General features: G+C 37.9%; 1 pseudogene; it reads right to left on the reverse strand.

The window, feature by feature from the left end:
- Positions 1 to 37,751: 37,751 nt before the first annotated feature.
- On the reverse strand, positions 37,752 to 39,082 carry LOC122095875 (annotated as a pseudogene).
- Positions 39,083 to 70,404: the final 31,322 nt, after the last annotated feature.

The following is a 70,404-nucleotide window of genomic DNA, read 5'->3' on the forward strand; positions in this document are numbered from 1 at the left end:
TCTCTCTCACTGTATTCTGAAAACCCATCTATAATTTCTGGATTTCCATGGCTAATATTCTCTATTTGGACATCAACATAAATAAAAAGATGATGCATAATTTTGGTTTCATGAAATTCTATCACTATATTTACCTTTCCTTTTGTTTATGTTGGTAGTTAGCTTTAAACTCATGGTGCTGTAATTCTTGGCTTTTATGTTCAGGCTTGACACTCTATTCATGCCACACATCAGATTCTGACATTGTTCTATATTGTATCACGAGTCCCCTCGTCTAATAAAGGCAGTGAAGGGGTGCCCCCTGTTATATTTATTCTTCCAAGATGTTTACAAAAACTACATTGGAATAACTATGATATTTTAAATAGAAAAAATATATGTATATAGTTTTGTCAATTGTGGGGCATGAACTCTGGGCCTGCTCTGTCCCATAGCTGTTCATCTCAAGGTTAGTGCCTTAACACCTGAGCCACAGCACCACTTCTGGATTTTTGTATTTATGTAGCATTGAGGAATCAAACCCAGGGCCTCATGTATGTGAGGCAAGCACTCTACCATTGAGCTACCTTCCCAGCCCTATAAAAATGTTTTAAAAATGGTTTCATCGCAGAGCCTTAAATAAAAACTTAGTAATTTAATGGAATTTTGATGCACATTTAAAAATAAGTAAAACATTGCAGATTTTTTTTAAAAGATGAGGAATATAGATTAAGTAACAATGAGCAGTCTCATGTAAAAGCAGCATTGAAAAAAATCTGTATGAACATACTTTCATACCAATAGCTCAGATTTCCCATTCTCAGGACTTTGGACATGCAGCTGAGTATATCCCAACTGTTCACAAATATGAACCTCTTGGCGCTGTGACAGTTTGAGTAGACGGAAAAACTTCATTCATCATCTCATCATCATGGTACGAGGTCATCATAGAATGTTCACATTGAGCTCCTGATACCATACACACTTCCATAGACAGTATTTTTTCAAAAAATGAATCCCACAATCTCATGTTACTAGAATGTCTAATTATACAATCATTTTTAAATGACAAAAAATGAGCAGCAATCAAAATATACTTTCACTGATTATGAAAATTTCAATGTAAATTAAGGATATAGGTGACATGAAAAAAAGTAAAATTTTATTGGAGGAAACCCCATGTCTGCAGAGCCACAGGAGCCTGTGAGCTGGGAGATCCAGGGACAAAGTCTTAGCCCCGCCTCACAGATATTCCATGGATATTATATGTTGGAATCATGTATTTCTGTGGAAGAGTCTGTCTCAGTGTTCACACCTTTGACTTCAGCACCAGATCTGCTCTTTGAGACAAAGTTGTGACTCAATTAATTCCAGGTAAGGGCAAAAATGGTGCACATTCCATTATTTGTAAAGTGAACTGCTGTTTGCTCTCATTATTTTTGTTACACGTTTTATTTGTATATAAATGTTTTAGCCAACCTAAGAACAAATGTAGAAATAAAGGTGCAGTAAAAATGATCTCCTTGGTATTCATTATTCATATATATCAAGCAGAGCATTAAACAAAAAACCCTATATGTATTTAATTGGTTTTTCGATTTTTTTTTTACTTTTGTAATTTTTTTCTTTTCTGATACGTGCCTCAAATACACGTACTGTTAAAAAAAAAAAGTAGTGAACAGGGAAATAACGAGATGATGGCTAGCTTTGTTTAATGTTTTTTGAAATTTTCATGAACAATCCAAGCATAATTGTTAAGAACACATGTATTAAGTTCATGTAAGTGGAATAAAAAAAATTTTGAATGGACTTTTTTCAACTACTTTCTCTACAACTTGTCATATAAACAATCTTTTGGTTTTGAATCCCCTCTAAAGAAATTGTACATTATTAAAAAGTTGTTCCCTAGTCCCTTTTGGGAGACATTGGACTTTTACCAAGTTAAAGTGCAAAGTTTATCATAACTACAAAACATAACATAAACATAACAGAAAAACATTAAAAGAAAAATCTAACTACTGGCAACCACCCATATTCCAACTCTTCCATCAACTCAAAAACATTTTTTTTCTTTTGAGTGGGGAAAACTGATTGGAAAAGTAATATATTCAAGTTAAAATTTTAGTATCTGTCATTTTCTAAATTAAGAACCCTCAAAGTTCTTGGACCATCATGACAGTGTGTAGCATTAACTGTAAATTCTGTGCTTCCAAGTCAGTTTTGGTTTTTGAGAATTTCTTGATACAGTTTGCCTTCAATTTTGGTCATTCTGTTTGTCAGGTGCATAGGATTACCTTCCTTTTTGTAGCCTTCTGTCTTGTCACCCACCATTCCTCTTTGGTGCCCATGTACTTGGGAAAAGGCCACATGAACTTTCTGGCTCTACTCAGTCTAAGAACACTTGCTTCCTTTACTTGCCTCCCACAAACTATTTCTAACATCCTCTACTGCGGCACATGTTTCCTTAGTTGATGTGATTTTGTATCTCCTATAAATTCTATCCTGAATGGGCTGTCTGTCATTTTTGCCTTTAAATCTTTCTTCTTTCATTAATGATGAGGCTTTTATACCTAAATCTCACCTTACAGAATATTTCCTCGGTTCTTTATAGGAAACACCAAAGAAAAATACCATTTTTAAAAGCTGTTTTTATTCTTACAAAATGTAAGTTCTTCCAGAACAGGGATAATATTTTCTGTATGTTATATTGTGTCTAGTACACTATAAATGCTCAATAAAGAGTGATGATCTGAGGCAAAAATCTGCTTTCTTTATTTGAATTATCAGCCATACCAATTACTATTCTTGAGTTTGATATAGTTTTAAAATAAAAAGTTTGCAGTTATTTCAAAGACAGACAGATATATAGACACACACATATATGTATATAAACACACATATATTGCTTTGGGGTAAACTGTAAGATAACATTTACATAATTTGAAATATAAAAATCAATGCTATGTACAAATCAATACAAACTCATCAAGTTAATTGAATTCACCCAGACTCCTTCATAACACCTGTAAACTTATCAGATCTTTTGCACAAGTTTTGGCCCTTCTGACTAAGCTCATCTCAGAAGAAGCCATGAGGGAACAGATCACAAGGCCCATATCAGGGCCTTAAACATAAACACAAAAGTGGTGAGATCCATTTCCAAAGACAGGATATCAGTACGATTATTAAATTATTTGGGATTGAAAAACGAAGAAATGAAGATATCTACAAAGAAGGGGAGTAAATAGAAAGGAATTTAGTTCATTCAAAAACTAAAAACACAGTTCACCTTGATGTGAATAGTTTCTCTGACATATCAGAACCCTCAGCAAGGACTCCTGGTTCTCTTATTCTTCTTCTTCCTCCCTTATAAACTCCAAATATGTAACCGACAAAATGGAAAAAAAAATATGCTGGTCATTGTGAAGTATTCAAGGAGGCCTCAGGACATAGTATTTGGGCAGACACCTATGGTTCAAACCTGTCCTCCTATCTATTCTGAAAGCTGAGTTCTGAGTTTGATGGTTTGAAGTGAGCCTGAGATAGGGAGGTCATTGAGATAAATTTTTTAACTCATCATGAAAACGCCTGAGGACGAAATGAGGCTCAAGTGCTAGAGTGCTCATCTTGAGTAAAAAAGCTCAGACTAGCACATAGGCCTTTAGTTCAAGCCTAAGAACCAGCATCAACACACAAAAAATGCTTACTAAGTACCAGATAATACATGTAAATAAAAATATCTAGAGCTGGTGATCACAGGTGGTTCACGTCTGTAAACCTATCTGAGCATTGAGCTTTAAAGGCAGCCAGGACAAAATATCCCTGGCGAACTTATCAACAATTAATCATTAAAATGTGGGAAATGGAATTTGTGATGTGGCTCAAGTCATCGAACAGTAAACATGGGAAAAGAAGCTCAGGAATAGCACCCAGGGAATGAATTCAATCCCTCATATTGGATATTTAACTGTGATGTATGCACATGTATATCAGATGTAATAAGTGTGCATAGTTGTGCAAAAGGCACACTTTTAATAAATGCTCTTAGATGCAAAAAATGAAATTTTTGTGATGGGGCTGTGTAGGTATTTCTCACTTTAAATCTTTTACTAAATATTTCGCTTCATTTGATTTGAGGATAACAGAGAACTCATTTTAAATAACTTTAGTAAGCCAAGTTTGTTTGAAAAGGCTTATAAATTATAACTTACGAGGTAAAGACAAGAATTTCCCTACTTTGACAGCAACTCAGTCTACATACTAAGAACTTGCCTCCAAATTCTTCATCTAACTATCTATTATCTATCTATCTATCTTCTATCTATTTATCTATCTATCTGTCTATCTCTACTGTCTATCGATCAATCTTTTGTGTGTGTGTATTTCTGAGTTTGTGTATGGATGTGTGTATATATTTATGTTTATATAGATATATATATCCACATATATAAGCATACACACTTACATATATACACAAATAATATACTGCTAGGTTCGTGAAAAGAATGTTCACAGCCATAGTGAACCAGGATTGTGCTTAGTATTTTCTTCTTTCTCTCTCAATACATATTGGTACAAATAGAAGTAGCATTTGATAATTAAACTTATTTTGTACTGCAACACACATGAAAGAAAGAAACAGATAACTAACAGTGGCTTTTGCCTCTAAGTCTAGATACTCATGAAACTGACATGTGAGGATCAAGGAATAGAGAAAGCTGAAATAGAAAAGCCTACAAGACTTTAGTTCCAATTATCCAGCAAAAATATGAGTAGGAGGCATGGGTTAAGACTTGGAGAGCTAGTTATGAGCAAGGAAATTCACGAAGCACAAAACTGGTATAAAAAAAAAAAGAGGAAAGAACCTACCATTAAAGCCAAGTAAATAAAAAAAAAAGATATCTGCAACAGAAAGTTTGCACAGATTTTTGTATCATGAAAATTCTCCAGCATTTATGTGTTCAGTAACAGTATAAGGACTTTAATTATTTGAATGATATTACAGATTCCACTAAATGTAGGATTAAAACATGGTCTAACAGACTGCAGGATGGGACAACATCTTTGCCTGTTGTATATCTGAAAATAGACTAATAACCTAGATACAAAGAGAGCTCAAATAGCTAAACTCTCAGAGAACCAATCATCCAATTAATGAACCAACTAAAGAATGGAAGAGACAAGAGTGAACTTAGCTCCAAAAGAAGTACAAATGAGAGCATCTGTAGATGAAGCAATGCTCAGCATGCCTGGCCATAAGAAAATGGAAATCGAAAGGACATTGACATTTCATCTAATTCCAGTCAGAGTGACAATCAGCAAGTAAACAAGAACAACTGCTAGTGAAGATGGCAGGAAAAGGTACCATAAGGTTCCTATTTGTGTGAGTATAATTTAGTGTAACCACTAGGGAAAAAAACTGGTATTGAAGTCCCTCAAAAATCAAAAGAATAGAAGTCCCAGAGGATCCAGAAATACTAACCATGCCTGTGAAAGAATTTATGTAATGATAGAATAGAGGTACCTACTTGTATTGCTGCACTACTCCTAATAGCCAAACAGGAAGGAGTCTAGAAACACTAGAAGAGTAGATAATAAAAATGGGGCTTAGACCTGATACATTCAGGTAATTTATATCTTGTATCTTATTCCTTCTGCTAACAATAATATGATTTCAGAACTATCAATATCCAGGTTACAGAGGCATGTGGTGTGTCTCCCCTCAAATAGAAGAAACCAGAGCCCAAGGATTTTGAAATATGTCTGAGCCTAGTGTTAGTGAGTTACAAAAACAGACAACTTGTCTCAGGAAACTGCAAACTATACAGTTAGCAGAGATAAATGTGAAGATTTTTAAAAAGTGGAAATGGTTGAGAACTCTAGAATATTTCACAAAATTCCAGGCAATGCTTGATCCATGAATGAGCAGATTTTTATTACTGAATGTAAGGTATATCTCCTGGAGATCTTACCTCTGACACAACTTGAGGAGTTGCACATTTCCTGATTAGGCTATCTCTGCTTGTCTTGGTCACTTGAATGCAAAGAATCACTACTCAACTTCCTTGTTGGTATTATGGTTTTGTTGTAATTCTCATCCTGGTTGGGAGGAGGATGAATTGAAAAAACTAAAGACTACATTTACAGGAGATTGGAAATTATATTTTCAAAACACCAAGAAGGGGGTTAAGTAGGGTTCTGGGGAAATTGCTGGAGAAATGAAGAGAAGTAAAGGGCTGTGAATACCATCAGGAATCCAATGTATAACGTGCAAGGTGAAGAAGAGTAAGAGAAGGGTCATTAAAGAAAGATTATGAGAATATTGACTACATTGTATTCATTAACTGATTTGTTAAATAGCAACTCTTTTATTCAACTGCTTAAGGAAAATTAAACAAAAAAAAAGAAAATGTGGCATACATACATAGTGTACACTTATTCAGCTATAAACAAGAAAGACACTTTTCATTTATTGTCAAAAGTCTACAAATGACTATCAACTTCTTAATTCAAATAAATTAGGTTTATATGTGCAACAGTTATGTGTTTTTGCTCTTCTAAGTAATTGAATCTTAAAAATATTCACATGCCTATTGGTCATGGCCAATAGACACATGAAGAAATGCTCAACTTCCCTAGCCATAAAAGAAATGCAAACCAAAATAACATTGAGATATCACCTCACCCCAATTAATGAAGAACTCTAATAAGAGCAGATGCTGGAGGGGATGTGGACGGAAGGAAACCCGACTGCATTGTTGGTGAGAGTGGGAACTTGTTCAAACACTTTGAAAAGTAGTATGGAGGCTCCTCAAAAGACTCCATATAGAACTCCCCTATGACCCAGAAATCCCACTTTGGGGCATTTACCTAAATGATCACAAAGAATACCATACTAACGCGACCAGCACAACTATGTTTATTGCAGCATTATTTACCATAACTAAGATATGGAACCAATCCAGATGCCCCTCAGTAGATGAATGGGTCAAGAAAATGTGGTATATATATAAACAATGGAATCTATGCCTCCATCAGAAAGAATGACATTGTCCCATTTGTTAGGAAATGGAAAGACTTGGAAAAATTTATATTAAGTGAAGTAAGGCAGGCCCAAAGAAACATAGATCCCATTGTTTCCCTTATTTGCAATAACTAGCATGTCTGAGACAAGCAGAAACAGTCAGATAATTGATGTTAGGTAAAATGAACTCCAATAAGAATTCAAAGGGTTTTGCTTTATTGCTATTGTTTCTAACATATTTATAATTTGTTTTATTGCTTTGTGTGTCCCTCCCTCACAGTATAACCCTTGTTTTCACTGTATTTGATGTTGGTGTAGTTTGTGGAGGAGTTCGTTTTTGTAGTTTTTGGAAGACTTTGTGGAGGAGTTTGTTTAAATAGGGATACCGGTGGACCCACTGAAACAATGAGAGGTATAAGCCATTATGATAAAAAACGAACTTTACAACTTTGGTGCTGTGGGAGATGGGGGTAGGGGAGAGTGGGTGGATATGGGAAGGGATAGGAACGGGAAACAAAGGATGAAGCAACAATGCTTGATAAGAAATGGACTCATTACCGTGCTCATGTAATTGTAACCCCTTTGTACGGTATTTTCACAAAAAATTCAAATGCATACCTACATATGCAATATGTTTAATATTATTCTTAAACCAACTTTTTAATAGTATGTCTGTATGGGGATACCAAGAAGGAAGTAGTACAGGGAATGAGAAAGACAAATATTGAATAATACTGATGTCCATTGTGTATATGTATAAAGAGTGCATCAAAAAAAGTAATGGAAAGGTTTTGAGGAATAGAAGTGGGGGAAGGTATAGATAAGGGAAGAGAGGACATCTGAGTTGGATCATCTGTTTAAAGTAAATATATACATTGTGAAATACCATAGTGAAACCAATCTGCAAAACTAAAATGAACAAAAAACAGAAAGCATCATTGTTCAAAAGATACGTACTCAATACCTGATGTGTGTAACTGTGACCCCGCCATACATCACCTCAATGATGAATTCTTATTTAAAAAAGATAAAAACAAATAACAGAGAGTATCTAGAGGAAGATGTTGGAGGAGAAGCTGGAGGATAGACAAACTTTCCCATAGAAAGCAGTTTTAGTGTTCCAGTGAACAGTCCTAGGACAGAGAGTTACACCAAGTGTGTCATCACAGTACAGAGAGTATGGCTAAAGAGGGAAAATCCAGGCAAAGAGTCAGATCTGAGCATTTGCTGGTGGCATTGGTAGCAGCAGCAGTGGTGGCAGCGGCGGCATCCACCATAGCTGCCATACCTGCAACACAGAGAGTCTGGGACAAAGGCGCCAGCTGCAGCAGGAGAGCATATTCTACTTATCACCAGCAAGAACTGACAAGGACCAGATATCTTCACCCTGCAGATTGCAGACCAGAGATGACCCAGGAACCAAGACTGCAGCAGTGTGAGTGGAAGCCTGACATCTTCACTCCTTCTCAGGGAGCAGAGGAGGGGAGGCACCCATCCCCTACCCCACTACCGGAGATCTCCGTCTTTGATACTGACAAAGGCCCAGGTGAGCTGCCAGCTCCTACTCGGGCCATGGGAGAAAACAAGGCAGTCATTTAGCAGGTCACAGGAACCTGCCCAGACCTGCCAGGCTCAATTCCAGCCAGGAAGAAGTCATGCACCCCAGGCAGAGGAAAATCTGCCCCCAGGCTTTCTTCACTGGTAAACAGAGACAGAGTCTGCCCCTCCCTACAGCAGCCTAGACAATCAATTGAAATTCAGTAAACATAAACCCTCAGAAAGGTTCCTGGCTGAGCTGTGTGAGTGTCTCAGAAGCTAGCCCCTCAGGGAAAAGCTACTCTTTGCTGAAAGGCCTCAACTCTACTCAGAACCCAGCCTCATCTCATCATCTCCAAACTAGAGGAAACAGCCATCTCCCTCTTTTGTAATACTCAAAACAGATCCCTCTCCCACTGAACTACCCTGGGAGGAGGATCACAAAATCCTGGGTAAAACAGAGCATTTTTCTGCTTGCCCAAACAAACTGACTTAAGTAACCAATCAAGCCACTGGAAAACCAAACACCACAAGCAGACCAGGGACTCCACCAAGACACTGGTTTCAGACAAAAGGGAGATACAGAATCCTCTCATCCCCCCAGTCCCCCAAAAAATCAAAGAACTTTCTTTTTTTGTACCTTATTTCTATTTTTTAATTTTTAATTTTTAAAATTTTTTTTCTATTATTTTTTCTTTTCTTCCTCGTATTATTTTTATTTTAGGTGTATATGTGTGTGTGTGTTTTAATATCTATTGAACTTTTGATCCTTTTTTCTTTTCTTTCTTTCTTTTCTCATTCTTTTCACTTCTTCTTGTTCATTCTTTCCTGTGTGAGTTAATTGCTGTTCTGCTCACCCTCAAATATACCCATCATCGATTACTAGATCTTATCCTCCATTGTGTACACACCTAATCCAGAAATTTATTACTCAATTCAAAACCTCTTAAATTCCTTAATAGCAGTATTACCTCTTTATATTCATATAATATTTTAAAATATTTTTATTTTTCTTATTTTTCATGTCTCCTTTCTATCCCTCCCCTCCTCTCATTCCATACCCATTCTTCTCTGAATACAAGACCTTCAAACTTGCAGTTTTTAAGGGTTTCACTTTTTAATTTTAATTTTTGTTTTCCATTTTTTCTTGTCTCTTTTTTCTTTTTTTCTCTTTCTGATATCATTCTGTCCAATCCATTTCCCTCTTTGAGATTAGGACATGGTTAATACCACTCTCCCTCACCTTCCCACATCCATTTAATCCTATTTTTCCCCACATTTTCCCTAAACCTAATAATTTCTGGTTGCCAAATTCTCCTTTGCTGTTCTTAGGCCATTAAGACATAGTTGTTTGATGTTCAATAGATTGTATCTCTTGAACCAGATTGTATCTGCAGACTTTTGACTGTGCAACTATGGACTTTGGTTGATGCTTACCTTAAAATAGTGTTCTACAAAACTGGTGTTATTCTCATCCCAAATGGGCAGAATAAGCCAGAAAAACACAATAAAAATGGCAAGCCTGGGGATCTCAACTCCCACTTTTGACAATCAGGGGACAGAACAGATAATGAATAATCCACAGGAGAGTTCCCAAAAAGCTCTACAAACACTACAGGTCAACAAGGTAAATGAAAAGAGTGAAAACCTGCAAAGGTCTCAGTGTGAGCATGATAGGGAGAGAGAGGAGGCAAACCAAAGAGCAATACAAGAGTCTCATGAGCGTGAGGAAGCTACTCAAAGATTGATGCAGGAATTTCGTGAGCAGATTGAGAACACTCAAAGAGAAATAAAGGACTTGTGTGAGTAGGTTGAGATCAGTCAGAGAGATAAACAGGGATTGTGTGAGCTGGCTGAACAGACAAAGAAAAGTCAGGAACAGCATGAACAGGCTGAGAACACTCAAAGAAAAATACAGGAAATGCGTGAATGTGAGGATGCTAATCAAAGAGAAATACAGGAACTGAGAGATTGGGATGAGAATAGACAAAGCTCAATGGAGGCATCCATGGAATACATAAACAGGGAGCTGAAAGAAATCAGGGAGACCGCAAAGACAATGCTCAGTGGAACCCAACAGAAGGAATGTGAGTCCAAGGAAACCATAACGAATCAAGTAAGTGATTTGAGAATAAACATTGAACACCAAATTAAGAAAGTAAAGAAGTTCATACAAGATCTAAAACAAAGCTCCAACAAAGAATTTGAAGCCATCAGAGCTGACCAACTAGAAGGAAAAGAAATAAAAAACAAAGTAGAAAGTCTTGATAGTAAGTTAGACCATGAGGAAGATCAAATCTCGGGGATTGAAGACAGCCTGGATATTATAGAGAAAGAACATACAACCATCCAAGACAACTCCAAGAAATATGATAGATCTGTTCAACACTTGGAAGACACCATCAGAAGGCCTAATCTGAGGATAATGGGTGTAGAGGAACACATAGAGACAGAAGTTAATGGTCTAGGAAATTTGTTTAAGAGGATCCTAGCAGAGAACTTCCCAAACATGCAAAAAGATAGGCTTATTCAGAAACAAGAAGCTTTTAGAACTCCAAATATACAAGACCAGAACAGGACATCCTACTGTCACATTATAATCCACACCGGATCAATTCAGACCAAGAAAAGATCCTTAAAGCTGTCAAGGAGAAACGATCGATCTTCAATAAAGGGAAACCAATTAGAATCACCTCAGGTTTCTCAGCAAAGACAATTAAAGCAAGAAGAGCCTTGGAATGATATATGCTACGCCCTAAAGACAAACAACTATCAACCAAGAATACTGTACCCAGCTAAACTCTCCTTCATAACGGAAGGTCTACTGAAAACCTTCCATAGCAAAGAAAAATTGAAACAATATATCTCCACCAAACCAGCCCTATAAAAGATACTTCAAGATGTCATACACTTAGAAAACCAACAAGACCACAATAAAGGCCAAGAAACTGCACCCAAACTGAGAATCCAAGAACCATAGGAAGACCCCAGTTGCGGCAGCCCCCAAGAAGGTGCATAAAATGGCAGGAACCCCCAAATACCTCTCAGTCCTATCTCTTAACATTAGCGGGATTAACTATCTAATTAAGGGACATAGACTGTCTAGCTGGATTAAAAAGTAGGATCCTTCTATATGTTGCCTTCAAGAGTCATAACTTGCTCATAAAAACAAACACATTTTGAATGTGAAAGGCTGGAACAAAATCTACCAAGCAAACAGCCCCATAAACAGGCAGGCATTGTAATACTAATATCATATAAAATAAACTTCAAATTAAAACTTGTGAGAAGAGATAAAGAAGGTTGCTACATACTAATTAAGGGATCTCTCCTTCAGGAGGATATTACAATTCTAAATCTCTATTCGCCAAACAGAGCACAAAAATTTATCCAAGAAACACTATTTTCAACAAAAATGAGCACACAAATTACCAGCTCCTCTGGGAAACAACAAAGGCAGTACTCAGAGGCAAGTTTATAGCTCTGAGTTCTGTCAACAAATTGGACAGATCTGAAACCAACAATTTAATGAGACAGCTGAGCCTCTTTGAAAAAGAGCAGCAAGATAAACCCCAATCCAGTAGGCAGAAAGAAATAATCAAAATTAAATCAGAATTAAATGAATTAGAATCCAAAAAAACTATAGAAAGAATCAACAAAGCAGAGTTGGTTCTACAAAAGAATTAACAAAATAGACAGAACCTTAGCAAATCTTATCAGAAAAAGAAGAAAACACACCCAAATAAATAAATTCAGAGATGAGAATGGAAATATCACCACAGAAACAAAAAAGATTCAGAAAATTATAAGGAAATACGTCTCAAATCTTTATGCTAATAAGTTTGAGAACTTGGCAGAAATGGATGTTTTCCTAGAAAATATGGACTTGCCGAAACTAAACCAAGATGAGTTAAACCATCTTAATAGGCCCATATCAAGCATTGAAATAGAAACAGCAATAAGAGACCTCCCATCTAAGAAAAGCCCAGGACCAGATGGTTTTACAGCGGAATTCTACAAGGCCTTCAAAGCAGAACTCACACCAATACTCCTCCAACTCTTCAATGAAATTGAAAGAGAAAGTTCACTATCGAACACATTCTATGAACCCATCATAACCCTCATCTGAAAACCAGGCAGGGACTCATTAAAGAAAGAGAACTATAACCATATCTTTGACGAACATTGATGCAAAACTTCTCAACAAAATTTTGGCCAATCGACTTCAACATTTCATCCAAAAAATCATACACCACGATCTAACAGGATTCATTTCAGTGATGCAAATCTGGGTCAATATACGCCAATCAATTAACATAATTCATCACATCAATAAGAGCAAGGATAAGAACCACATAGTTATCTCAATAGATGCAGAATAAGCATTTGACAAGATCCAACACCACTTTATGATGAATTTTCTGGAAAAACTAGGGAACCATGGAACCTTCCTCAATACTATAAAGGCTGTATATGACAAACCTGCTGCCAGTATTATACTCAGTGGCGAAAAACTAAAGCCATTCCCTCTAAACTCGGGAATGAGACAAGGATGTCCACTCTCTCCACTGCTCTTCAATCTAGTATTAGAATGCCTAGCTACAAGAATAAGACAAGATGCAAACAAAAAGGGGATCCAAATATTTTTTATTGTAAAAACACTGTATGTCAGGGAGACAGTTACATGAGTAGTGTAATGAGTACATTTCATATCGAGCATTGTTACCTCCTCCTTTGATTTTCCTTTAATATCTCTTCCCTCACCACCTCTCCCACTCCTCCCTCCCTGCCCTGAAATTGTGAAGTTCAGTTTCACCCTATTGTCTTCTACAACCTGTGTCCTCATTTAAGTATTTTATTATATCCCTTCCCCACCACAAATTATCAAAATGTATAAAAGATGCAGGACACTGGAATCAGATCCAGTGAAAACAGGTGTTTTACCATGGGGAAGAACATACAACAGAAACAAAAGAATGACATAATGCATTATAGGGATGTTAACAGGAGGGTTCTGGGAAGATGGCGGAGGAGAAGCTGGAGGTTAAACAAGCTCTCCCATAGAAAGCAGTTTTAGAGTTCCAGTGAACAGTCCTAAGCCAGAGAATCACACCAAGTGTGCCATCACAGGACAGAGAATTAGGCCAGAGAGGGAAAATCCAGGCAAGGAGACAGATCTGAGCTCTTGCCAGCAGCTGCCGCTGGAGAGAGTCCAGGACGAAGGAGCCAGACCAGCAAGAGCACACTAGCAAGATATCTTCATCCTGCAGTTCGCAGACCAGAGATGACCCAGGAACCAAGACTCGGCGTGAGTAGAAGCCTGATGTCCTCACTCCTTCTCAGGGAGCAGAGGAGGGAAGGCCCCCCCCCCCCCCCCACTACCGGAGATCTCCATCTTGGATATTGACAAAGCTCGGTGGAGCTGCTAGCTCCAACCCAGGCCTTGGAATAAAACGAGTCATTTAGCAGGTCACAAGAACTTAAAGGCGTGACCTGCCAGGCTCAGCTCCACTCAGGGAAAAGTCACCCAGTTCGGGCACCAGCCTTAGGAGTGGCTTTCTTCACTGGGTAATCAGAGCCAGAGGCTGCCCCTCCGTTTAGCAGCCTCGACAATCTATTGAAATTCAGTAAACAGAAACCTTGAGAGTGGCTCCAGGCTGGGCTCTGTGAGTTTCTCACAAACCAGCCCCCGGGAAAAGCTACTGTTTGGTGAAAGGCCTCAACTCTACCCAGAACCTAGCCTCATCACAGCATCTCCAAACTTGAGGAAAAAGCCATCTCCCTCTTTTGTGATACTCAAAGCAGTCCCCCCTCCCATTGAACTAACTTGGGAGGAGGATTGCAAAATCCTGGGTAAAGCAGAGCATTTTTCTGCCTGTCCAAACAAACTGACTTAAGAAACCAACCAAGCCACAGGACCACAAGCAGACAAGAGACTCCAACCAGAGGCTGATTACAGACACAAGGGAGATATAGGATTTTTCCCAACCCTCCCAAAAACATCAAAGAACTTTTTTCTTCTTCTTTTTTTTTTATACCTTTTATAATTTTTTTTTCTTTTCTAAAACTTTTTTTAATTTTTAATTTTTACCTTTTTTGAAAAAAATTGTTTTCTAGTAACTTTTTTTCCCCTTATAATCTTTATTTTAGGGACACATGCGTGTGAGCGTTTTTCTTTCTTTTTTTCTTTTTTTTTTTAAAAAAATTTCTTTTTGTTTTTTTGTTTAGCTCGACCGAACTTCTGATCTTTTTTTTTCTTTCTTCCTTATCCTTCTCACCTTTCCTTCTCTTTTGTTCTTCTTTATGGGACTTAATTGCTGTTCTGCACATCCTCAGATAAACACGTAGTTGATTATAAGGATGTTAACAATAGCAAGTAAGAAAAGAAAACACTTGTGTCCCTTTCTTGTGCTCATTTCTCTTAGCATCATTTTATAGGGTCCTATGAACATAGCTTTTGACAATTTCTGCTTGTCCTAGACATATACTAGCTATTGCAAATAAGGGAAACACGGGACTTGTGTAGCTTTGGGCCTGGTTTATTTCACTTAGTATAATTTTCTCCAAGTCTTTTCATTTCCTAACAAATGGGGCAACGCCGTTCATTCTGATGGAGGCATATAATTCATATATACTCCTCGTACAACATTTTCTTGATCCACTCATCTGCTGAAGGACATCATGTTTGGTTCCATATCTTAGCTACAGTGAGTAATGCTGCCGAACACATGGTTATGCTGGTAGCTTTGGTATGACCTTTTTGTGATCATTTGAGTACATACCCCAATGGTAAGATTGGTGGGTAGTAGGGCACATCTATGTGGAATCTTTTGAAGAAACTCCATACTGCTTTCCGAAGTGGTTGAACAAGTTTATACTCCCACCAACAATGCAGTAGGGTTCCCTTTTGGCCGTATCCGCTCCAACATGTTTTGTTACTAGATTTCTTGATTATAGCCATTCAAACTGGGGTGAGATGGAATTTCTTTTATGGCTAGAGAAGTTGTGCATTTCTTAATGTGTCTATTGACCATTCTTATTTCCTCTTCAGAAAAGTTTCTCTTTAAGTCTTTAGCCCTCTTATTAATTGGGCAGTTTTTCTTTGAGGATTTTTGTTGGGAGATTTAATGTTTTGAATTGAAGGTATATTTTAGATATGAGACCTTTGTCTGTTATATGGCTAGTGAAGATCTTCTCCCAGTCAGTGGGCTTTCTATTGATCTTCCTAGGTATGTCCTGTGCCATGCAGAAGCTCTGCAGTCTGATGCAATCCCATTTGTCCAACCTTTCTTTGATTGATTGTATTTCTGGGTCACTATTAATAAAATTTCAGTCAGTGCTAAGGCGCTCTAGAGTTTCTCCTATTCCTTCCTGTACTGTTTTCAGGTTGTCTTGTTTTATTTCAAGGTCTTTGATACATTTAGAGTTGATTCTAGTGTAGGGCGATATATACAGATGTAGTTTAGTTTTCTACAGGTGTTTAACCCATCTGTCAGCTCCATTTACTGAAAAGGCTGTCTTTCTTCCATTGTATTTCTTTAGGCCTCGTCTCAAAGATTAGATGGTTATAGGCATGTGGGTTAATTTCTGGGCCTTCTGTCCAATTCCATCAGTCCTCAGGTCTGTTCTTGTGCCAGTACCAAGCTGGTTTGATTACTTTTCGTTTGTAGTAGAGTTTGAAATTTGGAATTGATATAACTCCAGTGGAGAGAGTGGACATCCGTGTCTGGTTCCTGAATTTAGAGGAAATGGCTTCAAAATTTTGCCATTAAATATAATGCTAGCTGTAGGTTTGTCATACACACCCTTTATTATATTGAGAAATGTTCCATGGATTCCTAGTTTTCCCAGAGTTTTCATCATAAAGGGGTGTTGGATCTTGTCAACTGCTTTTTCTGCCTCTATTGAGATAATCATGTGGTTCTTATCCTTGCTCTTGTTGATGTGATGAACTACATTAATTGATTTGTGTATATTGAACCAGCTTTGCATTTCTGAAATGAATCTTGTTTGATCGTGGTGTTTGATTTTTTTGATCAGTTGTGGTCGTTTGGCCAAAATTTTGTTGAGAAGTTTTGTGTCGATGTTCATCAAAGAAATGGGTGTACAGTTCTCTTTCTTTGATGAGTCCCTGCCAGGTTTGTGGATGAGGGCTATGCTTGCTTCATATAAAGAGTTCTGTAGCGCATTTTCGCTTTCATTTTCATTGAGGAGTTTGAGGAGTATTGGTGTGAGCTCTGCATTGAAGGCTTTGTAGAATGCCACTGAAAATCCATCCAGTCCTGTGCTTTTTTTGGGTTGGAGGAGTTTTATTGATGTTTCTATTTCGATGCTTGATATGGGTCTGTTAAGTTGGTTTAAGTCATCTTGGTTTAATTTGGGTATGTCAATAAGTGCTGAAGATTGTCCATATTTTTCAGATTCTCAAACATTTAGCACAAAGGTTTGAGAAGTATCTCCTTATTATATTCTGAATCGTGGTTGTTTCTCTAGTGATATTTCCATTTTCATCTCTTAGTTTATTTATTTGGGTGTGTTCTCTTTGTTTCTGGTAAGATTTGCTAAGGGTCTCTCAATTTTATTAATTTTTTCAAAGAACCAACTCTTTGTTTTGTTGATTCTTTTTATAGAGTGATTTTGGACTCTAATTCATTTAATTCTGATTAAATTTTAATTCTTTGTTTCCATCTACTGTGTTGGGGTTTAGCTTGTTGCTCTTTTTCAAGGAGCTTTAATTGCCTCATTAAATTGTTGGTTTAAGATCTCTCCAATTTCTTAACGTAGAAACTCAGAGCTATAAACTTGCCTCTGAGTACTGCTTTTCTGTTTCCTAGAGGAGCTGAGAGGTTTTGTGTTCATTTTTGTTAAGTATCATGAACATTTGAATTTTCTTTCTAATCTCTTCCATGTCCCATTTGTGGTTCTACAGTGCATTATTCAGCTTCCTTGTGTGAAAGGATCTCCTTTGGTGGCTTTTGGTGTTGAATTCTAATTTTATTCCCTGTGGTCTGAAAAAATGCAGGGCATAATTTCAATGTTTCTGAATTTGGACAGATTTGCTTTGTGGCCTAGAATGTGGTCTATTTTGCAGAAAGTTCCATGTGCTGCTGAGAAGAAGGTGTAATATGATGTTGCTGGCTAAAATATTTGGTGAATGTTGTCTATTTGATTTATGCAGATGTTAAGATCCGAGGTTTCTGTGTTGAGCTTTGCTGGGTTGATCTATCTAGCAGGATAGTGGTGTGTTTAAATCCACAACAGTGATCGTTTTTGGATCTCTGTTTGATTTGAGGAAAAGTAGTGTTTCTTGGGTAAATTTGGGTGCTCTGTTATATAGTGATATTTAGAATAGTAATATCCTCCTGAAGGAAAGATCTATTAATTAGTATGTACTGACTTTATTTATCTCTTCCCATTGATTTCAATTTGAAGTCTATTTCATCTGATATTAGGATTGCAACTCCCTCATGTTTATAAGGGCTGTTTGCTTGGTAGATTTTTTTTCAGCCTTTCACTTTCAGAATATGTTTATTTTTGTGGACAAGGTGAGTGTCTTGAAGACAGCAGATGGAAGGATCTTGATTTTTCATCCAACTGGACAATCTATGTCATTTAATTGGAGATTTATTTCCATTAATAATTTGGGGGGGGGGGGGAGCTGTGCCTTAGCTGATCTTGTTATTACATAGTTTTCTGTTTGCGAACTGCTTCATTGCCTATTTTCTGTTCTTGTTTGTTTCCTTTGTGTAGAACATCTTTGAGGATTTTTTGTAGAACTGATTTGGTAGCAAAATATTACTTCAGATTTTCCTTCCTCTGGAAGGTTTTTATTGTCCTTCTGCTGTGCATGAAAGCTTAGTTATGTAGATTATTCTTGGTTGGTAGTTATTTGTCTTTAGGGCATGGCATACCTCTTTCCAGACCATCCTTGCTTTTATGGTGTCTGCTGAGAAGTCTGAGGTAATTCTGATTGAGTTACATTTATATGTAATTATTCTTTTCTTTCTGGCATTTGTAAGAATTCTTTCCTTAGTTGATATTGATCTGGTATGCATTATCATATGGTGGTGAGATGACCTCTTCTAGTCTATTTGGGGTCCTAAAAGCTTCTTGTATCTGGATGGGCCTGTTCTTTTGTATATTTTGGAAGTTCTCTGCTAGGATTCTGCTGAATATATTTCCTAGTCCATTGGCTTCCTTCTCCGGGCCCACCTGTATACCTAATTATCTCTAATTAGACTTTCTGAATGTATCCTGTATTTCCTGCAGTAATCTGTTATGATTCTTGGTTTTGTTATGAATATCTGTGTCCTCATTCTCTATGGAATCTAAACTGTCTTTTGCCTCTGAGTGTCTTTCTTCTGCTTTCTCCATTCTGCTTTCAAGGCCTTTACTTTACTGTTTATTTCCCTTCCTTCTTGCTGGTATCTCTTAATGATGGCTAGCTCTTATTAAGGTTTTCTTTTAATTCTTGAATAGGTTGCCTTACCTCCTGAAATTGCCTTTCAGACTTCTCTTTCTACTCCTTTATCTGGGTTTCTATCTTTTCATTATATTTTTTCCCTCTTCTGGAGTTACTTTATCCTTTTATTTGTGGAGGCCATGAAGTCATCTAATAGCTTCTGGTTGGTCTCATCATGTTCCCTTATAGCCCTATGAAAGGTGTTCAATTTTTCATTCAGCATATAGACCAGCCATGCTTTTAAAGTATCTTGAGCATTATCCTCTAGGTTGTTATGGGACTACTCTGTAGCTTGTTGATGTGGAGATGTTGTTGGGGTTAGTTGATTGGCAATGTTTCTTTTGTTTCTGTAGTTAGGTCTACCCATTTGGAGACAAGGACCCCACTGGTAGAGAATAGGACAGTCTTTTAGGACTGGAGCCAACTGTGTGTCTGTATCGTGTAGATGTATAAATCTTAAATTTCAGAGTTATGTGTAGGTTTTTTTCCTATATAGTTCTCTTTATGTCCTTGGAGAGAGCTATTGTGGCTCAGGGGTTGAGATTATGTATAATTGTAACTTTTTTCTTTTGGTACGGTCATGGGACCTGAACTCTAGGCCTGGGAGCTGTTCCTAAGCTCTTCAGTTCAAGGCTAGTGCTCTAACATTGAGGCATAACGCCACTTCTGGCTAGTTTTTCTTTTTCCTTATGTGGTGCTGAGGAATCGAACCCAGGGCCTCATGCATGCAAGGCAAGTGCTCTACCACTGAGCCACCTTCCCAGCCCCCTAATTGTAACTTTTGAGACAATCTTGATTTGCCCTTAGTGTTAACAAGATGGGTCCCTTGTACTCAAAATAATCAACTGGAACCAATTTTATGGTCTAAAAAGAACCAACTGTAAGTTGAATCTGATATAAACAGGGATCAATGGACTGGAGCACATGGAGAAGAGAAAGGCTAAGATTGGAGATATATGAATTTAAGTTCAGAAGAGAAATTTAGTATAATGATAGTAGTGGGGTAAAAACAGCTTGGAGGAGAGGTATTTATAATAGTAGGAGAATAGAGACCTTGTTTCCGAGTGTAAGAGAGAGCAAATAATTCAAAGAAAGATTATGTAGGGAATAGCTTAGGGATCTAGATGAAGATAAGAAAAAAATTTACATAAAAGTGTATTTGAGAGATTTGCTGAGATTAGAGAAAGTTTTATTCAGATATTAATGTAAAGTCACTTAGTCTAAGATATCTCCTTTAATTATTGTTTACACACATAGAAGGAGACCTTACTTTGTGTAAAGAACTAGACAGGGTAGCTCTGATGGAGTAGTATAATCTGGAGGGAAATAAAAAGTGGAGAGTGAGAGGAAAAAATACAAATTAGGAAATTGGAAAGTGGAAAAAAACATAAAAAACTAATGAAAATTCTAAGATTTGAGTGAAATTGCAAATCCTAAAACACAATACACAAAAGTAATGCACAGAAATAAAAGCATACAGCAAATGAAAAAAACATAAACACAAAACACAAAACAAAACAAAGAAAAAATCCTAAAAAGTTAGTTTTTTGGGTTGTTTGTGGGAGCTTGAGTCTCCACGTAGTCCTCAAAGCTGTTTCCTGATAGAACCTGTCTGTCTTCAATAGTCCACTTTCCTTGGGTATTGGTTGTGAAAGATGGCCTTTTGATGAGCGTGTGTGCCTACTGTCTAGAGTCCTACTCTCAGGCCTGGTGGCAGGGAGTTTGGGGGTTTCAGGGTTGTAGACTGCTATCACAGGTGTGGATCTATGTTCCCAGGCTTTCCCAGGTAGCCATGGGAGGCTTGGGAACGGAGCTTATGTGCATGTTGGGCTCTGATGTGATCCCCCATTTTGGAATGGGGCTTGAATCAGAGGCCTTTGGGATCCCACAGAGAATTGCCCCCTCCAGGGAGTGGACCCAATTGGGTAACTCACAAGGTCTGTATCTGGTAGTGCACTGGACTACAGAGCCTGTGCTATGGCTGCCAGGATGGAATTGGCAGGTTCTCAGTCAGATGGTGTGGGTGTTCGCAGGTCCAGGTTGGGGGGTGGCATCTGCAGCAGCTGAAGGGCCTCCTCTGCAGCATGGGGAGTCCTGGCGTTGGGAGGGTTGGTGGCTCTTGTTTTGGTGGGCTGGTGTGGGCAGCAGGGTCCATGCTGGTCTGCAGCAGAAGCAGTGGGAGGCAGTGGGCAGCCTTGTGGCTGGCTGCATGAAGCTAGGAATTCCTGGCATGGCACACCGAGCCCTGTGTTGCAGGAACTCGACAGGGTTCCGCTTCATTGTATCTCGTTTTGCTTTCCTTATTTACCTGCTATAATAGTCCGCTTGTAATAAGAAAAGTCAACATATTTAAGGTTCTATTGGAGTGGATCTCTTCAGGTAAAGTGTGGCTGTGCCCCTAGATATTCTTTTGGTCAGAGACACATAGTGCAACTACCTGTGAGAGACCTCCCGTGTCCCCATTTTAACAAAATGTATTTCAAGGTTTTTAGGACCTCAGAATTCCTTTGTACCTTTATCTAGGGTGGTTTGCGTTATATACTCTCAAATTTATTACAGTAACCCATTTAAACTTATGAGGAGAATGATTCTATGCTGAAGCCTGCTTGCTAGAATTGCTTGTAAGCAAAGACACATAGGATATTTTGCATCTCCATGTGTAAAGTAGACTAGATTAGGTTGACATTTCTATGATTTCCAAATAAAAGCTATACTGTATCATGTGAAGTGTGGGATCAAGTGATTGGTGGACATTGGTTTAGCTTTTTCATTCTTTTCTTTCAATACTCTATCTATGGCTTTAGTATTCCTGGTGCACTGTATTACAAATGGATGATATACAGCATGATGGGGATTATACATAAATCAAATGAGAGGAAAATTGGTTTTAACAATGTAAGTTTTTGAATAGTTTTGGAAAAGGGAAAGGTTTGAGTCAGAATTAAATTAGCAGTTTATCAACATTCATAACTGAATATCCAAAGGAATGAAAACAGAAGAAATTTATGTGGTATTTAATATATTTAGCCTTTCTTGTTTGTCATGTTTGATATAACGTGATAGTAATAGATCTGCCATGAGTAAAAGTTAGTTTTGTTGCACTGCTACCGGTATCACATCACCAATCCTTGAGAATGCTAACCTGAGGCTCATAACAGAAAAACAGGTATTTAAATCCTAAAATGAATGAAATTCACAGCCCTTTCTTTTTTTTAATTTTTAATTTTTATTTTTTTGTGAACATACTGTATAGAGGGGTTACAATTACATAGGCAAGATAATGAGTACATTTCTTATCAAGTATTGCAGCCTACTACTTTGTTTACCCTTCACATCCCTTCCCAGCCTCCCCATGTCCCCCCACCTAATCCTCCCCCTGCCCCGCACCAGTTGTAAAGTTCGTTTTCGACATGACAACTTGTACTTCTCATAGTTGCAACGGGTCCATCTGTATCCTTAAACGACTTGTTTTTCCCTATCTCCTCCACAAATTATACCAACATCAAATATAGTGAAAGCAGGGGTTATACTGTGGGGGAGGGACATACAAAGCAACAAAGAAATAACCTTATAAATGAGCTAGAAACAAATGCATGAAAGAAAAAAACCATTTAAATACATATCTAAGGGTTCATTTTCCTAGCATCACATTATCTGACCTTTTCTGCTTGACTCATACATATTCTAGATATTGCAAATAAGGGAAACCATGGGACCTATGTTTCTTTGGGCTTGGCTTACTTCACTTAATATAATTTTTTCCAAGCCTTTCCATTTCCTAACAAATGGGGAAATGTTATTCTTTCTGATGGAGGCATAGAATTCCATTTTGTATATATACCACATTTTCTTGATCCATTCATCTACTGAGGGGCATCTGGGTTGGTTCCAGATCTTAGCTATGGTAAATAATGCTGCAATAAACATAGGTGTGCTGGTAGCTTTAGTGTGGTCTTGTTTGTAAACATTTGGGTAAATGCCCAAAAGTGGGATTGCTGGGTCATAGGGGAGCTGTATGTGAAGTCTTTTGAGGAACCTCCATACTGCTTTCCAAAGTGGTTGAACAAGTTTACACTCCCACCAACAATGAAGTAAGGTTCCCTTCTGTCCACATCCCCTCCAGCATCTGCTGTTGTTAGAGTTCTTGATTTTTGCCATTCTAACTGGGGTGAGGTAGTATCTCAATGTTGTTTTGATGTGCATTTCTTTTATGGCTAGGGAGGTTGAGCATTTCTTCATGTGTCTATTGGCCATCCATCTTTCTTCTTCAGAGAAGTTTCTCTTCAAGTCTTTAGCCCACTTATTTATTGGGCAGTTGTTTCTTTGAGGATTTGTTGTTGGGGGATTTAATTTTTTGAGTTCCAAGTATATTTTAGATATGAGACCCTTGTCCGTTGTATGGCTAGTGAAAATCTTCTCCCAATCTGTGGGCTTTCTGTTGATCTTGCTGGCTATGTCTACCATGCAGAAGCTCTGCAACTTCATGCAATCCCATTTGTCCAAACTTTCTTTGATTTCATGTGTTTCTGGGTCTCTATTAAGAAAATTTCTGCCTACGCCAAGGAGACCTAGGGTTTCTCCTGTTCCATCCTATAATGTTTTCAGAGTGTCTGCTTTGACTCCGAGGTCTTTGATCCATTTGGATTTGATTCTGGTGCAGGGTGAAATATAAGGATCTAGCTTTTGTTTTCTACAAGTAGTTAAACAATTTTGCCAGCACCATTTACTGAAGAGGCTGTCTTTCTTCCATTCTATTGTGTTAGCTCCCTTATCAAAGATTAGTTGGCTATAGGTCTGTAGGTTCATTTCTGAGTTTTCAATTCTATTCCATTGGTCCTGAGGTCTGTTCTTATTCCAGTACCAAGCTGTTTTGATTACCATGGCTTTATAGTAGAGTTTGAAATTTGGTATTGATATTCCACCAGCAGTGTTCTTTCCATTGAGGAGCATTTTTGACAGCCGTTTCTTAGGAGGGAATGGTATGTTTACTATGTTTAGCAGCCAAATGCATTTTTATAGGCAGATGACTATCAGGGAAGTAAAGATTGAAGACAGACTCAATATATGGATTCAATTAAATGATGAAAACAAGGAGCTATGTGAATACCTGATGGAAATCAGTTCTACAGACAACAGACCTCAGCATTGAAGAAGAGGTTGTGACATTTCAGAAAGTGAGCCAGCAGGCATTCTCAGGTGGACATAGTTAAAACCCTCTTCCCACTGGTGAGAATCAGTTACATAGGTGTTTCCTATAACAACTGAGGAATTTTTAGAACTACTTTTCATCTATCTTAGGGAAAAGAAAAGAGTCCAAAGAGGTGAAAAGTGTGAACTCCTTGTAGGTGTGCATGTAGCGAGAGCAGTTGTTTTCTCTGGGTTGGGAAATCTGGTAGGAGCAGGGGAATTGTGTCTCCTGAAGTACCTTGATGTCTCAGACCTGTGACGGATTCTAGTTACTACCAAAGGGCAGAGGCCAACTACAATGAATTTGCTAATTTTAGGTCGTCACTAGGCCCCAGATGTGGTGTAAGTAACAAGACTGTTGTTCCTATAGTTAACCCAACTGAATTCCATCCATCTGTAGCATCTCAAGTTAGAATGTAGAGAAATTAGAGAGGCTGTTGCCTTAAGAAAGTAACAAGTAACAAAACTTGTGAATATGCTTAGGTGGTCTTGCTAGAGTTTTTATCCTTTCCCTGTAAAATTGAGATAAGTCACAGTATGATGAGAACTTTTCAATTACAAAAAATATTAAGAGGCATGCATATATTTTTCATAAAGAAGAAATGCATTTGAGGGCTGGAATTGAAAAAAAAAGAAAACAGTAAATGGGATAATAATGGTGTTTCCTGATTTAAAATTTTCTTGCGAGACTGCACAAAAGAAAGAATCTTCCTCAGTACAATCCAGTCCCAGTTGAAGTAAATGGGATAGCAGTTGCTATGGCCAGCAGCAATACGAGACTTGTCAAGATGATGACAAGCTTACCAAGATCGATGAACACTGGCAACATATCCTCGATGTCATTGGAACAAGGTAAGAAATGCCTGAAAATTGTTTTCTACTCCCATGGTTCTACCCAAAGCTACGAAACTAAGCATGTACTTCCTCTACATTCATCTAGCAGTTTCATGAAATTGAAGATTCACATTTGATCATTAGAAAGAAATATTGGCAATTATAACTCATTGTTAAAAGTGATGTATTATTAGTGAAAAATGCGATGCATTGGGTTAGTTTTTTTTTCTAGTACTGGGGATCAAACCAGGAGCCTCTGATAAGGAAATGCTGCATTTGTGGTGCTTTGAGACTCAATCTTCCTATGTTCCCCAGAATGGCCTTCACCTCCTGAGCTTGAATGATCCTCCCTGCTCAGCCTTACAAGTTGCTGGACTATAGGTGTACCACTGTGCCTTTATAGATTAAACTTACACATTTATTTTGAGAGAACTTTTCATGAGGAATTTAGGAATTGTCTGTTGAAGCTGCATTATCAGTAAAGGAACACTATTGTCCCAATGATGCCTGTCTATTCTTGACTGTGAGGCAAATGCCAAAGGTCATGGCACAAGCCTGATTTCTAGAAGTGGCCCCTGAATGCTACCACACGCAGGACCCGCGATAGTAAAGATTTATTCAAAAGTCTAATGGGTAACATCTGGGCAGACAACTCTGAGGTAACTTAAAGTTACTGAGAAGAACTCTTGGGATCAGAGAAGAGGCAGGAATTCAAACCAAAGTAGGGCATGCAAAACAGAAGGCAAGCCATCAAGCTTCACATAGACCTACCTTCACTTCAACCTTGCACACCCACCCACATTCCCCTGGTTCTCCCTAAACCACCATGTCTTTCAACAGCAATAGTGGTGATGTAATATGCTTTAAGACCTCCTCCCACCCACAGGATCCTTTTCACTACTTAGCTGAAAAAATTGCTAGAGAAAGGTCATATTGACAACCCAAGTTCAAGCCACACAACCAACAACGAAAAGAAAAGAAAAAACTTTTTAAAAAGGGAAAACTTTGGAAACAGCCAAAAACTCCTGAAGATTTCAGAGATGGGATTTGGGTATTTCTGGGAAATGTTTAGATTTTTTAAAAAATCTAAATTGGTGTAAGGATTATGCTGTATATCTACCAAGCAATTCTGATTCAAGAATCCGTTTAGTGGCTGTGAATACTTTTTTATAATGACCAGAGGCCCATTACAAAATGTAAAGAACAAACAAAATTTACATTCAACAGAACTTATCTGTTAAAAATTAACACAAAAGAATCTCATAACCCTCAATTATCTTAATAGAACTAAGAATTAAAAAGCCAACTTATCTCATGCTCCCAATATATTTCAATTTTTGAGTGGTCTAACAATGTTTCAGGAGGCACACAGTGCTTTTCATGAAAAAAAAAAAAAAACAAAAGAACACAAAAAACCATCACCTATATTCCCACAGTTGGGAGAGAAAGGTTCCCATGCATTAGCACAATCCTGGGACCTAGAGTCTTGCACTTGTGGAACCCCACTTCTTCCAGAGTGGCACAGTGCATTGTGGAAATTTTAGACTGCATTGCAGCACAGATCCTTTGAAAGTGAAGAGCTAGTTTGTTTGTTTTTTTTGTTTTGTTTAGTTTTTCTTTTTAAAAAGCAAGCTAAAGATCCTTCTGAGCTTGTACCTCCCCCACCCTCTGTGGGTATTTTCAGCCTGCAAATTCCAGCTCCTTTCCAGTTGCCTTGCTGCTGGAAATTTTCTCTTCAGTGGAGTTTGGGAGGTGTAACATGAAGGGATCTCAGGCTGCAGAACCAATGTCATGTAGGAACTGCGAGCTGGATGCAGAACCCAAGAAGGAGTCTATCCTCCACATGTTACTCCAGTATGGGACTGAAGATTTGTTCAGGGTTCAAGAGTTTGTGCTGCCAAAGCACTTTTGCCTCCAGGTGCCAGAAACTGGCTCACAAAGCTCTGACAGCAAGTTGGGTATTTCTCCCAAATAGGAAAAACAGGGAACTGTGCCTTTATATTTCCATGACTAAGAAACACTGCTCTTAACCCATGTGAGTTTATTAAACTTTCCCCAGGTGTAAAATGAGCATGGTAACAATTATAGTGAAATTGTGAAGTGTGGGCCTGCTTTGACTCCATTTATATTACACTTGTATTTTGGGTTTCTGTGTTGTTTACCTAGAAGTGTTTCTGTTTTACTCCTCCCTTGTTAGATTTCTTAGCACTCCTGCCTTTACTTCACACATGTTTTTACACAACCTTTCTAGGAACAGGTCTACATGAGATATTACAGTAATGTGTGATGGTCCTGTTTATTTTTCTTTCTGTTAAGCAATGAAGGGTAGCAATGCTTGAAGGAGGATACCTTGTCAACTCTGACAAGCCCTACAGAGCAGAGGCAGAAAGGCAAAGGAAGGGCAACATGTTTTCAGCTTCCTTGCCTTAAGCAAAGATAGGTTCTACTTCCTAGATCACAAGACTCTGGTTGTACTCATTCCTCTAAACAGTCCCAATCACTAGGTGCTGTTGGAAGGTTAACAGTAACTACTAGGAGGGGAAATGAACTTGCCTGAGGAATCAGACAGAGCCTAGTTCTCAGAAGGGACATGGGGCTGTGGTTTGTGGATTAGGAATTATTGTCACAACTGAAAGTATCTATCACTGTTCTTACTAATTTATTCAGCCTCTTCACACTATCAATTCTAATACATGATCTCTCAAATGTCTCACCTATAGACATACTGATAGTAGCCTTACAGCTCTGTTTTTATTTTATTTTATTTTATTGTGAAAATAGTGTACAGAGGGGTTACAATTACATGGGCAAGAGAGTACATTTCTTATCAAGCATTGTAGCCTCCTTTATTTCCCCTTCCCATCCCTTCCCATTCACCCCCTGCCTCCTCACCCAATCCTCCCCGCTCCCCCTCACCCCTCCCCGGCACCAAAGTTGTAAAGTTTGTTTTCGACATAACGACTTGTATACCTCATTGTTGCAATGGGTCCAACTGTATCCCTATTTAAACCATTTGTTTTTCCCCTTCCCCTCCACAAATTATACTGACATAAAATACAATGAAAGCAGGGGTTATACTGTGGGGGAAGGACATATATAGCAACGAAGAAATAATTTTATAAATGTGTTAGAAACAATCGCATGAAAGAAAAAAAACATTTGAATACATATCTTAGGGGGATGTGGACAGAAAGGAACCTTACTGCATAGTTGGTGGGAGTGTAAACTTGTTCAACCACTTTGGAAAGCAGTATGGAGGTTCCTCAAAAGACTCCACATAGAGCTCCCCTATGACCCACCTTTGGGCATTTACCCAAATGTCTACAAACAAGATGACACTAAAGCTACCAGCACGACTATGTTTATTGCAGCATTATTTGCCATAGCTAAGATATGGAATCAATCCAGATGCCCCTCAGTAGATGAATGGATCAAGAAAATGTATATATACACAATGGAATTCTATGCCTCCATCAGAAAGAATGACATTGCCCCATTTATTAGAAAATGGAAAGGCTTGGAAAAAATTATATTAAGTGAAGTAAGGCCCAAATTAACATAGGTCCCATGGTTTCCCTTATTTGCAGTATCCAGTATATGTCTGAATCAAGCAGAAAAGGACAGCGTTGGTTTTTACCTACAGTTCAGAATGTGTTGGTCAAGGAGTGTTACAGAAGGAAATTAAGGTACTGAGTCTTTCTCAAAGTGGTATGTTTTTTCGATGTAATGTATAACGAAGTTTTAATTAGTGTTCTCCATTTTGTCTCAATCTGCTCAAAGAAGTATTATTTCACTTAAGAAATTCTTCGTGGGAATTGAAGTCAATGTAGCTTGAACATTCTTTTAAAATATCTTAGTGATTATGTCCCTCCCCCACTGTATAACCCCTGCTTTCACAGTATTTCATATTGGTATAATTTGTGGAGGGGATGGGAAAAAACAAATCATTTAAATAGGGATACAGGTGGACCCATTGCAACAATGATATGTACAAGTCATTTTGTCGAAAAACAAATTTTACAACCTTGGCAGGGGTGTGGACGGGTGGGGAGGGAGATGGGCAGGGATGGGAAGGGGAAACAAAGAGAAGGCAACAATGTTTGATAAGAAATGTACTCATTATCTTGCCCATGTAATTGTAACCTCTCTATAGGATATTTTCACAATAAAACAAAAATATCTTAGTGAAACATATTGATCCCTTTTATCCTTTTCACTTCCTACTCATTTTCCTAGTTTAAAATGTTACTAGCATGGATATTCTCCAGTTTATCTCTTCTTGACAAGTTACAATTTCTCCACTAGAATAATGAGCCTATTTTACATCACTTAAAATGAGAGACTGCCTATCTTTGTTAACACAAAGATAGGTTGGGGTAACCCATTTTCAAATCAACTCAGTTTCCTCTCACACAAAATAACATCTTTAAGTTGCTAGACACTGGGTGAGAAGTAGGTTCAGTTACAACTTGGTGAGAACCTTCTTTAGTTGGAGTAATGAGGATATATTTCTATGAAATTTACCTGTAAGAGTTTTGACAATTTCCCATTATAATGCTCAGAGTTTAATAATTTCTGACATCCAAGGAAAAGAGATGCTCCCAAAATATCTTGTTCTTGGCAACAATGGGCTTCTGGTTAAGAAAAATGCTGTCACTATTGTGTGATTTGAAATAGGGGAAGGATTGTTTGAAACCCCAGCCTCTTCTTGCCTTTCTGTCATGTATTAGGAAAGTCAAAGCCCAAAAATTTTGGAGAGGGAGAAAGGAAGACAGAGAGGAAGAGAGAGAAAGAGAAAGAGAGAGACTGGCGTGATGGTCCCAGGACGGAGAAAACACAGGGAACTGGAAAGCAAGAGAAAATTAGATATAAAATACAAAGCAAATATCTTCACAGATACCTTTCAAACCTACCACAGGGTTAGGGTATATGTGATTGATGGTGATATAACCAAAGCAATATAACAGCAAGGTGTTTTATTTTCCCCAAATCCAGCAGGGGGGAATAAATAAAAGAAGAAAATAAAAAGTAAAGAACTTTTAATACCTACAAGTACAGCAAAGATGAAATAGATCTTAATGCCCAGCCAGATAAATATAAATCGTCATAATACTGGCATTTTTTATTTGTATTCTATGTACTTGATGTATTTATCTTTTCACAAAAATTTAAGAGACACTAAGAGCCAGGTTCAGAAAATATGTATGAATTTTTAATCCAATATAACAATTATCAGACTGACAATTTCAAAGAATTATATAATCATAATTACTACATGGAGTGCTATAGTGAACAACTTGGACATCATGAATTAAATGTACAGGTAAGGAGAGAGTAACATTAGAAAGAATTTTTAAAATATCACTGACGATATTAGTATAAAACAGAAAACAAAAGACTTTGATGAACTCATCAGTGTAGTGGGAAAAAATACATATGAAGAATCAGTGAGCTTAAAGCCTTTTCAATAGACAGTTACCAACCTGAAATTGAGATAGAAAAAGGAATGAATTAAAAGAAATATAATATACAGCATCTATGTGATAATTATTGAAGGTATAATATATGTATAATGAATACCAGAGAAGCAAGAATACAAAGGCCAGAAAAGCTGTTCAATTCATAATAGTTGAAAATTAAACACAATTTATATGAAATTCCAGAAGCTTACAGAAAACAAAGCAAAATGTTTAAAAAATCATATTTTAATGGCAGAACACCAACAGCAGAAATAAAAAAAGTCACCTACCACACAGTAAGACTATAGGCAGATATTAATAGCAGCAGATCAAAAAGGAACAATCTCTATGTGCATATGATCGTATAAAATAATATTTAAAGAAATGAACTCTAAGAGATGGAAATGAGATTTTTGTTGTTGTTGCTGCAGTTTTTGTTTTTTCCTTTAGTCTTTCTTGGTAGTTTATTTGTCATTAGAAGGATGGGGAGGCACAGAAAAGGTGGGACAAAGGGAAAACAAATGCAGCAGTGGTGTTCATTAGACAGTATGTAGAAAATGAACTGCCCTTCAATAGATGAATAGATCAAGAAAATGTGATATATGCTGGGTGCCAGTGGCTCATGCCTATAATCCTAAGTACTCAGGAGGCTGAGATCTGAGGATTGTGTTCAAAACCAGCTTGGGCAGGAAAGTTCTTGACATTCTTATCTCCAATAAACCACCAGAAAAACCAGAAGTGGCATGTAGTTCAAGTGGTAGAGCTCTAGCCTTGAGCTGAAGAGCTAAGGACAGTGCTCAGGCCCAGAGTTCAAGCCCCATGACCGACCAAAAAAAAAAAAGATATGTATGAATTCTATACTTCTATCAGAAAGAATAACACTGTCCCATTTGGAAGGAGTTGGAAAAAAATCATATTAAGTGAAGTAAGCCAGACCCAAAGGAACATAGGTCCCATGGTTTCCCTTAAGTGTAATAAATAGTATACATCTAGGTTAATTTTAGCAGATGAGCAGAATATCTCAATAGCTATGTACATATGATCATATAAGATGATGCTAAGAAAAATGAATCCCAACGGGGCTGGGAAGGTGGCTCAGCGGTAGAGCACTTGCCTTGCATGCAAGAGGCCCTGGGTTCGATTCCTCAGCACCACATAAGCAAAAGAAAAAAGCTGGAAGTGGCGCTGTGGCTCAAGTGGTAGAGTGCTAGCCTTGAGCTGAGGAGCTGAAGGACAGCGCCCAGGCCCAGAGTTCAGGCCCCACGACTGGAGCAAAAAAAAAAAAAAAAGAGAGAGAAAAATGAATCCCAAGATAAGGACACAGGAGGTTTTTCTTTGTTGTTGTTGTTTTTAAATGTACTATGTGGGTTTTTTGTTTCTTTTACATGTTCTTTCCCCTATGGTATAACTCCTGTTGTCACTGTATTTGATTTTGGTACCCTGGATATTGTACAAATGTTTATCTCAATTAGGGAAGGGTAACAAAAAATGGTGAGTCAAGGGACAAAAGTGAGAACCAATGCAACCGTGATACTCACAAAACCGTATGTTGGAAATGTTCTGTACAACTTTGGGGAGGGCTTGGGGGAAGGGAAAGCAGGAGAAAAATGAAGGCAGGGGCAAAAAGTTAGCAAGAAATGTACTCACTACCTTACTTATGTGACTGTAACCCCTAGGTTAAACACCTGGACAATAAAATTTAAATTTAAATCAAACTAAAAACTGTGAGTAGTGATGGGAAAGAAAAACTGGGAGAGCGCAAAGGAAAGGGTGGCAGAGTTCAAAAGGAAATACATTTATTATCTGATTTATGTAATTATAACATTACCTGTACAATACATCTGTGTATTAGCTGAACAGTAATAATAAAATATATTTTAAGAGAAAAAGAAACACTGGGGAGAGTCAGAGGTGAAGTGGAAGAAAAAATGAGGGAGGGGTAACAATGTTTGACAAGAAATGAACTCACTACCTTACTTATGGAATTATAAAGCCTCTGTGCATCACCTTTACAATAAAATAAAATTAACTTTTAAAAAAGAAAGAAAATCACACACAGTGGAGCCTTACTTCAGAGAGACAAAGATAAAGATTTTATCAAAATCTTCTAAATTTTTGCAAGCAACAATTAAATGGAGGAGAATATTTAAAGTATGGAAGAAAGACATAACAAAATAGAGCAAAACTAAAACAGAAACAGACAAGTTTAGAATCTCTTGTTCAACAAAATTATTATGAGAAAAAAACATTGTCGGGCATACAAGAACAATAACAAAAAAAGTGATTTTTTTTTCTTTGTCAGTCGTCGGGCTTGAACTCTAAGCCTGGTTACTGTCACTGCGCTCTTCAGCTCAAGGCTAGAACACTACCACTAGAGCCACAGCACCACTTCTGGCCTTTTTTTTTTTTTTTTTTTTTTTTTTACTGTTTATGTGGTGCTGAGGAATCCAACCCAGGGCCTCATGTGTTGGAGGTAAGTAGTCTACCACTCTGAGCCACCTTGCCAGCCTCAAAAGTGAGTGAATTTTGTCCATCATCCCAGATTTATCCATCAAAGTTCTTCAGAAGGAACAAAGAAAGGAATCATCTTAAATGTCTTCCAAGATGATCTTGGTGAAAGACCCCAAACTCCTGGGATACTTTCATCAACGGGAGGGCGCCCCAGAAAACTCAGACTCCAGGCCGGGAGATGCAATAAGCAAGAGGAGTTTATTTGACGTTTGCGCAAATGGACTCTCTGTCCTGAGCACACAGGGAGACCCGGGCAGAGATTACAGGCTAATTTAAAGGCAAAAACCACGCTGTTTTGATTACTATGGCTTTATAGTAGAGTTTGAAATTTGGTATTGATATTCCTCCAGCAGTGTTCTTTCCGTTGGGGAGCGTTTTTGCTATTCAGGGTCTTTTATTGTTCCATATGAATTTTTGGATTGCCTCTTCTATTTCCTTGAAGAATGAGGGTGGAATTTTGATAGGTATTGCGTTGAATTTGTAGATAGCCTTGGGAAGTATTGCCATTTTCAGGATGTTAATCTTTCCAATCCAGGAGCATGGGCGGTTTTGCCATTTTTTAAGTTCTGTGTTGATTTCCTTTTTCAAGATTTTAAAGTTTTCATCATAGAGGTCCTTCACTTCTTTAGTTAAGTTAATTCCTAGGTATTTTATTTTTTGTGGGGCTATTACAAATGGAGTTGCTTTCCTAATTTCAGCCACACTACTCTACTATAAAGCCATAGTAATCAAAACAGCTTTGTATTGGCATAAGAACAGACCTCAGGACCAATGGAATAGAATTGAAAACCCAGAAATGAACCTACAGACCTATAGCCATCTAATCTTTGATAAGGGAGCTAACACAATAGAATGGAAGAAAGACAGCCTCTTCAGTAAATGGTGCTGGCAAAATTGGTTAACTACATGTAGAAAACTAAAGCTAGATCCTTATATATCACCCTGCACCAGAATCAACTCCAAATGGATCAAAGACCTTGAACTCAAAGCAGACACTCTGAAAACATTACAGGATGGAATAGGAGAAACCCTAGGTCTCCTTGGCTCAGGCCGAAATTTTCTGAATAGAGACCCAGAAACACAACAAATCAAAGAAAGGTTGGACAAATGGGATTGCATAAGGTTGCAGAGCTTCTGCAGGGCAAATGACATAGCTAGCAAGATCAATAGAAAGCCCACGGATTGGAAGAAGATCTTTACTAGCCATACAGCAGACAAGGGTCTCATATCTAAAATATACTTGGAACTCAAAAAATTAAACCACCCAACAACAAATCCTCAAAGAAACAACTACCCAATAAATAAGTGGGCAAAAGACTTAAAGAGAAGCTTCTCTAAAGAGGAAAGAAGGATGGCCAATAGACACATGAAGAAATGTTCAACATCCCTAGCCATAAAAGAAATGCAAATCAAAACAACATTGAGATATCACCGCACTCCAGTTAGAACAGCAAAAATCAAGAACTCTAACAACAGCAGATGCTGGAGGGGATGTGGACAGAAGGGAACCTTACTTCATTGTTGGTGGGAGTGTAAAGTTGTTCAACCACTTTGGAAAGCAGTATGGAGGTTCCTCAAAAGACTTCACATACAGCTCCCCTATGACCCAGCAATCCCACTTTTGGGCATTTACCCAAATGTTTACAAACAAGACCACACTAAAGCTACCAGCACACCTATGTTTATTGCAGCATTATTTACCATAGCTAAGATCTGGAACCAACCCAGATGCCCCTCAGTAGATGAATGGATCAAGAAAATGTGGTATATATACACAATGGAATTCTATGCCTCCATCAGAAAGAATAACATTTCCCCATTTGTTAGGAAATGGAAAGGCTTGGAAAAAATTATATTAAGTGAAGTAAGCCAGGCCCAAAGAAACATAGGTCCCATGGTTTCCCTTATTTGCAATATCTAGTATAGGTATGACTCAAGCGGAAAAGGTCAGATAATGTGATGTTAGGAAAATGAACCCTTAAATATGTATTTTAATGTTTTCGTTTCTTTCATGCATGTGTTTCTAACGCATTTTTAAGATTATTTCTTTGTTGCTTTGTATGTCCCTCCCCCACAGTGTAACCCCCACTTTCACTATATTTGATGTTTGTATAACATGTGGAGGAGACGGGGACAAACAAGTCGTTTAAGGATTCAGGTGGACCTGTTGCAACAATTAGAAGTACAAAATGTCATGTAAAAACCAGCTTTACAATGTCGGTGTGGGGGGGTGGGGGGGTATGATTGGGTTGGGGGAGGGGGGAGGCTGGGAAGGGAGGTGAAGGTAAACGAAGGAGGAGGCTGCAATGCTTGGTAAGAAATGTATGCATTATCCTGCCCATGTAATTGTAACCCCTCTGTACAGTATGTTCTCAAATAAAATAAAATAATTTTTTTTTTAAAAAAAGGCAAAAACCACAAGATTAACGCAAAACACAAAGCATCCCAGGATTGGTCCATTTAAAGGTCACCATATACACCAACAATCACTTTGCCACGTGGGGAATTTTGTAACACTCTTTGTAAAATGACTGGCCCATGGTTGGTTTAAGGGGGGGTTTACATGGTTATGGGCGTATGATTGGTTGACATTTGGCTTAGCTTGTGGTCTTGCCAGGTGGTCGTTATCTCAAGGTCCTGTCTGGGGAATTTCTAAATGGGAACTGAGGAACACGTACTGTCTGTTTTTTATCTACGACCACTGACCTTGTCCTGGGGCTGGCATCTGGTCCCTGAAACTTCTTAACTCATTTCTGGGAAGGGAAGGGTCAATGCTAGCGTAAGCAAGTTTACAGAAGCAGAATCAGCAGTTAGCAAGTTAGTAATGGTAATGGTCAATTTTTAATCTTTCATTGGTAATTCTAAATCACTTTTGATGAAATGGCATTTTTCAGTGTGACATAATTCAATGAATGGACAGTCATGGTGTTAGTGACCTCTTCTGGGGAGATCATGTGTAAATAAATCTCAATCCCTATTAGGATGGAAAAGCTCATGACCAACAACTTTCGTCTCCAAAATCCCACTCCCAGCTAGTCTTTTAGATGAGGCTGATTGTCCATTGCTCCCCTTAGAGTTTCATTATCAAATTTGAACCATGAAGCCTTGTATTTGCCCTGGTTACTAGCCTCGAATTCACTGGTTAGAATCCTAGCTTAGGCCATTCTTGATCATCCTTGTCTATAGTTTTCACACGCTCACAGCTGGAGAGTATTCACTATGTTTAGTCCTGCAAATCCTGCAAATTAGACTCTGCCTTTCCAGTATAAAATTACAAATTTGTTTCTTTTCACATGTTGTCATAAATTTCTTATAAGGACCCAAATAATAGTCATCCCTGGGCAAAAGAGTCCATCAACAATGAGGAGAGGACTCTGGAAGTAGTTAGGATCTTAAAATATTAAAAATAGCATTTTTGCTTAGATGCCTTTCTGAGTAAATATAATTTAAAATAAACTAAGTATGAAACTGGACACTGGTGGCTCATACCTGTAGTCCTAGATACTCAGGAGGCTGACATCTCAGATCATGACTTAATTCCCATATAGGCAAGTAAATCTGTAAGACTCTTATGTGGGTGCAATGGTAAAGCACTAGCCATGAGCAAAAATCTAAGGAACAATAACACTGAGTCCCTGAGTTCAAGCCCCATTACTGAAACAAATAGATTAGTAAATAAAATAAATATTAATCAACTAAATGTAGCTACTCTGTAGCTGTACATTTAAGTGACAATTTTCTAAACATTCCAGAGCGAATATGAGATGAAATAAATTCATATATGTTGATGCTTGATTTTGTTATCAATGCCATGAGAATGTATCAAAGAGTGTTCTAGAATAAATGAGTATATTGAATGAACTCTATTATTCCTGACAACTGAGATGACAGTTTGAATATTTGGTGAACGCAATCATGTATTGATTCTTATTAAATGACATGTGTTCACTTTTCAAAAAGGAAGATGAAGATGAGAATTTTTTAGTTGGATATGAGAGTAGAACATATTTTGGGAAGTTGACACAAAATATCAATCAATAGACTATCTTTAAAAGACTATATTTAAAAGACCATCAATATCAACAGACTATCTTTGAAAGATAGTCTATTGATATTGATAGTCTAAGACGTAGGGGTATCAGAGTAACAAATAAAATATATCATTCATTTAGAGGACTTGTGAAAGGATTAAAAAGATGATTAGGTTTCCATAGAGATATTTTTAAAAAAAAATTTTAATTAATTTTTTAAAGTTTTATTATTGTGAAAATACCATAAAGAGTGGTTACAATTACATGAGCAAGGTAATGAGGACTTTTTTTGAATTTTTAAAATTTATTATAGGTATATTAAAAGTTACTTTGAGATGGCACATTGGCAGGTTTGATATTTTCTGATATTATGAATATTTAAAAACAAATTGCCTTTGAAAGTTTTATCCAAAAAGAAGGAAAAACAGAGGGCATGGGAATCTTTCCATAGCTGAAAGTACTTGAAAAAACGGAGAGGAAAAAAATCTAAATAAGATATCACTCTTGATAAAGAAATGAGGCAGTTTCAAATTAAAAGTACAAGTTTAAGTAGTTTTCATAAAATATTAAAACTAAAATTACATGCAAAAGGTATTTAATTATTAGAGTAGCAGTGAAATTTAAACAGGACAGGATTTATCAATGATAAATAGGAATTTTATTGCAAATACTGCAGAAAAATTTTCAAAGCAAAGATCATAATCATTTTAATTTATATAAAATTAATCTCAGTTCTTTAAACAATGTAGGGTACATCTGAATTCAGCCATTGTAATGAAATGCCAACTTACAAATCTTAAATCTAAAATAAGGTACTTAGTCTTATGTCCCATTTCTCTCTTGGCAGTCCATGTTTTCAGGAAAATCTGTAATGGAGCATGAAGTTGGGTGTGCATTGCTATCACTTGTTGAAGTTTCTCTTCCTTGGCTCTTCTACAGTGGCAAATTGTTCTTTTTTCCATGAAGCTACTGAGAAAATCATCTATTTCAGTTTTTCCCTCCAAGAAATCTTCAGCAATATTATCAGATTTTTCCTCAACTTCATGTGTAGTGACTTTCAATCTTGCATATAGGGCACTTACACTACAACTCTCCCTCAGTTCATGTTGTCTCTGCGTCTTCTTTTCAAACGTAGATTTCATTTGTGTAAATAACTCATACTTATCTAAAACAGTTTTCCTTTTGGCTTCCAAACTGGGCTTCAAGAGGAGATTTTTTCTTGCTAATTCCTCAATACTTTTTACTAAGTCATCCTTGTCATTAATAAATTGTTTTAGTTGAGGAAAACTCAGAAACTGTTCTAGTAATACTTTCTCTTGTTCATTCATATCTGTGAGTTGTGACACACTTAAATTTGAGAGTTCTGGAAATGCATCAGGAACATCTGGCATCTTGTACCCAAAACCATTTTGGTTTATTGGTGTTGAAGTTTCCATTGTGGGAACAGGCAATGGCAGACTTGAAAGGACACCAAATGTAGGAGCAGCAGGCTTGGCTTTTGTATAACTTGTTGTTGAAGAAGAAACAATGTCAGTAACAGACAAAGAAGTGATGTTCTGTTAACTTCTTGAGGAGGATATGCCAGGAAGAAACGGAAAACCCTGAGAAGCATAAGGAGGCAGCACACCTGGGTTACTATAAAGATATGGAAATGCTGTTGAAGTGAGAGTTAAAACAGGAGAATTCTTCCAAAACTTATCCAACAGACTCTGGATAAACTTTCCAAGATCTGAGTGCATTGTAAAATTGCTTACTAATGGAGAGGTAACATATATTCCTTATTTATCCATTAAAGGATGTCGGATTGGTGGATAAACACTGATCACTGGTTTTTCCCGAGGAAATTGTGGAGGAAGTAGTATATTGTTAATTGTCAAGTTGTTTACAGTGAAGGGCAATCTGTATTCCACATCTTTCTGTATTTCAGCTATACTGGAGTGGGAGTTCCGGAGGGACTAGATCAAGCGCTGCTTCTGCTGTTGGAGGCTGGAGAGGCCACCACCAGGGACCTTGCTGCGGAGAAGGAGGCGCTCTTGGTCAGGGGAAAGAGCCAGCTCATCCTCCTCGGGTCCCCTAGCCCGAGGCCCTATAAGGTTTGGGACTGCGGCCTGCTTCTCCCAGTGGCTTCCCGGCAGGTCTCTAGTGACAGAGGAGCAGCCGGAAATACCCAAGGTCCGATCATGGGACAGGGGAAGGGGGGGCAGGGGAGGGCGGAGGGGCGGGGCCATGGGGCTAGCCAGTGGGGTCTTTTACCAAGCAAGCCAGGTTCATGGTCCCTGGGTTTGGGGGACCATGATATAACTGGAGAGAGCTGGAGAGGGGCAACTTGTCGGGCAGGACACAAGCAACCCCGATCCTAGCCTACACGGCCCAGGCGCCCCAGACTGGCTAGCCAGTCGGACTGTAACTCAGCTGCGCTCTGCATGCCTGGCCTCGAACTACCATGAGGACATTTCTTATCAAGCATTGTTGCCTCCTCCTGTGTTTCCCCTTACCATCCCTGCCTTGACACCCCTTCTCCCCCATCTAGTCCCCTGACTCCCCTGCAAAGTTGAAAAGTTCATTTTTCAACTTAATGTCTTATACATTTCATTGTTGCAATGGGTCCACCTGTATCCCTATTTAAACAATTTGTTTTTCCTTTCCCCTCCACAAATTATACCAACATCAACTACAGTGAAAACAGGGGTTATAGCGTGGGGGAGGGATGCACAAAGCAACAACAACAACAAATCACCTTGGGCTGGGAAGGTGGCTCAGTGGTAGAGTTCTTGCCTTGCATGCAGGAGGCCCTAGGTTCAATTCCTCAGTACCACATAAACAGAAAAGGCCGGAAGTGGCACTGTGGCTCAATGAGTAGAGCACTAGCCTTGAGCTGAAGAGCTCAGAGACAATGCCCAGGCCCAGAATTCAGGCCCCACGACCAAAAAAAAAATCACTTTATAAAACTTTAGAAACAATAGCAAGAAAGAAAAAACACTTTAGTCCTTATCTTGAGGTTCATTTTGCCTAACTTCCACTTATCTGACCTTTTCTGCTTGACTCAAGACATACACTGGTTATTGCAAATAAGGGAAACCATGGGACCTATGTTTCTTTGGGCCTGGCTTACTTCACTTAATATGATTTTTTCCAAGTCTTTCCATTTCCTAACAAATGGGGAAATGTTATTCTTTCTGATGGAAGCATAGAATTCCATTGTGTATATATTTCTTGATCCATTCATCTACTGAGGAGCATCTGGGTTGGTTCCATATCTTAGCTATGGTAAATAATGCTGCAATAAACATAGTTGTTTTGGTATCTTTAGTATGGTTTTGTTTGTGTTCATTCGGGTAAGTGTCCCTAATAAGGATTGCTGAGTCATAGGGGAGCTCTAGGTGGAGTCTTTTGAGGAACCTCCATACTACTTTCCAAAGTGCCTGAACAAGTTTACATACCCACAAACAATGCAGTAAGCTTGGACAGTTTTAAAATAGCTACCAAGATATTCTTTTTATATGTTTTTATTGTAAAAATACTGTACTGAGGGGTTACAGTTACATGAATAAAGTAGTGAGTACACTTGCTATCCAGCATTATTACCCCCTCCTTTGCTTTTTCCCCTACCGTCCCTTCCCTCCTCAATTCCACAACTCCTCCCTTCCCTTTCCAAAGTTGTAAAGTTAATTTTTAACATAGTGTCTTGTACATCTCATTGTTACAATGGGTCAAGCTCTTTCCTTACTTCGGCATTTTGTTATTTCCCTTCACCTTCCCAAATTCAAAAAAATGTATATACAAGATGCAGTGCACTGGAATCAAGTACAGATATTTTTCTGCATAAAATACTATAGGATGAGAGCAAAAACATACCTTGAACAAAGGTTCCATTGGCTTTCTCTGCAGAATATGTGTAAAGCCTGCAAATAAATCCAAGATACCCTCAACCCACAGACTCACAAATCATGTAAAAATTGACTCATATTCTATATTACATTGTTTAGAGATGTGTGTGTGTGTGTGTTTGTGTGTGTGTGTGTGATGTGTGTATGTGCAGGTACTGGGGATTGAATTAGGACCTAGGCACTGTACTGTTGCTTCTTTAGTCAAGAGTGATACTCTTTCACTTGAGACACCAGTCTAGTTCTGGCTTTTTTTAAAATAAGTTTTTTTTTTTAATTGTGAGAATACTGTACAGAGGAGGGTTACAGTTACATGAGCAAGATAATGAGTAGATTTCTTATCAAGCATTCTTGTCTCCTCCTTTGTTTTTCCCCTACCATTCCTTCCCTCCCACTTCCACAACTACACTCTCCCATCCCCTCCACCTAAATTGTAAAGTTTGTTTTTCCATATAGCATCTTGTACATCTCATTGTTGCAATGGGTCAACCTACATCCCTATTTAAACAATTTGTTTTTTCCCTTCTCCTATACAGATTATACCAACATCAAATACAATGAAAACAGGGGTTATACTGTGGGAGAGGCACATAAAAAGCAACAAAGAAATCACATGTTACCTTATAAATACATTAGAAGCAATAGCAGGCAAGAAAAAAAAACAATTGCGTCATTATCTTGGTGTTCATTTTGCTTAACATCAACTTATCTGACCTTTTCTGCTTGTCTCAGACATATACTAGTTGTTGCAAATAAGGGAAACCACTTGTGACTTTTTGCTGTTCATTGGAGATGAGTCTCATAGACATTTCTGTACAGGTTGGCTTTGAGCTGAGATCCTCACATCTCCACCTCCTGACAGGTATTATAGACATATGTACTTTACTGTTGCTCACATTTGCTACTGATAAATTTAATCCCAAGCACTGTATTTTAACTATGAACTTCAGAAACAAAATTTTCTGGCTTTATTAAAATTTAAAATGAAATGTGCCTGCTTTTTTCTTTCTAAATAAATGTGCCAGCTTTTTTTTTCTTTTAAGAAATCCTTTATATGTTTTACTTCTTATTTAGAAAGAACTTGGCTTCAGAAAGATTAATGAGAATTTTAAAATTTACCACCCAGCTTAAGAAATGAAGCTTCATGAACACAGTCTTCTCCAACTTGAAATTTTTCTGTCAGCTTTTACAACAATGAAAAGAAATTGTTCCGAAGAATTATGACACTTGATACTTACTTGGCAAAAGTAGAGCATGACAATAGTAAAATACGGTTATTTTAAGAGGTTTGAAGCAAAGGAATATTTGGAACCTCCATAGTCTATTCAGATAGAATTTTAGAGACTTGGCATGGTCTTGGAGACACAGCATTTACAGGCATCCTTGAGGGACATATGTTCATGTCTGAAGTGTTGGATTCTTAAGGATGTCCAAGACAAAATTTAGTATCAAAAATCTGTGCACAAAGACAAAATAAGGAAATAACAAGGAGCACAAATCTGGAGATGAAATTTCTTACAGGGCTTTGAATATATTAGAGAAAGTACAGAGAAAGATCAAGGTAGGCTGGCCAGCTTCATATTTCCCAGATTTCCCTCTGTGTTTGATAAGAATGATTTTGTCTTAATATCACCTTCTTCAAGAGGTATTTATTATTGCTGTTGTTGTAATTGTTGTTATTATTATTTGTGACATGGCTAAACTGCATATATTGCATGTATTTAGATTTTAATCTCACGGAAATTTCTTTGCTAGCGGAATCTTCATAGTTAATTGGCTCAAAATTATATCATTAAAAAGGAGCCTAGTTATAGGAAATGTACTCATTAACATATTCATGTAACTGTAAACCCTCTGTACAGTATCTTTACAATAAAAATATGTATGAAATAAAAAGAAGGAGCCTAATATAATATGACTAATTTCCTAAAAAAATAAGAAAGTTTGGACAAGGAGATAATCATTGAAAATAATTCAGAACAGAAAGATGATATTCATCTAGAATTCAAGGAAAAGGAAGGCCACAACAGACTCTTTTAATACAGCCCAGAGCAAGAAGTAATAACTTAAAAATCTTTACTTTTGTAGCTCCAAAATTGTGAAAAAAATCTATCATCCACCTATCTGACTGTCTGTCTGTCCTTTTCTATCTACTTTTCTAACATCTATCTGATTTGGTTTAGGAAGTAGAATAATTAGTTTTATGCATGTTAAGTAAACTGAGCTACATTCCCAGCCCAATTCTATAATCAGAGTTTCTGTTTTACTTCCTTAATGCACCTTTGGGGAACAGATACATGTGTGGGTCTTTCCCTTAGTACTAACTGGCAATAAGCAATAATAAGCCATAAGCAATATAACACTACGTATTACTAGAAATAATAGAGCTCTCTTAGAATGCATATATTTTATGCTCATATAGGTATAATATGTTATAAAATAACTGTATAAGCATAATAAGCAGATATTTTATGTATCCTTTATTAGCACATGATTCTGGAGGGAAATCAGGCTGCATTGCCAGCTACAACTGACAAAATTTAGCTGGAGATCACAACAGATTATCTTCTTATCCCTCTACTTGCTTATCAATATATGGTTGTTATAGTCTAAACAATAATTAGATGGCTAAATTCAAGATTCTTCATTGCTGACTGCAGTTGGTAAATTTTCCTCTGATATACTGTAAACATTCAGTATGTATTTCTATATCTTTTATAAATCCAGGAGATTTTTTGTTCTATTGTTTTCATTTTCTTTATGCCTTCTAAAACCAAGGTGAAACTTTGTCTTTCATTACTTTACCATTATCTTTTCCTTAGTATCCTAGTGTGTTAGATTGTTATCTTTCTCTTTCCTGGTTTGGGCTTTATTTCTGAATTTTTTCATTAATATCTGTCATTTTCTAAGTTACATAACTATGCTTTCTGTTTGCCCATCCCTTTTCTTTCGTGTGCCTTTCTCAGTAGGCTTGCATTTTGCCCAGAGTGGCAAAATATTTAAATGCTTGTTTCATGTATGTTGTAAGATTTTCTCAGTTTTCATCCCATTATCAGCTGTTATTTGTTTTGTGGGAATCTCTAGCACTTTAAAATATTATCTCTGTATGAATCCTATAATTTTTGTTTCTGTTAAAAATATCCACTGAGGAGAAAGTGCTTTACTCAGATTTTGTAATTATAGTCTAGTTGACTAAGGACAAGGGAAAGAATTTTCAACAGGTTGTTTATATTTCTCTTTTGGTCAGTATTTTCATTTCTGAATATTTATTTTTAATTTTTCCTGAACAACTGGGATACTTAAAAATGGAGATAAAAGCTGAAAATTTTAACAAGTGGAAAATGCTTCCCTTCCATCTCTCTCTTGTGCTCTCTCTGTTCACGTTTCTCTATCTTTTCCTCTCTCTCTCTCTCTGTCTCTCTCTGTCTGTCTCTCTCTCTCTCTCCTTCTCTCATTCTTTACTCTTATTCGTAATTCTCCTTTGTGTCCTTCCTGAAAACATGTGCTGTCTCAAAATATTCACTTTTTTTCTCATTTCTTAAATGCTCTTGATGCAGTGTGGCTACTTATTCAGTACATTTGGCTCAGCTTGGTTCTGAATTTCTATACAATTTCCTCATTATATATTTGTTAATTTTAGTTGACAAATAAAAAATATGTATATTAAGTGATATATGCATATGTTGTAGAAAGATTCAATCAAGATCATTATTTAACCAATATATTACTTTTTTATCTTTCCATCTATCATCTATATTATTTATTTGTTGCCTTATAGACACATACTCTGATTCTTTTGTTGTGCTATTCTGAATATTACTAATATAAACATGAGTGTGCAGGTGTGTCTCTATTGAATGCTTACTTATATTCCTTTGTATACATACCTGGGAGTTTTATAGCAAGATATATGGCAGTTTCAGACTTTTGAAGACTCTTCATACTGGTTTTCACAGTGGCTGCACTGATTTATATATTATTCACCTCACATTAGTGCTGCTAGTTTTCTTAATGATTGCTATTCTGATTGTAGTGAGATGGAATATCTTTATCATTTCAATTTCTTTATAACAAAGGATGTTGAGAATTTTTTTCCATTTATTGACCACATATGCTTCATTGAGAAGTGTCTGATCATTTATTTTGTCCAGCTACAAACTGAATTCTTTTCTTCAGTTTTGTTTTTTTGAAATTTTTTATATAGTCCTTTACTTGACAAATAGCTAGAAAACATTTACTTCCATTTTATAGATTTTCTTAGATTCAAATACTTAGTTCCTTTGACGTCTAGAAGTGTTTAATTTGATGCAAAAGCATTTTCAATTTTTGCTCTTATTTCTTGAGGAATTTGCATTCCTTTCAGAAAGGAGTCTCAAATTTAACTACCTATTTATACATTTTTAAATAGCCATGCATAATAGTATATGTCTGTAATGACAACTACTCAGAAGGGAAAATCAGGATAATTATGACTGGAGACTATTTTAAAGTTAGTGATACTATCTGATAGACAAAATTAAACAAAAGTACTGCTTACTTGTTTCAAGTGGTAGAGTGTAAGGAAAAGACATCATCACAATGACAGAAAAGGAGGAGAAAGAGGAGGAGGAGGAAGTAGAGGAGGAAGAGAAGGAAGAGGAGGAGGTGAAAGAAGGAAAAACCACAATAGTCTACTATAACTAGAATTGCCTTATTCTTCAATTAAGCAAATTCCCTTATTTTTGAATTCTGTATATCATCATGTGTCTAATAGTATCATCAATAAAAATTTATTTCCCTAAACTTCCAGATTTTTATGGAATCCAGTGTTCTTTCTCTTTTTTTAATAAATCCTTCATTGTCTCTTCAAGTAATTTATCACATCTATTGTTTCCATTGCTCTAAACATATAAATATGTCTCTCTCATTTACATATTTGTACACCTTTATTTTTAATATAGTTTATCTTATTGTATTTTAAGAATAATATTTAATAATAATTTATTTGATTTGTTTTTTCTTTCACTCAATCTATAGTCCATTCTTCAAATATGGAAGCCAGTCAGCTAACTGGTTACTCTTTATGAACTTCATGTACAGGTTCAGAAGAAAATCAGTCTTTCTTCATTAGTAGGTCAATTAAAAATTTATTGCTTATATTGAGAAAATAGTAACCTGAAGAGATTCATCAGGGCCCATGCATTCGAATAGCCAATGCTGAATATTCTAATAATGTCAAAAGATCAAAACTGAGGAATGAAAACTGAGGAATGTTTGGAATGCTTATACCTGAGTTTTAAAATGAAAAAAAATGTACATGAATTGTGATAGTAATATTGTAGAAACTTTGTGAAAAATTTGGCCAGGTTCTTATGAAATTTAATGTAAATCTATGAGAGAACCCAGGAAAGATTTAAAGAAATACAACTTGTGCATACAATATGAATGTGTAATTAAGCATTTATAAATACATGTATAACTACATATGTGTAGATAGTTGTAGACATGTTTACTATAATAGCTAATCACTATAATAAATTGTTGTAAATTTATTTTAACTACTGGAACCAATATTTTGATTTCAGAGGTTTGTATTATTTTAATAATACTTGCTTCACTATCAAGGTTTTATCATTTCATTGTCATTATTAAAAACCTTATTACAACTTTTTAATATTGCTAAGTGTGAAGGACTTGAAAAGCTAATATTTCATGTTTTTGTTACTGTCTGTCATGATGGCTGAATTCTCATTAGTGGTAAATCTTTTGAAAATGTTTATTTTCAGTTGTGTTGAAGGAAACTTTAAGACATGGCTGTAAACATCCACCTTCTATCATGGCCAACCAATGGCTATGTTCTAACAGGACCAATATATGTTATAACTTCAATAAAGCAAAGGATGTATACATATTAGAATGTCTATGATATATATATCATATTATATATATATATATATAAATATATATATATATATAATTTACTTGTGGCTAGGTCAGTGATTCTACATCCTACATTCTTTGATTAATATTTTACATTTTTTAACCCAGAGCTCAAATGAAAAATAAGACAAAAAATTCAAAATCAACTACTCCTTTCTTATTTTCCTGGTGGTAAGAATGTTCTTTACCCATGTGTTCTTTCAGTGTGCATGACTTATTTGATTGAATTTTAATGTGGGGTCTGAATTGGTACTCTTTCCTACACTTCAACATGTGCTTGATTTTCAGCTCAGTCTGTTTTGCTGGGCTTGGAATTTTCCCTGTCTTTGTGGTATAATTCAATCAGTACATGAAAGTATGTTTTGTGAATAAATCAAGACTGTAGAAATTCTTTAGAAAAATCATTTATATCATCAATGTAAAACAGAAAATGCAGCGGTATGCCATTTTCCTAATCTGGATTTTAGGAGAGTCTTATTCTTCACATCATATTCTCCCAAATTGCCCTTGCAGTTCGTAGAGTGTGCTTGGCAGCTGTAGTCGGTCTGGGCATGAGCACCAATCTGATTTGGCTAATAGACTGTGAATAGGTTTATACACTAGATCTAAGAAAACACTTTAAATGTATTGGAGAGGTGTGGCTATTCCTTCATCTTGAGTCTTGAATGAGATAATATGTAGAAAAACTAGATCCGTTGCAGGTGACCAGTGAAACTTCTGTAAATACAAGCAAAAAGTAAGTTTTTGCTGTTAGCTGCAATCAATTTGGGTTTCCTTGTTGCCATAGCAATGAATGACAGACCAAGCAGAGTGATTTTCATTTCCCTTTTGTTCTTGTTCCTCTTGTACTGATAAGATTGATACTCTGCTTTCATGACAGTTTCCATTTTTTAAATCAGCCTTCTAATTTTTCAAATAATTTTCTGTGTTCCTAAATGGGAGATTTCTGGCACTTGCCAAACTGCTTTGTCCATAATCATCATAATGGTCTCTTTCAATTAAAAAATGACTTAGTAGTATTTCATTTTTTACATGATCTCCTATTTTTTATCCACTGAAGGAAAGGTATAATATACTCTTTTATTATTCATATGGTACATAGTTCAAAATATGGAAGGTTTTCCATAACTTTTAAATCTAAAATGAAAACAAAATCCAATAGTTAAATTCACCCAAGATATTTCAAATACTCTGGCTGCTCCAGTAGACAAGAAAGGCAAAGGGTTCTCTTTGTTTTTCTATTGTTTAGTTCAGCTTAACTTTTGTCAGCTTTGCAGATCTTTTAGAAGATGGACTGTTTTGTTGATTGAGTCATTCTCACTTGGTCTTCATTCAATTGATTTCTCCCCTAATATTTAATTATTTTTTTCCGACTACTCATTTGGGGATTGGCATGTTCATTTTGCATTGTGTTTAGCTAGTTATACAATAAGTTTTCAATTATCATGCCAGTTTATGACTACAGTATCTCTTGACTAATGTTATCCTGCAATAGTTCAACCATATCTCTCAGTTCCATTTTCACATATGAACAGACCAATGCCCAAATAGCTTCAAATAAGCTATTAGCTTGAGTTCTATATTTAGGTAAGGTGCATGTGTGGTTGTTTGTGGATGGTGATTTTCTTATCTAGGTATTTATAGCCATAAACATTTTTTAAATTACTGACTTTGACATGTCCCAAAGGTTCCGGGATTTTTTAAGATTTTTATAGCCTAACACATAATCTTTTGTAGAAAGTTCCATTGATGACTAGAAGAATGTGTAATCTTCTGCAGTTGGGTGAAATACTCTAGAGATGTCTGTTTAAGTCATTTCATCCATGGTGTTGTTTAGTTCTGAGATAAATTTGTTGACTTCTGGTCTGGATCTTTGTTTATTGATAATATGTAAGTTAGTATGCATTAAACACACTTGAACAACTCATGGTTAGTATAGTGCTTTACATCATAGCTAAGCTACAGAAGCAGCCTAGATGCTCTACAACTGATGAATGGATGAAGGAGAGGAATATAAGAAGGGCTCTGTTGGTTGGTGGGTGCCAGTGGATGGGGAAAGAAGGATGTGGGCAAGAGTAGGTGAAGAAGGATGAATATAGTCAAAATACTTTACATACATGTATGCAAACAGAACATTGAAACTTGTTAAAATGGGTTTAATGAGCAAATTATGAAGGACAATGTTAGAGGGAGTGGATTTGATCAGGTTACACTGGACACATGAAAGAAAGTAGCATAATTAAGCCCATTTGCATCCATAATATATGCTAATAAACAGGGAAACAATATACAATGGAGTATCATTCAGCTCTAAAGAAGGAAATTATGTGATTTTCAGGAAAATGAATGAAACTGGAAATCATTATGTTAATCAAGGGAAGCCAGCTTCAGAGGGGCAAATATGATATGCTTTGTCTTATATGTAGAATCTACACAGATTGAAATAATATACATTTAAAGAGATATATACATACACACATTATACATTTATATATTGATACACACCCATAACAGAGAGAGGACAGAGAGAAAGAAGGAGAATTTGATTTTAATATTGGGATTGTTTGTGGAGACAAGTGGATAGAAGGAAAGAGAATGAAGAAGGCTGAAAGATATTGAAATACATGTTTATGTATAGTCATGAGTAGAATTAAAAATAAATAATAAAGTGAAGGAATATATATTATCATTATATCAAGAAAAATAAAATTATCCTGAAGTAGGACCACATCTTCTGTGATCTTTCTGAGCTAGAGAGACCCAGATATAATCCATTGTCAATCAAACTGAATAAAGCAAACACATAACTAAATGTGGAAGATAAAAAAAGGACTGTGTTACAGGCACACTGAGAACAAGCCCTCAACCATTCCCCCAAATGACTGGTATAGCCATAGCTGGTATAGCCTCACTACTAATAACCTCTCATTAAAAATAATGCCATATGGAATTTTTCAGTTTGCTTTCTTCAGAACCTAATCAATAATCTTAAGTTTGTACCAAGATTCAATATCCTGAAATGAAAGGGAAAAAATATTAAGAATCAGTGGCTTTTGTGACACTCTAGGCTTCTTCTGGAATTGAATATCTACATAGTGAAGTTTGGTCATTATGAGCAAGATCTATACTCCATTCAGGAATATAACACTCGGTGTAAGAATTCAAAGCCAACTAACAATTCACCAAATTTAAGAACTGGAAAATATCAGTTCCTGTGAATTTAACAAGTTATTTGGGGGAAAAAGTAACTCAACAGGAAGGTGGCATACAGGAGCTGCTGCATTACTAGTGGAGGTATATTTATTGATTTAGGACTTTTTAAACACCTGTACTAACTTGGTGAGACAAAGTCAGAGTTTTAGAGTTATGGTATATACATTTCTATAGGTACAGTATTTCAATAAATTTTGTACCAAACCATTAAGGTATGCAAATACTTTGGATAAATAAAATTTCACAAAACTGGAAAATTTAACTCAGTTTTCAATGCACAATTATAGATAAAGCCCTTCAGCTCTTTAGCTCAAGGCTAGTGCTCTACCACCTGAGCCACAGCATCACTTTGGCTTTTTCTGCTTATGTGTTGCTGAGGAATTGAACCCAGGGCCTCATGCATGCAAGACAAGCACTCTACCACTGAGCCACCTTCCCAGCCCTGAATTTTACTTCTTAATGCTAATGATTCATATTTATTGGACGTTAGGTGATATTTTTATACAAGGATATATTGTGTAAAGTTCACTTTAAGGTAAATATTTCTCCTGATATTTCTGTCACTTATTTTTGATGAAAACTTTGAAAATACTTTTTCTAATTTTTTAAGTGAAGAGTATGTCATGGTTATTTATAATCACTCTATGCTGCAGTAGCATACTCAATAAATTTATCAGAGTGAACCATACCTTCCTATCTATGTATCAATTTTGTTCCATACATCCACCACCTTTATTAGTCTTAGGCTCCTCTAAGTATCATTATATTCTCAATTTGTACATTGTTTTAGATTCTATACATGAGTAAAATAACATGTTACTAGTGGAGATAAATCCTTTCATCTTTGTTGCTCTGGGAATATTTTTGTGTCTTATTCATATATAAAAGTTGTTTTTCAATGTCTGTAGTCTTCACTGGCAATTTCTTTTTGAATTTTTCTTCAGTACTGTAAAACCTCATTAAATTCTACTGTAAGATTTCTGCTGGGAAGTCTGCTGTATGGTGAATTGGTAAAAGCTTATGAGCTATTTGCTTCTTTACAATTTTCTTTTTACCATGTTTTGACTGACTGCAGTATGGACACTTTCCTTAAGTCAATCTGATGTGTGTCATTTCACCTTTTGGTTCTTGAATTCCTGTATCTTTCTGTAGGAAGAAATCTGTTATTATTTCTGAAGTAGGCTTCCTAATGTTTTGGTAGTCTAAAATTCCTCTTGAAACCAGCTCAGATATTTAGTTTTGTTTACTGTCTCATAGTTAACCTAAGGTTTTTTTTTTCATTTTTCTTCATCTTTTTTATTCTAAAAAGCTTCTTTTCAGCCATGCACTGGTGTTTCAGGCCTGTGATCCTAGCTATTCAGGACGCTGAGAACTTAAGGTCACGGCTTGAAGCCAGCCTAATAGGAAAGTTCAAGGGACTCTTTTCTCCACTCGATCACCAAAAACCTCTAAGTGAAACTTTGGTGAAAAAGGCAAAGCCCTAGTTATGAGTCAAAAAAAGAAAAACTAACAGAAAACAAATACCTCAGGGACAGCATTGAGACCCTGAGTTTAAGCCTCAGGACTGGAAGACACACACACACACACACACACACACACACACACACACACACACGCACACACTCAAAACCAAACGAACAGAACATTTTTATAAGCTGATAAATGCAAAATATGAAAAATCTGTAATGAATATTAATAAGGCCTTAAAATGTTCCTTTTCATGAAGAAAATGTGACATTTGTCTTTGAGAGATTGTCTCACACCATATAATAGGAAAATCTCAAGTTCAGCTCATTTTCCTGCAAATAACAATTTTTTTCATTATGCCTAAATAAATCACTATGTTGTATATATGTATGTTCTTTATTTTGATGTTCTTAACTTTCAAACTTAAAACCATAAATTCATTTCAAAATTTTATGCTAAATATAGACACAATTATTTGAAGAAATATACAAAATTACTAGTGTTCAATATTATTCAAAAAATTTTCAAATTAATGAAAAGTTAATCTTAAATTATATACTGGGCTGATTTAACACACAAAATATTGTTCCAACAGAATGATATTTGGCCATCTCTGCATCAAGTGCAGGCCAGAAACAAGTACAGAAATAGTCATTGGCCAAATGAGTGTCAAAAAATTAAGTGAGGTTGGAATATTAATCTTAACAAATAATGCTTGGTAAATATTTATATAAATATCCGTATGAAAATCAAATAAGTACAAGCTCTTCATTTGGTAGACTGGTCTGGTGCTTCAGCTCATATGTAAAATCTTATGACCCAGGTTTGGGCAGGTAAAAATATTAAGAGTAAACTAGGTTCAAATAATGTTTGAGGATGAAGCTCTGCTAGTTGGGTTAATATTCAAATAGTAAAGAACAAAAGATGAGATCTGCTTTTCAGCAAGTCGCTATGTGAGTAGGAAGGAGGATGACATCTCCCAGCTAGAAGAAGATACTTCAAGACATTGTATTAGCAACTCATTCTTGCTCTTCCCATTCTTTTTTTTTTTTTTTTGTTCGTGGGGGTCCAGTTGTGGCGCCTGAACTCTGGGCCTGGGCGCTGTCTCTCAGCTCTTCAGCTCAAGGCTAGCACTCTACCACTTGAGCCACAGCGCCACTTCTGGCTTTTTTCTTTTTGCTTATGTAGTGCTGAGGAATCGAACCCAGGGCCTCATGCATACAAAGCAATCGCTCTACCACTGAGCCATCTTCCCAGCCCTCTCTTCCTATTCTTCAGACATGTAAGATATGAAGGGTACCAGGTAAGCCACCCGGTTGACTGAATTTTGCTACCTGATCCCTAGTTGAATGAGATGCTTGCCTGATATCATTAAAAAAAATTAACTCAGAAATGATTCGTAGACTTCAAGAGTCAAACCTGTAAAACATTTTGAAGAGAATCAAGCAACATAATAGTGTTCATTACGGACATGTAAAGGCCTAAAGAATACGTGTGAGGTATAAAGAAGTATGTAAGTCACACATCACAAATCTAAAAATGCATGCATAAAAATTAAGGGAAAAATAAGAAAAAGATAATAAAAACAGATCAAATAAGTAGCTGGTAAAATATATTCACGTGATATAAATATTTCTTACAAGAAAGACAACCAATTAATAATATGTATAAAAGATGTAAAGCATTTAAATTAAATAAATGTGTGTGCACATGCACATGTGTGAGCACAACTATCGAGGCTTCAACTCAGGACCTTGCTCTGCCTCCTCCCTTGATGGGGTTTTTCTCAAGGCTGGTGCTCTACCATCTCTGCTTAGGCTTTTGGTTGATTAAAGATAAAGAGCCTCAAGGACTTGGATGCCAAGATCGTTTGACAGGCAATCCTTAGATCTCAGAACTGTTGAGTAGCTAGAATTACTGGTGTGTGCCACAGCTCCTTGATCTCTGTGTATGTGTCTGTATATGTATATATGTCTCAAATATGTATGTGTATATATGAATATTACCAATTTAGAGTACATAGCTATATGTTTAGCTAAAAGATATGAGAACTAACATCTCTGCTGAGATTCTTATGCAAATAAATGCCTATGGAAACTCTTATAATAGCTCAAAACTTGAAAGAGCCCATATGTTTGTGATATAATGAAGAAATAAGTACATTTTTATATTCTTATAAATAGATACTACTTAGAGACAAATCTACTTGATTTGCAAATAAATGGACGGACCTGATCAAAATTTATTCTAGAAGTAAGTCAGTCTGAGACACAAAGGATACGTGTTCTTACTCATATGTGGAATCTAGAAATAATTTATAAAGGTACAAGTAAACATATATAGGGTTGTATGCAAGTGCACACAAATGTATTAAACAAAGGATGGAATTCTTTAAAAAAAAATAATATAATAAGGTAGGTGCTGTGACTCATACCTATAATCCTAGCTACTCAGGAGGCTGAGATCTGAGGATCATGGTTCAAAACCAGCCCAGGCCAGAAAGTCCGTGAGACTCTTATCTCCAATAAACCACCAAAAAAATGGAAGTGGTACTGTGGCTCAAGTGGTAGAGCTCTACCTTTTAGCTGAAGAGCTGAGGGACAGCATCCATTCTAGTTCCTTATAAACTTTTCAGTCCAGCAAACTGATTACCAGGAAACTGGCACTTATATAGTGCCAGGGTTGGGAAGTGAATTGGAGGGGTAAATGAGTGAAGAGTGGGAGGGGGGAATATTAGTAATAATATTCAATGCATATGCTATGAAATTGAGAAAAGAGAAGAGGGGGTTAAGCTTGAGGGGAAGGGGGAGAAAGGTGAAAGGAGTTATGTTAACTAAGATCCATTTTACTTATATATTGATATATTGACTGATAACCACTGCACAACTATTTAAAGATAATAAAATATAATTTTAAAAACAGCCTGAAATGTTAATACAAAATATAGCATATATAAATATCAAAAGTATAGTTCTTTCTGAAAAAAGACAAGACCATGTGACTAAACATTTTAGTATTTAATATTTATTTATAAAAATTCTACAGATGGAAACTAACAAACAAACAAAAAACCAATGGCCAAAGTATTTAGTTGTTGCCCCATGCTGTATTTGGGAGAGAGGTCTTGGAAACTTGAGGAATGTTTGAAGGTGAACATTACTTACAAATATAGATTAGTATTGATGATGTTATACAATTTGATACAATGTTATGCAATATGGATGCATTTGTTATAAAACACTAAAGTAGGGGGTGGGAAGGTGGCTTAGTGGTAGAACGCTTGCCTTGCATGCAGGAGGCCCTGGGTTCAATTCCTCAGCACCACATAAGCAAAAAGAAAAAAGCCAGAAGTGGCATTGTGGCTCAAGTGGTAGAATGCTAGCCTTGAGCTGAAGAGCTAAGGGATAGAGCCCAGGCCCAGAGTTCAGGCTCCACGACCCAACCCAAACCAAAAAAACACTAAGGTATAACTTTTATTGATTGAATTTTATTGTTTGAAAAATATGCCTCAATAAAATTAAGTATTTAAAAATATGCTTAACAAAGTGTATGCTCTGAAGGGCCAGTAAACCTCAGCAAGTTTGTCTTTGTAATCAGGTTGTAATGGTCTCCTACATAGAAAGAGAATTCATTTAAAATAAATAATTCAATAAATACATAAATTAGTTATCAGTACTCCATGCTTTGGTAAAATTTGGCCTTAAGGAGACATTAAAAAAAGAATAAACCAGATCTTGCTGGCACAGTTCCGTGATCCCAGTCTACTCTGGAGGCTGACTTCTGAGGATCATGGTTCAAGCCAGAACATTAGGAAAGTGTGGAAGACTTTAATCTCCAATGAACCAGCAAAAAAAGCCAGAAATGGAGCCATGATTCAAGTGCTAAAGTGCTAGCTTTGAACACAAAGCCAAATGAGAATTCAAGACCTGATTTCAACTGTCAGTACCTTCTTCCACAAATCTACAAGAAAAAAAACTGAAAATGAAAAAAAAATCCATTTTCTTTCACCATTTGTTTGATATATGTCATCTAAAATTGAAATATATAATACACTGTCCCTGTATCTTATAAACTTGAAAAAAAATATATATATATACACACACACACACAACCTCCTTTTCCCCTGTATTTCCACAACACTGACATGCTGAAAAATTTTGTATTTTTTCAAAACTTGCTGCAAACATTAAATCTACTTTGCCAAGAAATGATTGAGCAAGAAGGCATGCTACATTCCAATGCAATCAACCTTCTCTACATTAGCACCAAAATATTTGGAGTGCCAGTTGCAGAAGCTGTTTGGCAATTATGAAATGAGAGCTGGATTCACACCATGTCATTTTTTTCCACTTTCTTTTATTGCGCCACCTTAGAAAATAGAAATGTAACATCGATTGTGAAAATATTTCCTTCATCATCGAACAACACCTAGATCTAATGGGGAGGATTGGATGATTTCCCAATGCATCCTTCTTGCTAGAAGATTATGTGCATACAGAAATGAAAGGTGTGTGTGTGTGTGTGTATGTATTCTATTTTCATAATATTTTAAAATGTTTGCTTTTTAGTGTTTCATTATGATAGTTCTAGTCATGAATACAATTTATCATAATTAACCTCTCCCCTCTAGGATTCTGCTTCTTCTTCAAATGATTTCTGCACCTTACAATGTTCTGTTTTCATATAGGCATATAAAGTACATATACACATTTTCATCCTCCACTATATCTCTAGGTTTTCTCCTCTTTCTGTGTCTGCCTTCCCTCAATAGAGGATGTTTTACTTTTCTTTTGTTTTTTTCATTTCCTTTCTTAGTTTAATGTTATTGTTAGGGTGATGGACAGAGGAGTTTCAGTCACATATGTCAGGTATGTCAAACATTGTTATCCCCCAATTTCATTTTAATGTATATTAATTGTACAAAGTACTTTCACCATGGTATTTTACATATTTAGAGATTGAATTTAGTCAGATTAACCTCCCTTATTCACTATCCTTGATTCTTCTGTCTCTTCTAAACTCCTATTGTTCAATAATCAATAACATTTAAATTAAATAATGTATTTTCTGATGCTTATTTTGTGACTTCTTGACATTCTTAGAAATGCACTATGGCTTTTTCACACTGTATGATATTATCCTGAAGACATTTTCAAACATTATGCACATCTCAAATTGCTCACCTTTCTGCATCGGTGGTGAGGACTGAGAGTCAACAGAGACTGTCACAGGAAGTCTATGCCTCTGCACAGAGGGCAGACATGAGGCTCATTATTGCCACTGTGATTTCAAAGAAGGTTCATCTAATTCACATTGTTTCTGTATCCATTTGAAATAACATTTCACGATGCAGGGCACCGATATCAAATACAATGTAAACAGGGATTTACCATGGGGGAAGAACATACAAGAGAAACAAAAAAAATCACATAGTACATTTTAGATATAGTAAAAAACAATAGCAAGAAAGGTATGTGTCCATATCTTGGGGTTCATTTCACTTAACATCATCTTATATGGTCATATGTACATAGCTTTTCTGCTAGTCCTCGACTTATATGAGTTATTACAAATAAGGGAAAACAAGGATACAGGATGATCCATTGTAACAACGAGATGTAAAGACACTATGTAGTAAAGAAACTTTACAACTTGGAGGGGGAGGTGGGAGGTGGGGAGGTGGGGTGGGAAGGGATGGTAGGGGAAAAACAAAGGAGGAGGTAACAATGTTGGATAGGAAATTTACTCATCACCCTACTCATGTAACTGTAACCCCTCTATACAATATTTTTACAATAAAAAACATAAAAAAAGAAATAGCATTTCACTGTTCGGTTGTCCTGAGTCACTGTTAATTTCTCCTGTTTCAATAAAGGAACAACAACAACAACAAAAAAAACAAAGATGGTCATAAATGGGGATTATTGTACACACCTGTAATTCCAGACCTCTGAAGGCTGAGGCAGGTTTGTGAGTTCATGGCCAGTCTACTCTGCACAGGAAGACCTTCACTGCCACTTGTAAATAAAAAATATATATATAAATAAAAGAGAAAGAGAAAAACAAAATAGGGAGGAGAAAATATTGCTAGTGAGAAAATACTTGCTATTGTTCCTACAGTATTTATAATGTACCATATGATTTTTTTGTTACTTTGTATGTTACTCCCCCAGGGTATAACCTCTGTTTTCACTGTATTTAATGTAGGTGCCCTGCATCTTGTATATACATTTCTCTAGCTTGGGGAGGGGAAGGGAAAAAACAAAATGTTTAACTAGGGATATAGGTTGACCCATTGTAACAATGAGATGTACAAGACACTCTGTTGAAAAATGAACTTTACAGGGCTGGGAAGGTGGTTCTGTGTTAGAGCGCTTGCCTTGCAAGCATGAGGCCCTGTGTTCGATTCCTCAGCACCACATAAGCAAAAAGAAAAATGCCGGAAGTGGCGCTGTGACTCAAGTGGTAGAGTGCTAGCCTTAAGCTGAAGAGCTGAGGGACAGTGCCCAGGCCCAGAGTTCAGGCCCCACTACTGGACCCCTCCCCCCAAAAAAGAACTTTACAATTTAGGCGGGGGGGGGGGGGGGGGGGGGGGGGTTGTGGATTGGAAGTTGTGTCGTTTTGGAAGTGGGAGGGAAGGGAGGATAGGGGAAAAACAAAAGAGTAGGTGTACTTGATTGGAAATGTACTCATGATGTTGTTCATGTAACTGTAACCACTCTGCACAGTATTTTCACAATAAAAAACTTACTAAAAACAAGAAAATTTGTATTGAATGGATTTTTCTTACTGCAGAAGAGATCACTATAATTTTACTAAAAAAAAACTTTTTAAAGTAATTTCTTTGATTATAGATGATATCCAAAGCTGCCAAGCTTGTCAGCAATATCACTTCCATCCCATTTGCACAGTTGCCTAGTAACATATGAGTGAGTCCCATCCATCTCTGACCCACCTGCATGGTCTTGCAACCTCTCTCCTGTGGGAGTCAGACTTGGGTTAGCCACCATGCCAATCCCATTATTAACTGCCGTCTTTGCAAGTGAAAACAATGTTTTAAAAAAACGCTCACAGGGCATAAGAGAGCAAGGCATGATTGGCTCTGAGAGATAAAGTGGGCTGAAGCTGTATTACAAAACTGTTATTTAGACAGAGTTGACAACTTCATCCATAGTCACTCTCCCTTGAAGACTGACAGAAACACAGACTCCCGTAAACCAGTCTGGCAAAGAAAGCTATGTGGATGTCCAGTGATTCTGACCTTTTATTCTGTAGATGAGATAGCTGAAGCTCTGGCAGGAAAGGGGACAGGTCCCATGGGGACAAAATCCAGGTGGTGGTGTCCATGCAGTGATAATGCTCCCTTGTCATCCTGGTGTCATCTCTCAGTCTGTCCACATCCAGTTGTGAACTCCTGGGGAGTAGTCTATGAAGAGATAAAAGGGGAAATGCGGTTCTTTGATCAGTTTCTCAGGAAGTGCTGAGACTCATGTCAGGCAAAGTGACATTCTTTTTCTATTGCTGGATTTTCTGAATTGTCAATATGCCAATCATTTGACTTAAGTAAAATAACCGTTTAGACTGTAGAGGGACATTTCATTAAAAAATATTGATCAAATATTAGCATCCTCACACTAGCTAATTTGGAATGGATGAGGACTCGGTAAAGATCAAATTTTTAACCCTTGTTACCACACCTCAGGTCCTTCACCATTATCTTTATATCTCTTCCTTGAGCACACATTAAAGGAACACTGTCCATCTTTTCTCCTGCAGCTCCTGTGTCAGCAGTCTATCACATCCTTCCTGAATTATCCCAGTAAATCCTCATTGGTGTTCTCCCAGCTCCAGCCTTCCCTCCAACAACTCCTTCCCTCACAGATACACACAGAGTTTGTACCACATCAGGGAAATGAATTCTGTGAAAATATAGTGCTACTGACTTGTCCAGTGGCCCAATATGCCTCCCTCAGAGATGCCTACCATTCCTACTGGAATCAAGACAAGATGGAAGGTTGGAGAAAGCAGTTTATGGAAGGGATGGAGATGCCACATACTTGTGGGTCCATTCCTACCACTGCCTGAGGAACACATCACACAATGTTTCATTGGATCCATGCAAATTCTTTCTAATAAGACAAAGGTGGACTGAAGATGGATTTTGTGGGCTCCATGAACATAAGACATATCTATTATATAGCTAAGTCCCAAAGTAGAGTTTTCATGGATGATCTGTACAAAAAGATGCTATTTAAGAACGCAAGAGGAAGTGTTGCAAGGCAAAGTAAAACAGAAAATGATGCTCTTCCCTATAGATGGACACTTGGAGATGTACCAGGCACGGTGGCATATTGATACCTAGGACTATGCCTTGCAAGTTCATTTGCTTCAAATCTGCAAGGTTACACTTCTCTTTTGCAACAATAAATAAGTAAAAAGGTTTGAAAGAACAACATTCTTGTGCTATCCGAAAGAATTCTGGGCCAATGAAAACACTTGCCATGTTTCCGCATGCTGAAGACTGCATTTAGGTTTATCTACTCCCCCTCTTTCTCATTCAATATAGGGGCCATCAACCTCTCTATTTCCCAAGGTCTTGAATATTTCCAAGCCCTACCTTTGGGAATCACGAGCAAGCTTGAGGAATGGATGGAAGAAAAGAAGAAAATTAGGGGCCTGGTAGAAGCAATGGGGGTTAAAAGGCCATGGAAGAATGGAAGTTGGAGTGAAGATGAGAATGAGAAAGAGTAAGAGAAAGACTGATGAAGAAATATGCTTAATTTAGAGGTAGAGAGATGGAATAAAGACTCATTTTTCCACCAATGTTTACTGCTGTTAGTCTGAAGAGACATTGGGGAGTTAAGGCCAATCTGCCACTCTCTCTAGCCCTTGTTTCCTAATATGGTAGCTACTTAAGAGGAGATTTTTCTCTTAGGTAGCTTTGCACCTGAGCATCCCTCCATGTTCCTTCATAAAGGACTTAGGCCTGCTTGGCTAGGTAAAAGATAACAGCAAGGACCAGCTCCAATATGGCAGAAAGAGGACAAGATGCCTGAGGGGCAGGACCCAGCAAGATGATGCATGCAAATCTCAGTGTAGTAATGACTCAGTAGAGACAGAGAAACCAAGGAGACTCCCTGCAGCACATATCCAAACCTAGACCCACCAATTGGACCAGGCCATGCCTCAGAGGGAGGAGTCAAGACTCTATACATACTGGACTAGTATGGGCAGGATGGACAGGAGACATTAGACTCCTGGACCCATTCTTGTACAAGGAGTCTGTTTGGATGTTTCTTTCACTGTTCGTATTGCTGTTTCTTTTTTATCTGATTTGGGGAAGGGAAGGGGAAAACAAAACAAAATGCTGAAAGAAGGACAAAGGATGACCCATTACAACAATAGTACTCACAAGACACCATGTTGGAAATCAACTTTACAACTTTCAGAGTGGGGGGTGAAGTGCAGGAGGGAAGAGATAGTGGGAGAACAACAAAGGAGTGGGTAACAATGTTCCACAAGAAATGTACTCATTACCTTACTCACGTAACTGTCACCCCTCTGTACAGCATCTTTACAATAAAATAAAAACTTAGAAAAAGAATCACACTGAACAGATTTTATGCTTTTAATACTTTTGATTCCAGGATTCTGTACCTTCACAACAAATTTTAAACTAGTTAATAATACTGGCTAGACATCAGCAGCTCTTGTCTGATGTCATAGCAACTTGGGAGGCTTGAACTTGAGGCCAGGACACTGTCCCTGAGCTCTTTAGCTCAAGGTTAGTGCTCAACTACTTTGAGACACCCTTGAATTGTGCACGTCCTTCTCATCCTATGCATTCGGCACAGCAGCCCACCACACCTTTCCTTCCCCAACCATTTTCAAGGTGTCCCTCACACACCTGTCCCTCAGATAACAATACAAATCGCTTTTGTCACATCAGAGAAACCATCCTGTGCTATACCAGTTTAACAAGGTCAAAAGCATTGCTGATGGTGGTGGATCATGCCTGCAATCCTAACTCTTCCAGAAGCTAACACCCAGAAGATCATAGTTAAAGCCAGCCTGGCTAGACTCCATCTTCAATTAACTAGAAAAATCCTGGCTTGGAGGTGTGACTCAAGTGGTACAGCACCAGCTATGAAAATGCAAACTCAAAGAGAAAGATCTAGAGAGGCAGGAGAGAAAAAGACAGATTCATGAGGACAGAGGAAGGGAAAAGGGAAGAGAAGAGGAAGAAAAGAGGTAAAGGAAAGTGAAGAGGGAAAGGGGAAGAAGAGAAGGAGATGAATGGCCTGGATGGAAGTTAGCTGGAAAAGGGGAGAGAAAAGAGAGAGAAAAGGAGACAGAGAGAAAATCACTCAGTTCAAGTGCAAGTACAAGCACATACTCACAAACATATGCCCAAAACCAAGAAAAAGAAAGAACAGGAAAGGATTAAGAAAATATGGAAATTAACACTATTTCCCTTCCCACCCACCCTCTTCACTGGAGACTGGTCCATGTGTTATTCAGGAGTCCTTAGCTTCCCCCTCTCAACTCTCCTTCAGCATCAGTGTCAACCTTGCCTATCAGGAAGGTGTCCATCATTTTCCCTCCTTTGGTCTGCATTGCTTCTTTTTAGTGGAATACAATCTCATCCTTTTAGCTGTACTCTGTTCCCAAATAACCTTGAGCTGGATCATTGATGCAGCCCACATGCTGCTGCAAATCTCATCAGTCTGCTTTGCAGGCTCAGCCTCCTGACCCCTGAGCACACATAGCAAAGATCAGGTATGCCCAACTGCTCCCCGTTACATACTTGTTAGCAGCAGCAGCATCAGACAAAAGGACTTGCTACGTGGAAATCTAATGCCCCTGACGAAGCCAACAAAAATAACCCAGTGATGGATCAAATCCAAACATACCGAATTTCTGCTCATGTCCTGATGCAGTCATATCAAACAGGCTCCATCCACAGGCAAAGTCCATCCAGGCACCAATATCTCTCCATGCTCTCTCATGAATCTTGATGCTCCTTCAGAGGATTCTCCACCTGTAGCTGAAAGGAAGGGAAATGTTTTAATTCATATAGCTTTGTGAGGCTAAAAATGGGCTCAAGGAGGTTAAAATTTTCAAGGTCTCACCCTGTCAAATAGTTTGGGTATTGAATGTGCTAAGGATTTAATCACTAAGGCAGCAAGACTAGAAGATGCTATGGGTCCCTTAAGAGTTGAGTCTTTATAGGGAGGTCTTCAGGTCAAGAGCTTCCTGCTCCCCTATTCTGCTTGTCATCTGAGCATCTGCTCTGACACGTGTTCCTATCAGGATATGAAATCTTTGCCAGAGGCCAACAGCACAAGACTACCTGATCTTGGACTTGTAGGGAGCTAAGGGACCTTTTCTTTCTTTCTTTCTTTCTTTTTTGATTTTCTTTTTTTACTGTGAAAATACCATATTTATAAGATGATTTCTATGTTGCTTTGTATGTCCCTTCCCTACAGAATAACCCCTACCTTCACTGTATTTGATGTTGGTATAATTTGTGGAGGGGAAAGGCAAAAGCAAATCGTTTAACTAGGGATACAGGTGGACCTTTTCAATTATAAGTTGTTTCAAGTGTGCTACTGTAGTAAAGCAAAGCTTACCAATGCAACCATGGTGCATTGTTTGTTCCTGGTCATGAGCTTGACCTCAGAATCTGGAGTCTGTGCCAGAGCTCTTTACTCAAGGCTAACACTCTACTACTTTAAGCCATAGCTCCACTTCTCTGGTGGTTTGTTGGAGATAGTCTCATGGATTTTTGCTGCCTAAGCTGGCTTCAAATAGTGATCCTCAGATCTCAGCCTCCTTAGTAGCTAGGATTACAGACATGAGCCATTGGCTCCTAGTTCTTTTTCATGCCAGAGCTTTAGACTAACTTCTGTTTTCAACTCAAACAAATCCTCTACAACTGCCCCTTGTCATTCTTAGCAATCTGTCCTCCCTCCAGCTACATAAAGGATTGTGAGGAGAAGAAACTTGTGATTCACTTGACTCTTAATGATTGATCATTGATTTAAACAAAAATCAAGGGAACATCCCAGAATTGTCAGAGGGGCTGATACTCTGTGTTGAGTTGTGAAGGAGAATCTGGGACCCTGCATACCTTGGCATTAAAGTGGGCAATTCTGCCATGTAATGGATTTAGATCAACTTGAATTGAAAGTCTTCTGCAATTTAGGGGATTCTATTTTAAATAACAAGGGAAGCCTGGAGTTGGCAGCTCATCCCTATAATCCTAGCTACTCAGGGGGCTGAGTTCTGAGGATCATGGTTCAAAACTTGCCTAGGCAGGAAGTCTTGAGACTCTTATCTCTAAAGAACCTCCAGGAAACTGGAATTGGGGATGTGGCTCAAAGTAGTAGAGTGCTACCCTGAAGATAAAAAGCTCAAGGACAATGCCCAGGTCCTGAGTTCAAGCCCCACAATCGAAAAAACAAACAAGAAGGCCAGAATGATGGCCTTGTGGGAAGAATATCATACTTCCTTCATGTTTCAGATCTACAGGGAGGAATAAATACTAACCTAGCACTCTTGCTTGCCACTGATAAACTTTGGCAATAATTACTAACATTAATGTTTTCTGGACCCCTAAAATAAACACCAAAACAAAGATTATATCTATCTTTCCTACAGACACTCCTAGTAACCAGAGAATCTGCATATAACTAGCAGCAATCAGAAAATATTTGCTGAATAAATGAATATGCTTAGGATAAGTAAATAAAAGATGTGGTAACATAGGCAACTGCCAATATCTCAAAGAAAGGAAAATAAGTTTTGAATTTTTTTGCTTTCTCAAACAGAGCAAACTTAGTCCCTGCAATTGCTGGGTGAGCAGGGAGAAAAGAGATTCATAAATCATCACCATCAGTCACACCAAAAGCCCTGGGCTAGGCCCTGTATCAGGTCTCCCTGGAGTCAGTTGTTGCCTACCTCTGACCACTAGGGCGCAGTGCATGCTCGCTCAAACCTGGAGCTGATTTCAGTCTGTACAATGCCATCAGACAGCCTTTGAATGCTCTTATTCATTGGAGATGTCTTTTATGGTGCCTAGGACTGGGGAATGAGATTGCTTTCTAACTACTGCATGGAAAACAAGTCATGTTCTTGTTCTCTCTGAATGTTTAAACAGTGATGCTGAGAATTGGGTTCAGAAGTTCAGTAGGGCTGACACTGACATAATACCCTGTAGTGGGAAGTCAGTTTATGAACGACTTATAGATTCCTCTTAAGATTCATGTGGGTGAAAACCATCTATGCATGGAAGGTACCAGGCTTCAATCAGAAAATGGAGACTAGAGTCTCAGGAGCAAAGCTAGAACTTACTTCTGGGTCCTGCGGCCTCTCTCCCAACAACACACCTGTATACATTTGGCTGTGGATCTTTCTCTTTGTGTCACACTCATTTTAGGGCCTTTGGAGTCAGGGTAGCTGAGGACCACCCTCACCCCACCCTGGCTTTTCTGTTGAAGGGTTGGTCACTTGCTTTTGAATTTAAATGTAGTCAATTTAAAAGTATGTTATTTCCAAACCAAACAACAAAAGGGGTAAGATGTGTGAAGGTTGATTTTCACAAATATTTTTTAGTGGTTTTGGTAGTGGTGGTATGGGCTTGAACTTGAGGCCAGGATGCTGCCCCTGAGCTCTTTAGCTCAAGGTTAGTGCTCAACTACTTTGAGCCACAGCTCCATTCCCACCTATTTGGTGGTTTACTGAAGAGAAAGTCTCATGCAATTTCCTACCAAGGCAAGATTCCATGAGCCATCAGACTCCAGTGACAGAATACTTATTTTGTTTTGGGTTTCCTTTTTGCCTGCATGCATGTTCCATTTACTGTAGCACCACTCACAATAAAGATAGGGCATCATTCAAGTGTCCATCATTGGACCAATAAAAGCATAGTATATACATTCAGTTGTATATTATTCAGCTTTAAGAAAACAAAAACAAAAACAGCCAGGTTTGGAGGTTCATACTGTAATCCTACCAATTCAGGAGGCTGAGATCTGAAGATCGAAGTTCAAAGTCAGCCTGGGAAGAAAAGTCCATGAGATTCTTTTCTCTAACCTCCAGAAAACCAGAAACTGATCTGTGGTTCAAAATGGTAGAGTGCTAGCCTTGAACAACAGAGTTAAGAGACAGTGCCCTAGACTATGTTCAAGCAAACAAAAAGAAAACAATTTCAACAATATAGATTGCACAGTAGATCAGTAAGCTTCAAGATATAATGCAGGCACAGAAACACCAATATCAGACATACCCTTTCATATGTGAAGGCTAAGAAATGTGGCTTTAGAGCAGACAGGGAACCACATTGTCCTCCTCATGCTCATAGTCCTCCTTTGGTGAAGTGCAGAGCCTGTGCTGCCCAGAGGCTCCTGTGCCTTCTCTGGTTCTGCCTCTCCCCCACTGAGCCCAGGCTTCCTCACTGCAGCCACAGTGGCATTTGCACTGTTCCACAGCATCCCAGGACAACCAGGTCACTGCTATTCCTACTGCCTGGAATGCTCTTCCCCAGACACCCAGCTATTCACTTCCCCATTCTTCCCCCAACCTCCCTTGCCAAAGAGGTCTACTCTATGATACCCTGCTCAAAAATGCAACCTTATGCAAGTATGCATGCACACACATGCATGAACACACACACACACACACACACACACACACAAACACAAACACACACAGAGTATTCCGACCACTCATCCTATTTTCTGCCTTACATCTTCCTTCTGATGTATTCTCTGTAGTACTTTTGTAGTCTGGGTACTGTCATTCTCCATGCTTGAGTGTAAACTCACAAGGAGGGATATTTTTGTGCTGTTCCAGCAATGTATCAACCTTTAACATGATGTCTCTCACCTCGTGGTCACTCAGTAAATGTCCACAGCATGAAGGCCTTCCCATTCACTCACACACTTATCAACAAGTATTCTACCACACATGGTCAAAGCTCTTTCCCACTGCTTTCCCATGACTCATCTCCACAGCCCCTCTCACCTTTGCCTCTTTCTCTCCCTTCCTGTGTTTCCATGCCCTTTACCTGAAGCCTTATGCATGCATCTCGATCTCACACATGGGGATGGTGTGCACACACCAGCTCACCTGCTCCTCCTCTGGGAAGCCTTTCCATCCCACATTGCCTCCTCGCTCTTCAGTTCTTCCAGGTCTTTCCTCCAGCTCTGATCCCATATCCTGCTGGCTAGAATCCTAGGTAATGGTCTGTGTGCCATTCCAACTAAGCTGTGGGAGCCTTATTCTCTGACCCAACTTTTGGTCCTGTCCCCTTCACTTGCTGGGAAAAACTCCAGCTGTTCACAAAGGTTTAGGAGTGTTCTAGCACACATGTGCATTAGACTGTCAATTGAAAAGTCAAAAGTAGACCTGCATTTTGGAAAATGAGCTCATCTGGTCCTTTGAGACAAGATGGCATGGAATCATAAAATCACTTGCCTCCTGCTTGACACACAGCTCTGTCCACAGCCCCAAGGGGCCATGCTGCTCCTCCCCCATGTCTCCATAAGGCAACCCAACACTGAAATCCCACCCAGTACAGCAGCTATGAGGCACCCTCTCTACTGCCCTAGGACTACAAGACACTAGCCTCTTAAGTGAAACCCACTGATATGAATTGAAGCCCACTCCCTTACTCTAGGCTGCAGCTGTAGCTCTTGAGACAGGAAGGCCATGTCTCCTGATAGTCTTTGTCTCACTGGGAAGAGACCATTTCTGACCCATCTTACTCTGCATTGAGAGCTGAACTGGAAGGAAAAAAAGAGCACATTTTGCTTCCTAATTCCCTCTCGACATGCACATCATGTTGGGTTTGCAGAAGGCTGATTTCCAGAGGAATTCCCGAGTAGCCATCTGCTTGTGTGCTTCTGAGACATCTTGGTAAAGAGAGAAGGAAGCTGCTAATCCATCATGCAAAGGCAGTTGCTTGCTCTTTCACTAAGAAATGGGGGTGTGCATATTCTTGAGTGTACATATGTTCTGACATTCTAAAACTGTTGATACACTTGCACTATAGATGTTCTTTTCTCCCTATCCATTCTGCACAACAGACTAATACCACCTCCCATCTACACCCATTTTTAACGTGTCACTGACACAGCTGTCCAGATAAGCACAGAAATTCCATCATAACAACAGAGAAACTAACCTGTTCCTCACAAGATTAGCAAAGTGAAGTGTATTGCCTGATGCTGGAGGATCTTCCCTGTAATCCTAACTATCCCAGAAGCTGACACCTGGATTGCAGTTACAGCCAATCTGGGAAGACTCCACCTTGAATTAATTAGAAAAATGCAGACCTGGAGCTGTGACTCAAGTGGTAGAGCACCAGGCATGAACATGCAAACTCAAAGAGAGGAGAAAGAAAAAGGAAGACACAGAGACACAGATAAAGGAGAGACAGAAAAATGGACAGAGTTAGATTCAGATTCAAGAACAGGAAGAGAGAGAGTTAATGGAAGACAGATGAAAAGAAGATGAAGCAAAGAAAAGTAGACTAGGAGACAGTATGGGGTAGAGGAAGAGGAGGGAAGAGAGATGGTAGATGGGCAGAAAGATGGGAAAAGGTGAAAGAGAAAAGTGAAGGAAAAGCAAACAGAAAGAGAATAAGAAGAAAGCAGTGAGATGAAGCCTTGGTACCAGCACACACTCTCACAAAAACGTACACACAACAAAAAGGAAAAAATAAAAGGCATAGAAACATCATGGAAGTTAACAGTACTTCCCTCCCCACCCACCCTCTTCACTGAACACTGGACCATGAGGAGTTCAGATTCCTCACCTCCCTTCATGACCTTCCTCCTCTCAGTTCTCCTTCAGCATTAGTATCAACACTATCATTCACCAGGTGCCTATCCTTTACCCTCTTTAGCCCTCATTGCTTCTCTCACCAGAATCCCACCTCATTCTTTGAAGGGAGATCTCTTCCCAAATAACCCTAAACTGCACCACTTGTCCACCAGGAGACCCAGCCCTCCTCTTGCTACAAATCTCATCTGTCTGCTTTGCAGGCTCAGCTTCCTGACCCCAATGCACACAGAGCAAAGTTCAGCTATGCCCAACTCCTCCCCATCACACACTTGTCACCCAAGACAGCATCAGACCTCTGTGTGGAAATCTAATGGTCCTTGATGAACCAACAAAAATAACCCAGTGGTGGAGGGTCACATCCAATTTACTGAATCTCCACTCATGTCCAGAAGTAGTCATCCCAGGCAAGGTCCATCCTCAGACGAAGTCCACAGAGGCCTGGTCCATCCACAGGCACCACTATACCTCCACGTTCTCTCAGGTCTCCTGCTCCTTCAGAGGTTTCTCCATCTCTCACTGAAAGGAAGACAAAATATTTTAATTCCTCTGCATCATATGTGAAACTCAGCACTCACAGCACTCTGTTTACCTGAGGAGAAAAATTGGGCTAACAGAGGAAGTTGTAATAACGACTTCAGGGTGGATGTATTAGGGTCTTTCAAATATATGCTTTATCTTTTACCACTGTGAGCAAATAAATGTGAAATCAGGTCCTCCTGGAGGATGGCTTTATGTTGGGATAACAATGAGTCGAGAATTATAGAGAAAACGCACACACAAGGAATGACATTGAAATGGAGGAAAGTGGGGCAGACACCATTGACATGGTGCATGGAGACAGGTCCCTCTTATTTCCCAGTGAAGACTTGTCCTTATGCTCCAACCAGCGAGTGTAACTAGTGTGCTCAGGAGTTGGACCCAGTCATCTAAAGATCACTGAAGGAGAAGCAGAGTCCATGATGCCTTCTGACTATCAGATCTATGGTCTTCAGCTCAAATGTAAGTAAAACAAATAAGTATATAAGCAGATAGGAAACATATATGGAAGGTAAGATGATTACCTGCTGTAGCATTTGGGACAAAAATACCTGAAAGGACAAAGGTGAAAGGTTGCCCCTGAAGGTAAAGACAGCTTGAGGCCTCCTTTCCACTTAGCTTTCAGCCATCTCAGTGTCAGATGTGTTTTGACCCAAATCCCAGCTGCAGAATCCTGTAGCACCAGGCAATCGGCCTGGCTGTGCTACACAGAGGACTCTGCAGGGCCTGCTGGGCGCACAGAAGCTCACAGTGCTAGTCATGCCTCCTGAAATGAGTAAACTAGTGTGTAAGGGACTGGTAAATGGTCCAAGAATCCAATCTCTGTGAGGGCTTGGGGGACTCTACTACTCTTCCAGAAGGCCTAGAGGACCATTACCAGACACTAGGCACATGGGAAGACGCTGCTACAACTACCATGGCAGCCATGTGGGAACCACGAGGATATTGGCCAGTGAGAGAGACAGAGAGACAGAGAGACAGAGACAGACAGGGTTGATCAGGCAGGTTTGAATCCCTTGGCAAATTTACAGACATGACAAAATATAGTGAAACCAAAAAGATAATTAGGAATGAATCCAAAAATATTGTCCCTATTAAAACTGATTTTTTAAAACAGTCTTACTGTAGCCCAGGCTTGCCTTGAACTCAAGACCCTTCTGCATTTGCCTTCTAACTGCTGGGATTACAGTCCATCTTTAAAAGATCATCCCCCAACCTGAAGCTATCCAGGAGTACATCAAGGGTTACACCTCTTAGAATAAAACATGCTCTGGCTAGCCTTGAGCTGAAGAGCTGAGGGACAGCACCCAGGCCCAGAGTTCAGGCCCCAAGACTGGACCCAAAACATAATAATAAAAAATAAAAATAAAACATGCTCTGTAATAGGAAATTATGAAGGATTTCGTAGTTCTGTGTAGATGCTATTAAAACTCAGGAAATTACTAAGGTCTTAGGAGCACTGATTGAAGAACCAGGGTCAATGACCAAATAGTAGAACAAAAGATACTCC

Source organism: Dipodomys spectabilis, unplaced genomic scaffold (assembly GCF_019054845.1).
Source record: "Dipodomys spectabilis isolate Male_0828 unplaced genomic scaffold, ASM1905484v1 ptg000363l, whole genome shotgun sequence".
Classification (NCBI taxonomy): domain Eukaryota; kingdom Metazoa; phylum Chordata; class Mammalia; order Rodentia; family Heteromyidae; genus Dipodomys; species Dipodomys spectabilis.